We start from the raw sequence: 70,978 nt of genomic DNA, 5'->3' as shown, positions 1-70,978 counted from the left end.
AATATAAAGTAACTTGATTAGTGGCAGAACTAAGGAATGGAGGGGCAGTTTAAGGACCTTGGCTGTTAATCTGTAGATTAATCAGTATAGACCTTTAACAGTAGTTAATGTGATCAGGTGGTACGTGGGTACCTACAGACCTGGCACGTTAAGGCTGGCGGCTGCCGGATGCCATCAGTGCGGCCGACAGCTGGATGGCACTTTTTTCGGCTCACGGGCCACACACTGCAGCCCCAGATCCGCCACTGGCGCTTTCGACACAATGATCTTTGTCCTGCAGCTTCCCCCCCCCCCCAGAGCAGCATTGACTTGGCCATTCAGGACCTTTGGTGACTAGCGTGGTGGTCTATGCCATTCATTTACGGACTCCTTTGTCCAGATTATTTCTGTAGTGAGTTCTTTTTGCGGACGCTCCGTCTGTAGAACCTGTGAAGGATCCATATTTATAGATAAGTATATGGAGATGGGTGAGCAGACCATGCAGAGAATACCTTCGTTAAGAGCCTTGGAAGCTCTCGTTGTCCATATTCACACATTAAATCCCACAAAACATTTTGTTTCGAACATTAAATCATCTCAAAGCTCTTTCCCCAGACTTCAAACTGTTAAAATATTCATCATGTTGGCTGAGACACTTAACGCCAAGTCTTTTAGCTGCTTTCAAAGTAGTCTTTGAATGCAGGCATCTGTTTGTATCGAAGCCTAAACAGACTCGGAATCCATTAGAAAGACACAACAGAGAGGGAAATAAAGAGGTTTTCACCTGAAGAAGAGTTTTTTTGGCAGAGGTTAAAAAAATGTAAAAATTACGCTACAAAAGAGCCATTGTGTTTGCCCAAGCAAGACGGCAGGAGGACCTCATGTGTTTGTTTCAACAACACATTAACGACATTAGCCGAAATCTGTTAACCCCTTTGGGACCTGGGCCTTTTCATACCCCGAGGACTAGAGTTTTTATTTTCTTATTTTTACCATATGATTCTCCTTTTCCATATTTAATGAACCCCCACAAATTATACATTGTCCGGGAGAAGAAGGACCTACTTTTAAAATTATAGAAATACACAAAACATAATACGTATTAGTGATAACAGGTAACAAAAACGTATACTATAACAGAAAAAAAGACTTTTTTATTATTTTCCTATTTCTTGTTTTTGCACTGTTCCTAGTGGTATTTGCCTCAAAATCCCTTTGGGGACTTCTCATACATTTTTGATGAAGTCACGGTGACATCACTGGGTCCAAATATTTGTTTTCATTTATTAATTTATGTTTTATTTTTACCTTATTTTTTTCCATTTTTTTTGGAAGGGAAGAAACTTTTTTTCCCCCTCCTTCTCTTGATCTTTCTGTGCTGAGCACACTATGATCAGCCAGCAGGGCTTCATGGCCCTGCATTGCTGATCGCAAAACATGTGGTCAGCCAGCAGGGGGAGCAATCAGAGATCAATGCAGGGTCTAGAAAGACCCTGCTCAGTCACTCCTGCCTTCGGTGAACTCCAGTGGGTTAAAAAAGATACTTTCTTTTAAAAAAAAAAGGTATATTTCTATGTGTAAATATAAATACATTTTTTTAAGAAAGTATATTTAGTTTTTTGTACTTTTATACCCCTAGATAGTAAATTCCAGCTATGTAAACATACAACTTATGTCTGCAAATAGTACCCTTAAGACCTAATTTTTTGGCTTAACTTTCAAAGAGCTCTCACACAGGGTCATCGATGAGAATAAGGAGCCATATAAGTAAACTGAAGGCTTCCATGATGATTGCCCCACATGTAAGTGCCTCGGAGCCACTATCTCTAAATATGTCTCAGGACACTTGGGAGGTATGATATAGTAAAGGCACAGGAAGGCGCATGAATCAACTGGGGGTTTTTTTTTCCAATCAAAAAAAAACCATGAAGAATACATTTATGAGGCTTTAAACATGAAAGAAGAAAAAAAGCTGAACGCAGGAGATTTTTATAGGAATGTTAACTGCAGCATATTAAATTAGCTTTTCATATATATATTTTTTGATGCTGCGCAGAAATATATTGATCATTCTAATGAAGCGTCCCGGTACATTTCTGGGTATTGACGTGCCTGGTTAAGTTAACATTAATCTAAACATGCCAATATCAGCAGTTATAGTTTTAAGCTCCGTTGGCGCGTGATGCCAAGTGTTGATTTATGGCAGCACTTTCAAAATATTGCTGTACGGGGCTGGTGCTCGCTATATGGCTCCCGATCCAAAAATTGTCAATATTCATTATTTTAATAAATGTTGAGTTTCTTTATGGCAAAGAAAACGAGGTTGTCTTTGGGTGTATACGCATGACATCAGATCATTGTCTTAATGACAGCGTTAATGAGCTATAAACCAATCACATGGCGGTATAATCTGTAGCATGGGGGTCATATCAGAACTCGCTGGTAACATTTGTAACATCGGGTATAAGAGTCGTTTTTGCGAGTCTGCTATAAACAGCTATCCTTCGGGAGGATTACTCACTGCGTTTCGCTTTGGACCGGAGCCAAATACCCCATTTATCTTGGATATTAAAATGATGGAAAAAGGCTCCAGTTAATGTTGGCCCTTGTTGGCCCTTCCATACAGCAAACTGGTCTTCTATGCCAATCTGGACCGTGGAATTTGGGTGATTGGCATCGGCAGAGCACGTCAAGGGGACAAAGAAAGAGAATGTTTTTTTATGTATATATATATATAAATATATATATAAACATTTTAAAAATAAATTATTTTCATGCAATATTTGGTTGTTTGGGAAATCAATTCGGCGACAATATCAGACTGTAATATGTGATAAAACGGCCAACTTCTTTGTCGGAAAGAGCGTAATTTTTTGTCATTTATCATAATTTAAGGAAATGTCATTTTAAATATCAGTGTCAGACGTCTAAATAGAAAATAATTGGCTTTGGGCCCAAAATGACTAATATTTTTGTTGTTGTTGTCATATTGAGATGATTTTAAGTCCACAAAAGGTACAAACGTGCAAGTTATCACAATCGCCTTGCACTCATCCATTTTAACCCTTTTGATGAATAAGCTGGGGGTACTTTGTGGGAGACGGTAACCCTTTGCTCGCCAGATGGATTTAGGACTAAAACTATGAGTGGATCAAGTAATTTCTTTGGAATTGTCACATCTATTTATTAAGTGAACGAAATGAAATATATCACTATATATTGTCAAGTGCTTAGCGACCAAAGCTTGTAACATTTGTATTTCCAACATGACGAATATAAATCCGAAGACAAGTTGTCTGGGCAGGAGCTGAGTCAGGGGAATTAGAGAAAATGCCCGATATTAGAATAAGTGCTTTCAGTGACATATCAGGCTTTTTTCCAAATCTGGACGGTTTTGTGTTCCCAAAGAGAATGTATCATCATAAGACGCTATCTCGGTTTGATGCGGCCACTAATCACGGCTCCCAATACAAAATCAATAAAACGCATTACAGGTTTATTGGTCAAAGCCGCGGCTGAGAGTTATGTATAGTAATAAGTGAATAAGTGAGCGTTTACCCGTTTCAGGGAGTGGGAACCATCGAAAAAGACAAAGCGTTCGTATCATGAACAAGTTATATACAAGTCGCCTTTTCATATGCGCAGCCAAAAGGGTACATCTTTTGTACAAAGTTGAATTATTGACACTTATTATTTGTTTTATACACATTATTGAGGTTTTTAGGGCTGTAGGACCCTGTGATACCCTCATACCCAGCAAACATTCTGACCTCCTAGAATAGAGGGGCATCAGGGGAGGAAAGAGAGACATCAGGGGAGGAAAGAGAGACATCAGGGGAAGAAAGAGGGGCTTCAGAGGAGGAAAGAGAGACGTCAGGGGAGGAAAGAGGGCCCTTAGGGGAAGAAAGAGGGGCATCAGGGGAAGAAAGAGGGATAAATGGATTTGGGGTCCAAGGAGGGACTAGCCAATTCGGAAGGGGCAGTTGGGAGGCAGTTGGAGTCTGTTGGATTCTCAATTAAAGGATTAGAGGTAATCAACAGTGGACCAATCGCATAGACCCCGCATTACATAGTTAAATACACGTTGCGGTGTCGTTGCTTTTGTGCACACAAAGTCCGCTTACCTGACACACCCCTTAATAGACACACCCACTCAAAAGCCACACCCCCACCGGGTCTCTGGTGGTCCATGTTCAAAAAAAGATTTAAAATATAAAATATATGAAATTATTAAATATAATAATTAATAATATATAAATAAATGGAATTATTAGATATTTTTAGTTATTTATTCTAAAAGGTATTTTGACAAAACCAGTATCTTTACATTTTTTTATGTTCTTTTTAAAAAAAATTATACATTAAACACATATATATATATTTAGTATAGTCTACTTAATTTTCTATTTTTTTAAAAAAAATTTATTGCCCCGCATTGAACCCAGTGACGTGCTCTTGGGGCTGGGAAGGCGCATATAGAATATATACGCATTCTACTGGGTAAGGTCAAAAGGGCCAACGTCTGCGTATTGGTCACAGACCTGTCATCTTCAAAGCGTTTTGTCTGATCACCGCCGAGCAATATCCACTCCACTGACTTACAAGACAAAATCTGAAACAACAGGAAGAAATCCCATGTTTTTATTTATGATGCATTTGAGCCGATAGCGTAAGACACTCATTTCATTTTTAAATGCATCCATGAGAGAGAACAGTAGGAGGGAATTGAAATCACAAAAAGAGCAAGAACCAGATCGGTCACAACATTATACCTCCGACGGCAACAAATAGCCTAAAAAAGCTTAAATAAAGATACTAAATAACTATTGAATAACTATGCGCATAGCCACATGTATAGAGGTATATAGGATTACAGAATTTCAATTGTTTAGGAGGCAGGAATGGTAGTGAAAAAAAAAAATATAATTCAACAAATTGATTTTCATAGAAAAACACAAAGCGCAAATATATATGTTTTCCCATTTTTGGGCGTTAGAAGACTATGCGTTTTCCTTGGGAAAAATCGGGTCAAGCCCCGGCCTCTATAGGCTGCCATATGGAAAGGGCAAGACCTCCAGACTACCGTAGCTGAGAAGGTCCTGGATTTCAAGGGTTTCTCTTAGTAGGAGCAAACTGATTAAAGAAAATATAAGTAAGGCTGTCACTTCCATAAGGCAAGAGGGGCAGTTGTCCCATAGGGTGAGGATCGCACCTGAGTCACCTGACGGCAACACTCCTGGGTTCCCTTCTAATTCTAGAAGCGGATATGACATCAGAGAAGGTTGGGGGACCTCCAATCATGCCCCATGAGCCCAGGTAAAGACTGAAAACAAAAGCACCCCTTGGGTAATATTGAACTGTATCTTTGGAGTCAAGGGACAACCACCTAGAAGAGTCCATTTGGGGTCAACATGGAGTATCCAGAAAGGGTTTGAAACACAAAGTGGGGTTCCTTTGATATATCCTCCCCTCCAAACGCTCTAGAACTCTCAGAACCCTTCAAACACCTCCTTACTATCTCCTAAAGGTGCTGATATCGCTATTCATGAAAGAGCGTTTTCTAAAATATCAAAACGTTTGCTTACACAATACCCCTTCCCTTTTATCAACACACAAGGTGCTTTTGCCTCCCATTTGGTCTAAGAATTGTTTGCTATACATATTAAACGACAAAATTTAAGAAGGCGAGGAAAAGCAGGCAGGGGAACTGACAAACAGTATTTATCTTGCGACCAAATTCTGGCGCTGGAAGCCGCGTCTAATCAATGTTGGAAGCTTCTGCTAACTGACTTATGTCTGTGGCAATCCTCCAATCAAACATGGATTCACATTCTGTTTTCACATACAGTAAAAGCAAGAATAATGACATCATAAAACAAACAATACAATTCCTAGCACAAATACTGATTTTTTTTCTTGTAATCCCATAAAGAAAATGTATCTGACGAATAAACGAGATGAATTCCCCTAACTCGGTATCAAATATTAGATGGCCTAGACTAATATATTTAAATTTGAAGTACTTTTCTCTATTTGGAACATTAAAAAAAAGAATCTATGCTTTTTCTGTACATGACGCCATGAACTTGAAGCAAATGATAAAATGCGAATGAATGAGGGTTATAGAAGTGGGGGAATCCCTTAGTTATAGAGCATTGCCTTATTATCGCTCGGTTAGCGAGAAGGACTAATGTGACGCATTCTGACAACTATGTAACAAGTTTGATTATATGAAATAAAGGCTTTTAGCACAGAGTTAAAATGTAAAAAGCTCTTTCAGTTTTATGATCGTTCCGCGAACCACAGATGTGTAAAAGACATGAATGAAACTCAAAGTAAAGGAGGTTAATTAAATGTAAAACTCTATTTTAAATTCTATGAATGGCCGTTTAGTAATATGCAAACAAGGGCCATGCCTTGAACGGAATTTTCTGTTCAGATTAAGAATGTTTGATTAAATAAGGGCTGGACAAAGCCTTAGGTACCTTAAAGTTTTTTGTTTCATTCAATCGACTTTCAGAAACACTTGTTTTATTTTATAATATTTATGATAGTTTTACACATATTAAAGTATAGTTTTGATACCTATTTAATGTTTTGATGTACTATTTCCTAATAAAAGCTTGGAAAAATAAGAAAGATATTTTTTAGCCGAAATCCTGAATAACCAGTAGACTAAATAGCCACATAAGGCCTCGCAGGGCCCCTATTAACAATTTTAATCTGTCTATATGACTTTATCAGATTTATAATAGAATCAAGAATTTACAAGACAAGCGGTCAAAAGTGATTGGAGTTTTTGGGTACTAGTTGGCATTTATTTAAAAATCACAGTAATTGTAATTATCAAATGTTTCTTTCCATAGAATAATGATATTGTATAAAAAATATTTTTAATAAGATTCATTTATGTATTAAGGACTCCATTTGGAGTTCCTTGAGGTTTAAGATGGAACATCTTGAGTTGCTGCTGCTGGCGATGTTTGGTATGGTAATAAACTACAATAACTTGACTTCTGCTGACATAGGTCTGATAGAGATATCTGATAGAGCAAACCCTACAGAGGGAAGCTTAACCTTCCGAACTTCTATCATTTCATTCCATCATATCTTTCAGATATCAATCATTCAGGTCAATAAAGATACTTGGGACTGATCTGCAGAGTTATGCCACCAAGTCCACCAGTTAAGTCACCAAAGGTTCATTGGGGTTCATATTATTGAATACTCAAGATGGCTCATAACCTGAGAATTATAAAGTCCAGGGTGACCATTGATCAACATTGACCTGACGCTGTACACACTCTTATTTTGATTAACTGAAGTCAGAAGCTTGGCTTGTTCCACCAGGAACGGCTACCTTAGACCTTCGCACCATCGGCAAAAGCACATACCTTCTCTTCAATACTTTTTGGAATATCATTAATATAAGTGTGTCCTGCTACCGATCCATGAGATGCCCCGCTAGTACCAAGAACTTCTTCTGAATATACATCATTAACTACAACCTTCTGTCTCCTGTTGTTCCACCATTGCCTAGTCCATTCAATCGTTTTAATGTCCGAAACCAAGAACTGATTTTTTTTTTTTTTAATCATGAGTGTCTTACTTACCTAATACAAACCAAATCCCTCTTGACTCCAAAGGAGTTAAACGCTGCGTGGTCCGTCAAACTCCATCAAGATTAGAGGAAAGAAAACCTCTTTTTGAATATAATTTGTGATAAGCAATGCTTTTTCCCATTCCATTTAAACAAGCCGGCAAAACACATCCTAAAAATAAGATTGGTATCTAACAGCTATTGACATTTACCGAAACCTTCCCAGTGAGGTTAGAATTGGTATTCTTCTAAATCTGAATGCGATCCTAATTCCCGAAACACCAATTCTTGACTGTAAAAGCAGCCCGAGTGTTGTGAAATGCAACCTTTAAACATTGTGTTATTTCTTGCACATAATAAGGTACACGACCCTATAGAGTACTACCATCAGAAGGAATTTACCGTAAAATTGCCTATATAAACGGACGCGTTCCTTTTTTAATACATTCCATTCTCTTCACCTCTATACCGTGGCTCTTTTATTTACCCACATAATATTAGGATTTGCTTTTTTTATTTGTATTATATAGTTTTTCTTGTGTGCATTTTTTTTTTCTTTTATTTTTTTTTTGAGCCATGAGTTTTTTAAATTTTTTGGGCAAAAAATAAAAATAAAAAATAAATAAAATGTAAAAAATTTTTTTACAAAAATAAAATAAAAAAATGACATTATTTGTCTGGAACGGAGCTTGTTACTTAGCATGCATTCCTTGTAAATATACACTGACAATTTCTATTCTGTTTTCAGCCGGTAAAGTAAGAGACCTCTGCATTACAAGAAGCTTCCCGTGGATTTTGAAATCATCTTCTAGTTTTAAAATTCATAGCTTCCTAAATTGTAGCATTAAGGAGAGTCAGTAGGAAATAATAGAAAGGGGGGTTGAAACAATAAATACATAAATGTGTTCTTTAGATTTTTTTTTTGCCATCCAGAAATATGTATTCTCAACCTCCTTAGGTGCATTTAGAACTCATTCATTTGGGATGGCAGAAACCAAGCTCTCAAAATAGGTTTAAGTATTGTATATTTTATATAGAATTTGTAAAACATGCAACATATACTTTTCTACATAAATGCACACAATATATATATATATATATATACAGAGCTTGGGATTTTTTTTACCTAATGAAATTAAAAATAATAGAGAATGTTAGGTAAGGAACATCCTCCCAGCAGAATTGGTAATACAGTGAGGGAATTTAAACATTCATCGGAGAGGGGCGTGGCTCCTGAATCGGGGCGACTAGATGGGGCTGAATGGGTCTGCCAATTTTGTCAGTTTGTATGAATCTCCAAAAACTAGGAGGGACCTGCAACGGAAGAAACGAAAACAAAGCAAATTGCTCTGAATTTTCATTTGAATGAAAGAGAAAATTCACACTTGCACGCTCTCTCATTCACTCTCTCTCTCACACTGTCCATAAATGTCTCCCTACCTCCAACCTATTCCATGTCCTTGTCTCCTTACCGCGCACCACCACTTCTTCTCTTGCATCTTCTTGTTCTTCTGTATTCTTTCTTAATTCGTTGCTCCATGTGTCTTCTTTCTTCGTCTGCTCTGTATTTTTGTAGAAGGGCACAGAGAGGCCGGAATAATGCAGACAGATTTGCTGAGAAAGGAAGATGCAGAACATTTTCTCAAATCTGTCTTTGTTATTCTGGCCTCCCTGTGAACTTCCACAAAATGGCGGGGCCCCCGGAGGCTCCACCACTTTGTAGAAGAAAGAAGACAGAAGAACAAATAGATGCAAGAGAAGAAGCAGAGCTGCTCTGCAAGGAGATGGGACATGGAAGTGGAGAAGGAAGGGATACATTCAAAGACAGCGTGAAAGAGAGTGAATGAGAGTGTAAGAGAGCTTGAATGAGAGTGTGAGAGAGTGAGAGTGTCAAAGGGCAAGAGAGAGGAACTTAGGGTGAATGGCCACAAATTTTATTTCCGAATGTAAAATTCCCTCCCATTTTCATCCAAACCGAAAAAGGGCAGGAAATTTTATTTGTTGTCCAAAAACAAAGGGACCAAAAACAAAACAAGAAATTTGTCCAAATCATTTTTGGTTCATTTGTACAAGTCTAGTCTGATCTGCTGGCAAATCGTATGTTTCTATGCTAATTTCCCTGTGGTTTTCTGCTAGAAAAGATTTGTTTTCTACAAAAAAAAAATGTTCTCCAAAGCGTTATAAAAATTGGTTATGTTCGTTGGACAAAAGAATAAAAACATGCAGAAATCGGAAACTATTGTTTAATTTCACACAGACATGGTTTATTGGGATTTCAGTGCGCAAGAGTCTAGAGCCGAGGAAACATGCGTGTGTTTGATTTCATCACCTTCCAGCCAAGTTGAACCGGCAGACCCTTCGCTCCAGGCGCACCAGGAACCTGATAGGAATTTCATAAACCCTTCCAAGGAGCTCTCAAAAAAAATATATATATATTTCAAAAATTGAATGGATTCTGCGATATCCAATCTGGATGCCGTGTGAATAAAAACAACTAATAAATTATATTATTATAGTCTAAACAGACGCTGCCACTTTAAACATTTATAAATAATAACCCTTCAAATTAAAGGCAAAAATAATCGGTTGGAGAAAATACTACCTTACCGTATTTATTATTATTTTTTTTAATAATTAAAAAAAAAAAAAAATCTAAGCATATTTGTGCATTTCTTACTAGGCAGCATAAAATACCCCAACCAGGGGCAAGCCCAAATTCTTAAAACTGACCCATTGGCGGGGATGGAGCTCGGTTGGGTCACGTAACGTGATGTTTGGTGTTATATGTTGGTTAGTCTCTGTGTAAGCATGTACGTTAGTGTTTTTATGTGTTTGTGTGGATATGTGTGTTAGCCACCTAAAGCAACTTGGCCCAGATAGTACCAGCGCTCCCGAGATCACTAGGAGGAGTGGTTTTTTTTAACATAAAATGGTGTAAACCTTGGCCATCACTTGGTATTGGGGTGAGGGTACAGGGGAATACGCTGAGGTCTTTTAATTGCAACCTTTGCCATTCTGAATAATAATAATAATAATAATAATAAATGAATTGTTGGCATTATGCTGCCCCCTGCTGGTAATTCCCAGTTAGCGCAGGCAAGAGCTACAGTTAACCCACGCAATCAACAAACATCAATAAAAGATGGATTAAACTTGAAGGGGACATTCAATGGAAATAAAAAATAAATCTGAGCTTATAAGCAGCAGCGAAGATGAAAGGAGAGCTTTACTTCAGTATTCTCAAGGGAAAATATGCATGACGTGGCAGAAGATTGGCCCTTGGTGTGGTGCAGGGGGGCCACAAGGAACTAGGGGACCCCCAAAGGCTTCTTGATGCACAAAAGCATCCGTCTGCTGTATAGATGTGTGTAATTTATTAACAGGAATACGCAAGATGTTATGTGCCCCTAGGTTTTCTTTTAGCTGTATAATATAACTACAATTATTTTATAGGGATACAGACTGTACATGGAATTGAACTAGGAGTAAAATGAGCAAAGCTGGGTGGAGCTTGCTTAAAAGTAGGAAGGCTTTTGTCAGATTATGTTAAACCCATCAAAGCTTACATGAACCATATCCATAAAAATTCCTGAAATATTGTAGATTTTTAAATTTTAAGCATCATTTCCATCAAAGCAGATTATGTTTCCGTGAATAATATTCATGCATAAAAGTCGGTTGAATTACGAAATTAAGTTTGAAAAAACCCAAAACTGTAAAAATTTTACATATTTGTAAAAATTAAATATCATATAAATATTAAAATATCAACCAGTGAGAATATGATATTAATAACTTAATTTATAAGGGCGTTTACCTAAAGTTTGATTTCTCTAATAATTCCAGAATTTAAGTGATATACTTGTGTTAGAATGTGTTCTATGACAATTCTTAGGGCATTACCTGACCTTAATAAATCTAGAGCGTTTAGAAGCATAGATGTAACATAGCAAAGTTTTATGGAGAAGGTGGTAGATAAATGGACTAGCCTCCCAGCAGAAGTGGTAGAGGGTAATGCAGTAAGGGGATTAAACATGCATGGGATGGACATATGGCTCGTGAATCTAAGACGAGACCAACGACTGATTAAGGTTTTACTGCAGGAAAGATAAAAGACTAGATGGGGCCGAATGTGGCCGATCTGTCGGGAGGTTCTCTGTTTCAGCAGGGTTGGTAATGAATCATCGGAAGTGTTTTAGCGCCATCTAGTGCCATTAACCATAAACAGCGCCCCCTTTAGTAAAAAAAACTATCTTTCGGCGTGAAAACGCTCTGACCGGTATCTCTAACAATAACCACAATTTAAATGTTATCACCCCCTCCACACTCCCCCCCCCACCTTCCAACAGCAAAGCGAGGAGGGAAAGAATTTCACTTTTTTTTTTGTTGTTGCGTATTCTGACCTTCAAATGTAATTTGATGAACTAAATATATTTGTCCTACAGGTTTCAAAAGTCCATAGTAAATTTGGAAACATAATTGGAAGAAGCAAACTGCAGAAAGTAATCAGCGAACTCGTACGAAGTCAGCATTCTTAACAACATCAAGGTGAAACGCGCGAGCGTCCTGCGAATGCTGAGTCCTGAGCTCGGCCAAATCGCTGTCTACCCAAGAGCCATTAATTGCATTTTGCCTAAAAGCGTTATTAGCTGAACTAGACAACTGAAGCCGTACCAAATAGGATCGCCGTTATTAAGCTTTTTTTTTTTTTTTTTATGGCTTATGGGTTTTCTACCGTCTCATTATCATAATTGTTTTCTATCGGCCCGTAGCAGAGATGTTTACAAAAACAATTGGATCGACGTCTATGATACGATTTTTAATTTCATATATATCCAGAATTTCCAATATGGACAATAACCTCATTCCACATTTATAAAACGTCGAAGTTTAAAAAAAATACAAATATTTATAGTTTTTTTTTTTTGTTTTTTTTTTCACGAATTCGTGTTCTTGTTATCCTGTACGAAATTTAAATTAAATCATTTACAATCATTAACAAAACTAGAATTGACAGACTAAGACGAACCGAAACATTAGGTAAAAGAGGGCCCTGTCTGCGGATAAATATTTAGTTCATTTAATTGAGTTCACAATTTTTCAGGGAAATGCTTAATCGATGTGTGATGTACTGATAGGTTGTTACCACAGGAACCAAAATGGCTTCTTAAAAGTTTTGGTATTCCATGGCCGCCGACCTCACAGCAGAGAACCGGGATGTGATGTCATATCCTGGCATTCTATGACTTAAAGGCACATAACACCTTTCAAAGCCGTCTACGGAGGCTGTGGAGGTCAGGGACTGATGCCCCATAAACCTTAATGCTTCGCATATATTTTGGACGATGCTCGGCTTCCAACTTTGTGGGAACACTTTGGGGGGGACCCTTTTCTATTCCAGCGTGACTGCGCCATAAACACTCTGTTGGATGGTTTTGGGTGGAAGAACTTGGCCGGCCGCACAGAGCTCTAACCTCAATCCCATCGCACACCTTTCGGATGACTTGAAATGGAGATTGCGAGCCGGGCGTCTCGTCCAACATCAGCGCCTGACCTCACAGACCCTCTACTGGATGAACGGGCAAAAATTCCTACAGAAACTCCCCAAAATCTTGTGCAAAGCCTTCCCAGAAGAGTGAAAGCCGTTATAGCTGCAAAGGGGGGACCAACTTCATATTAATGTCTATGTATTTAGAATGTGATGTCATCAAAGCCCCTGTTGGTGTAATGGTCAGGCGTCCCAATACTTTTGTCCATATAGTGTACCTCCTCTTCTGGTCGGCACAACGCTGAAAGTGTTAAACTCTCGCTCGCTGAATTTTACGACTTAACGCTGCCCGTCTCCGCTGGTCTCCGGGATCCCAGGTGCTTTATGGTTTCTTTGCCAGATTACAAACAGAGATAAACTTGTAAAAACAGAAAATATCAGCCCAGAAGGATGGCGGGATAACGCGTTTTGTATGTAAAGCGTACGGCTCTGACGCTTGGCGACCCCCCCCCCCCCGCCGTAACCAACCATTGACAATCGGTCTTTTAATGACATTAGCTGCGATGAAGGCTTCTAAACGTGTCGGGGTATATGAACACATTCAGCGGTGGGGTCAGACCCGCGCACGTCACATTTATATGCGCCAGAAACATTTTGATTGCCTGCCACAAGCAATTTGTGTATTTATAGCCGCCGAGAATATATTCTATCTTTAGGCGTATTAAGGTGAAGCCCGGATCTACCTGATGTAATCAGATTTCATAACGGCCTCGAAATGAAAACAAAATTGTATTCTTTCTTATCATCCCGCGTTACACTCGCATATTTGCCAAATAAATAGGTGTGACAGAACAATTGTGATCGTACAGTCCTGAAACATTGAAATGCAAATGGGTTTTCAATGCGGCCGGGGAGACGAGCCTGCGCGAATCCGCACCGTATTTAATAACCGTATAATAGGAATTAGACAGACGGACGGATACCTAGGCGGAGACAGACAGACGGAGGGCTGGGAAGAACAGACGCGGGGCTCTAATACAAACAGGGCCATCGGGGGGGGCTTTCGCCGAGATACAAACAGACTTTGAGACATTAAGAATTATTAATTTATTTTTATTTTAATGATTTGTTTTTTAGGTGTTTTTTTTTTTTTTTGGTGTTATTTTTGTCATGGGACATAGAAGCAAAAATGGAAATATATTCCACTAAAATGTATTTTTTAATTACAAAAAAAGATTTGCAGACGGGAAGAAAAAAAAAGTAATTAAAAAAAAAAAAAAAAGAAAAGGAAGGAATTGAAAGGGTTAAAATGTACAGCTATAGTCAAAACTCATTCACACCTTTCTAGAAATACGCGTATTCTCGAAGCATCACATTAACGCCGTTAAAGCTATATATATATATATATATATATATATATATACGGTAATTTCTGTCCTTTAGGCCAAACTGCCCACGCGTTTTGCTCTGTGGTGCAAAATGATGTCATGAGCCGCTGCAGGAAAACATGGAAGCATTATGGGGAGGGCTAACGTAGTTCGGGGCAATCTTATCCACAGGGCACTGACCTGGACCCAAGCCACACAGGGATGCATACATCCCAAGTGTCCCTGTTTAGGATGGACAGTCCCTCTCTCATCTAATAATGCTCCTCTTCTTTCCTCTTATAATGTCTTGTCTTTCTCAAATAATATATTTATTGATATTTTAGTGTTCCATATACCATATAAAGTGATGGAATAATCCAACATTTTCATGTTTCTTTGACATTTTTGATGTAGCGCTGTTTTTTTACGCCAGGACTTCAGCGGACTCCGTTGATGGAATGCGCTAATTATATATATAACGTGGCATTTGTAAATCTCTATAATGTGGCATTTCCGAGGCACTGTTTGATTAACTCTTGTAAGCGGATTTTGACCCTTGGAAATGTTATAGTAATGAGGGGGCTGTAATAAGGACAGGGGGCAGGTGGGGTAAATCCTTTACAGCCAGAAATCCGTGTTCCTTCTAAGGTGACTCACTGTTAATGAGAATTCTATTCGAATCCACTCCATAGGTATTCAGCCAAGTATCGGTATTTCAAAGAGAAGATTTCCCATCATGCACTTTTCACTCCTTATCATATACATTTTTAACGAATTTCGTTAATTCATGCAAATGTCTAAAAACGAGAAGGGAGCCCCGGCGAAACAAACGAAAACGAAGTTAAAAGCCTGCGTTTGATAGCCGGCTAAGAATGATGTTAGTTGTGGACCAGATGTCGCAAAGTTCTGATGTGTGATGGAAAATACATTATGTGACCCCCTATGGAGAAAAACATTTTTTTTCTGCAGATTATCTTTGCCTTTAATATCACATGAAGATAACTTTATATATAGATATATAAAGAGAGAGAGAGTATTTGATTTAATGGGCACTTAGGTTGACACAGAACACGGCTACAATATATTTAAAATGGACAAAATGGACTTTAAAAAAAACAACATATAATTATCGGCACTTAAAGCTTTTCTTGTGCTGCTCTCCCATTTGGCGAGGTTTAAACGCTACGTTATTCACATAATAATGTAGATTTGTCAATAAAGAGGGAAGCAACAAATTGTGATTTTTTGTATTAATGACATCTGAATGATATAAATAAATACTGATGAATCATTTAGTTGGTGAAGCAACCGACTCTAAACTGTACTGAATGTTTTTGCATGTTTTATGGAATAAATTATAATTATTAACTTGTATTGACATTTTTGGAAACTGTCACAGTTTTGCCCCAATTTTAGGTTCTCGGGTGTCGCACAGTCTGGAGCCGTCTCATATTCTCCCGATATCTGAGCATTCCGTTGGTGCTTTTCTCCATACTATATCATGGCTGGAATCCCTGCTTGACTTCATTCAGAAGATCTTTACCTCTTGACAAGTCATGGTTTCCAGGACCATTACTTGCACCATTTGGTTGCCACCATTAGCAAGTAACCACATTTGAGTTACTAGGGTGTTGAGTGATCAATCGAGTCAACCTTTAAACGTGACTGATCAGAGTCAAATACAAAGTACAAAGTGTAAGTTGTTTGTGAGGGCATGCGAGTGTCTGCAACTTTCCATTTTGAAAGCCACAGGTGAGGGCATGCAATGTATTTTTCTTTGTTGCAAATGCTAATACAAGGTGGCTTTGGTGAATTTGCAAGTTATTCATGCCAGTTCCTTGCTGCAAAGTTTTTCCAACTTGCAGGAACGTGCAGTAATTTAGTGAATAGACCTGAATACAATCAGAGGGGTTTTAGTGACATAAAGGACAAACTTATATTAAGTATATTAAGTATATAAGTATATTAAGCTGTATACAGTAAATTCTCGTAATGTGCGGATTCCATCAATGGAATGGACAAAGTATAATTTCCATAAACAGATCAGAGACACTTATTTTTATTCAAAAAGCTAGTTATTAAAAAACATTTTTTTTCAAGTAATTGTAATTAACAAGACTCGTTTTCTTGTAAATAGAAACTCGAAAATATGCATTTTACGAAAGAATTCGGAAACAGTAGTCATTTTTATAAAGGTTTCTGATAACAGCGAAATCTATCCGCCCTCTATAAGCACCATTTATACAAAAAGAAGATTATGTGAAATGTATTTCCATGGAAAAATATTAATTTATATATAAATTTCAAGTATTAAGGGCCTTTTTATCTATGCATAAAATTAAACATTTAATCCCTTTCATCCGTCGTTATTTTAAATTGTCAAGAACTATACCATAAAAATTCTATAAAAAGTACTAGATGGCTGCTTCCTAAAAAAAACAATTCTGCTGTTTCCTTCAAATATTTTAGTTTTAGCAAAGAATAAAAATGGGTATTAAATATATTAAAAATAAGCTCTTTTTTTTCCTCTCTAAAAAAAATAATAAAATAATAATAATAGTAATAATAATATAGCATGAAATAGGTAATGTGCTCAAAATGTGCTTAAAATAAATTACTGAATGAATACATTAAACACACTTAAAATTTAATAAAAACCAAAAATCTAATGTTGTCCCTTCCTTATAAATCCTTAATTTTTTTCATGGCCGACTCAACCGGTTCTGGACTATGCAGGAACGGGAAAATAACTCTAACAAGTTACTAATAAATACGAATAAGCATGTTTCATGCGGGTTCAATAATCTGTGCAAATAAAAATAATATTAATAATTAAAAAAAATCTTAATTTACAAAAAAAAAAAAAAATTCAGAATCCTCGTGAGATGTAGGTGTTTCGTCCGGGCGTTGAAGATCCAGAGCTGACCGTTGACCATCTTTAACATTTCAGATCTTAAAGCTCATCGTGGCGTCTCCTAAACGGCCACTTCTGATGGCCGGACACGTATTTGGCTGCCGAGTGAACCAGCCGCATGAACTCCTCCACATCGAAGGCGTAATTGGTAAATTTGGGGTGTTCTCCCAGAGTCGGATGGTGCCCCTTGACCAAAAACAATAACGAGGTCCGTGAGCCGCAGGCATTTATTTTTCTTTATCGAGAGACAAGTTAATTAAGTCATCCTGGACACACAAACAACTTTCATTTAAAAACCCGCGGGATCTATTGATCTTTTTGTGTAGGACACGCACTGAATTATTGGCAGGATCAACTAGCAGCCAATTAATTTGCCTCCGCTTCTATCTCCTGCTATCCATGCGCGGCCGATCAACGTAAAGGGACTGGCGAGACCGATGTATCTAATTCAGCAGGGATATGTGCAAATCCCCCCCCCAAATTTCTGAACTTTCCCGGCCAAATCTGGATTTGTTGAAATCTAATTATTTTACAATTATTATTATTATTTTTATTATTTTATTTTACACAATTATTATTTTTTTCTTATTTTTATAACCCTTAGCCCAGTGCTAGAATATAAATGTGAGGGAATGGGTATGTTTATACTTATATCTGCTTTTTAGTTAATATGTACCATAGAGAGGTATTATTATTATTATTATTATTGGTTAAATAATTATCACATAAAATGGCTATAGAATAATTACGTTTACCTTATCCTGGGGAAAGACTTTGTCTTTTTTCGTCCACGTGATATAATGTATGCCTCGGAGGCATGCCAAGTCTAAGTAACAGTGTTGATCTTCGCAATTATACCTTTAAAACATAAAAGCAACCAATCATTGTTGGATTAACGCGAAACGCGTTGTCGTCAGAATTCTGCAACAAAGCCCTTTATTCTAAACATTAAAGTCAACCGGTCTTGACTTGCTTTGCTGAGAATGCTTCTCAGGGTTAGAGATAAAAGCTGAGTTAGGGTTCTCTTTGCTTGCTGTACAGCGCTACAGATTATGACGGTGCTATAGAGATCAATAAATAATAAAAAATATTCTAAAATAATCTGGAGCTGCACACAGATCAATCAGCCATTATTGCACGTTACTGTAACAATTTTTTTTTATTTTCTTATAGAAGTTTTATTTTTTTTCCTGCTTTAAGGAAAATTATTTTCATTTTACGTTACTTTCTGACAATGCAGTTTCTGGTCGCGTGAAAAATATTGGGACTCTCCAGACACGAGTCGTGGGAAGCGCTCATTCTGTTCTCCTGAAGAGTCTATAAATAATTATTGAAAATTCCATTCTTGAAAGTCATTAAAAAAAAGCCTTTTCGGGGCAACGAGCAACTCGGTTCTTTGGCAACCAAGTAACACAAAATGTCAAGGTTGAGAAAAAAACAAAAACATGACACGTGTCATCATGTGATGTCATATTGTTTGCCCCAGAAGCCAATATCCCGAACGACAGCTCTGTTTGGGGGGGCGGGGGGTAATTACAAAAAGTAGCATTGATTATTTGCCCATTATGGCAAATTAACCCTTTAATGGTAATAGTTTGATGCCCGCTAGATCACAGAACATAAATGGCGCCCCTGTCGTTGAAAATAGCATAAAAACCAAGACTTACAGCTCAAAAATGACAGCCCAGTCGGGTAGGAATAGTAAATGTGTGAGACCAGCGCCGTGCATCCCGATAAATATATCAGAGTTATGCGTGATCGTCAGTTGTTCCAGGAATCCGATATGCCTGTTGAAAGAGAAGATGTCACGATAGAGCGGTCACCATTGCAGGGCTGTATTTAGCGGGTTGCGATCCCGTGTGGTCAGACACATTGTATCAATATAATAACTGATTTTGTTTATTTATTTATTTTTACAGACCATAATAAAGCTGGAATAAATCATTTTTTTTTTTTGTTTGTTTTTCTATAAAACTCCCCCCAAAAAACTATTTGTTGCACTTATAATTTAAATAATAAAAAAAAAATATCTGAAACTTACCTGTACCTGTAATCTACGACCTGAACTTTAAACAAAGGAAACTTCTCCAGCGCATGGACCAGCTAGAGAAAAAATAAATATATATATATATATATATATATATAAAGATAAAAATTAAGAACATTTGACTGCTTTGTATATTATTAAAGAAAAAATTAATAGGAAATAAATAAGTATAAGTAAAAAAAAAATAAGTAGTAAATAATTAAAAGTAATTAAAAGTTCGTCAATGAGAAGGTAATTCTGATTTGGATAACAGAGAACTTGATTCGAGAGGCACAATTGGTTTTATGGTACTGAGAGAGTATGATGTTCGGTTACAAAGAAGAAGAAGAAAAAAAGATTTAGGTGGCATTCAATGATTCATTTATGTTTGGGGGGTATTTTTATTTAACAAATGCAATTCCTTTATATCCTTGCCACATTTTACTGAGAGGGTGGTAGGTAAATGGAACATACTCTCAGCAGAGGTGGTAGAGGGTAATACAGTGAGGATATTAAACATGCATGGGATAGACATACGGCTCCTGAATCTAAGACGAGACCAACGACTGATTAAGGTTTGAGTCTTTACAGCAGGAGAAACGGGCGACTAGACGGGGGCCGAATGGGGGCGATCTGCCAGCGGATTCTATGTTGCTATGGTTACACAGAAAGCAGAGTAGAAAATATGTCAAAGGATACTATTTTTAGTCTCTAAGGAAGCTTTATTGCTTGTTTTGAAAAACGTCCAGGACAATCCCCAGACCAGGGAGAATCTCTATTCTAATGTTCGCGGTCAGCTTTCCCGGCGCGTTTCACAACAATGTGATGAACGTTCGGTTCTCAGGACACGTAAGAAAACAACGAGAGATCGTATAAGACGTGAGCCAATAACGTTTCTAAAAAGATATTCATCGGTACCTCATCCAAGTTCAGTATCCTCCGAAACTCCGTGCTGCGTACGAGTACGGTGACTCGAACGGCCTCCTCCTAAACCCAACAATTAAGAGAAATGTCCATGAATATCGTGGCCGCGCCGCGTGGCGTCCTGTCCGTATCCTAATACATTGTCTTACCACATATAATCTAATCAAGATGAAAAAGACGCACATTGAATAAAAAAGTTTAAAAGTTTGGGATCACTTATAGACATTTTCTTGTTTTTGAAGAAAAGCAGATTTTGTCCATTAAAAAAACATGAAATGGATCAGAAATCCAGCGCAGACGGGGTTAATGTTGTAAATGACTATTGTAACTGGAAACGGCTGATTTTTAATGGAATCTCTTCATAGGCGTACAGAGGTCCTTTATCACTCCCATCACTCCTGTGTTCCAATGGCCCTTTATCACGCCCATCACTCCTGTGGTCCAATGGCCCTTTATCACTCCCATCACTCCTGTGTTCCAATGGCCCTTTATCACTCCCATCACTCCTGTGTTCCCATGGCCCTTTATCACTCCCATCACTCCTGTGTTCCAATGGCCCTTTATCACTCCCATTACTCCTGTGTTCCAATGGCCCTTTATCACTCCCATCACTCCTGTGTTCCAATGGCCCTTTATCACTCCCATCACTCCTGGGTTCCAATGGCACGTTGTGTTCACTGATCCAAGTTTAAGTATAAAAGGCTAATTGCTGGTTGGAAACCCTTTTGTAATTATGTTTCAAACAGGGAAAAGAAAAAATGTCGGTGCGCTAAGCTAGTCTCAGGCTCAAATAATACAAATGTATAATATAAGGCCTACCAAACAGTGTGAGCATGCTGCAAATACAGTGTGTTGGCTGTACAATGTATACAAAAAACAAAATACTGTCTGCGCTTCTCACCCTAATAAAGTTGGCAACAAATATATAAACATAATATAAATGAGAGGTTTTGGTTATATGAATTGGCCAAAGCATAATTAAGCTCACCCGCCAATGTATACATTGTACAGCCAGCACACTGTATTTGCAGCGGCTCACACTGTTTGGTAGGCCTTATATTATACATTTGTATTATTTGAGCCTGAGACTAGCTTAGCGCACCGACATTTTTTCTTTTCCCTGTTTGCACATATTTGAGGTTGTTGGCTCCTCATCAGTCTGGTTGCAGCTTGCTGTCCAGGGGTTAAATGGGAGGAGGTTTAATTGCACCTCCCCCAACACATTAATCTGGTTTTGGTAGCAGTATAAACTGCTTTGTGTGCCCACTATGTAGGAGGTGAGAGTAGGTTCTCACCCTATTGAGAGTGTGCCTTGACGTGGCGGGTGAGCTTAATTATGCTTTGGCCAATTCATATAACCACAACCTCTCATTTATATTATGTTTATATATTTGTTGCCAACTTTATTAGGGTGAGAAGCGCAGACAGTATTTTGTTTTTTGTAATTATGTTTCAGCCAGAAATGTCCTTGTTTTCTATGAAAACAGCCGAGTGACCCCAAACTTTTGAACTGTAGTGTATCTTAATAATTTACGTTTTTGGTGGAAATCGTGGGGAGGATCTACTCTGAAGAGATTTCGGGTCAGGACAGAATGTTTTACCTTTAAAATGTCCTGTTTGACGTTGAGCCGGTGCAGCACGTGCTGAGAAAACGCTCTGAAGAGTCCTGCGCTCCGGCAGCTCGAGATCTAACAAAAAAAACACAAGCGTTTGGATTTTATGACGTCGTAAACGCGAGAGCGCCCGTCTTCACACATTATGTCTGCGGTCACCGTCTTCCGGAACGTGCTTACCAGCGGGGTGTTATAAAACAAGCCGTATCTCATCCGCGGCGGCAACGCGAACACGGCTTCCTTAACGCACACCTACCGGCACAAACACGCAAAATAAACACAAAATCAACAAATAGCTACATTTCAGCTTATTATTTATTTTCAGCAGTCTCTCCTTGGGTCCTCGAGTCCCTGGTGCCCCTCTTTCCTCCCCAATGCCCCTCTTTTCTAGGAGGTCAGAATGTTTGCTGGGTACGAGGGTATCGCAGGGTTCTACAGCTCTAAAAGCCCCGATAATGTGTATAGAAACAGCAGGGAATGGGTTAATAAATTAAATGGGGTAAATAAACCCCATTATTGTTCTCCTAGATGGCTATAAAACCCAATAAAATATTTGGGAAATCCACGTCTTTGATATGTTGGGTGGCGCTAACCAACCGGCGGCCATCTTTGATTTTTTTTTTTCAAGCGCCAGGTTCTTCGCTAGGCCGATATCACGCGCAATTAGGATCTCCTCCCTTCTCTTCTGTGAGCACCTTCCCTGTACCCACCCTCTTAGAATCGTACGCTTTCAGGTGTGTGACCTCATAGTCCGTAAACGCTTTCCACGTGTCGGTGAACAAATCGCCGTAGCCATAGAAACTCTGGAAACACACAGAAAGGGGAAGACCGGGTGAAAACAAAAAAAAAAAAAAAAAGAAGCCCCCCAAAAAACAAAAACATTAGAGAACTTTTTTTTTTTAACGGTTTCTACAGCAACGACCTATCAGTGAGTCACATGACAATTAAGCGTTCCCGGCATAATTATAAATAACACCCCATTTTAAATGATGAATTCATTATTTCAAATGTTTTTATTTAGGTAAAAAAATATTAAAATTGCTTTAAAAAATATACATCAATTCTATAATGTTACAGGATTATTAACCATTTAAATGAATGGGACGCATTTTCTTACGGTCGGGGGGGGGGTTGGCATTTGTGATGAGCCAAGCTGTCCGAACCAATGAAATATCGCTGAGTGGGCGTGTGTGGCGGCAACAAATCACTCTTCAGAGTCTAAAGCCTTGGCAGGTGAGCTACCAATCTAACAATAACGGTCTATTCAGTCACTTTAATCTCTCCCTACAGAGACGCGCATGCCGAGCGCGTCTCCAGGACCTGCGCGACCTCCGATAAGCCCCCTGAATATAGTGGGGGGTTTCATGGCGTTATAAATCAGAAGTGGTGTTTTAACGCCGTCCGGGATGCCGCTGCGGGGAGGATATCCTCATCGCTTAATGTAACTGGGAGCCTGCGATAAGAGCGCTCCGAGATGACATCCTGCAAAAACAGGACGCGGCCGGCCACGAGCGCCTGCCAAGGGCGTCCAAAACTGCACGGGGTCCCGGGGAACATCAAACAAAGGCTTTTGTCTGAATTATCCATAAATAAAGTCGATTTTCCGGCCAAAGCGGTTATTTTTCACACCGTATCATATTTGTACATCAATGAGATGCAAAGTAAGGGAAGAGGGTTGTAGATAAGTGGAACAGCCTCCCAGCAGAAGTGGTAGACGCTAATACACTGAAACAAGACCAAGGACTGGTGATAATACTTAAATCTGCATTATTTGCTGAGGGTGTGTGTGTGGGGGGGCATTGGACTGACTCTTTAGCATACGTATTAAACGTTTTTATACGGTTAAGAGACCCCCGTAAAATGAAATACGCGTTTAAACAAAACTTGGCAGAGAATAACGCAGACTTTGTGACAAACAGGAGGCGTTTCCTGTTCTCACGCTTTCAATAATAGAGTTGAAAAGAACACGGAGCCTTTAAACTTACGAGAGGTGTTATAACTTCTAAAGCGGCGCTCATAAAGTCGAATTTCCCACGAAAACTCACGGTAATAATTATTCTAATATAATCAAAAGTTTGGGGTCTGGCTGTAACATAAATCACAAAAGGGTTTCTAACCATCAATTAGCCTTTTCAACTTAAACTGGGATCAGCGAACACAACGTGCCATTGGAACACAGGAGTGATGGGAGTGATAAAGGGCCATTGGAGCACAGGAGTGATGGGAGTGATAAAGGGCCATTGGAGCACAGGAGTGATGGGAGTGATAAAGGGCCATTGGAACACAGGAGTGATGGGAGTGATAAAGGGCCATTGGAACACAGGAGTGATGGGAGTGATAAAGGGCCATTGGAGCACAGGAGTGATGGGAGTGATAAAGGGCCATTGGAGCACAGGAGTGATGGGAGTGATAAAGGGCCATTGGAGCACAGGAGTGATGGGAGTGATAAAGGGCCATTGGAACACAGGAGTGATGGGAGTGATAAAGGGCCATTGGAACACAGGAGTGATGGGAGTGATAAAGGGCCATTGGGACACAGGAGTGATGGGAGTGATAAAGGGCCATTGGAACACAGGAGTGATGGGAGTGATAAAGGGCCATTGGAACACAGGAGTGATGGGAGTGATAAAGGGCCATTGGAGCACAGGAGTGATGGGAGTGATAAACGGCCATTGGAACACAGGAGTGATGGGAGTGATAAAGGGCCATTGGAACACGGGAGTGATGGGAGTGATAAAGGGCCTCTGTACGCCTCTGTATCAACCGTTTCCAGCTACAATAGTCATTTACAACATTAACCCCGTGTGCGCTGGATTTCAAACGACTGATTAAGGTTTGAATCTTTACAGCAGGAGAAACAGGCAGACTAAATGGGGGCCGAATGGGTCCGACTCACCGGCAGATGCTGTGTTACTTGATTATATTACGCTTGTCTCTTCCTTTCTCACGCTCAAACAAAGCCTAATAAAATATATTAAAAATTACACTAAAAATCTCTAAAATCTCACGTGTTTTTTCCACTTACTGTATCCCACATGATAATTTGAACGTCGGTGCTGAAAGAATTGTTGACGTGCTGAGTGATGTAAAGATTGACAAAATCACAGAAATGATGGTACATGTTAACGCCTGAAAAACAAAAAAAACGTGTTATTCCTTTATAAAGCTACATTTTATTTCACAGAACACAAAACTGTCCAAAAGTTTCATATTTTATCTGCTTTGTACCCAAGATTTATTAGCATCTCCAAAAATATCACGGGGACTATCGCTGTGACGTCGGGGCAACACTAGATTTCTTAATGCAATATATATATATTAAATAGTTAAAACGCAAAAAGGGAGATAGTTACCTGCATCTAATTTCATGAAATATGTTGGTTTTTCAATGATGATGTCACACTGTCTGTCTTCTATAGGTTTAAAGCTCAGGGACGTATAATTCTGGAGTTCCGCAAACCTTAAAGGAAAACGATGACAAATTACCCCCCCCCACATGTTACACGTCGCACGCTCACGCGCACGCTCACGCGCACACGCTCACGCGCACGCGCACACGCTTATTCTGATGAATCAGGGGGTTAATGGAAGAAAGCATATTCTATAAAAGCTTTCAACTTTACAAAATGCCAAGCTGAATATGAAAAAAAAAAATAAAAAAAAATAATCAGAATTATATATTTACATATAAATTGCTTTTCAACCAAAGAGGCTCGAAGCATTCTACAAAAAAAAACAATTAAAATAAAATAAACTAAAAAAAAAAAAAAGAAGGAAAAGAACAATATCATTATGATTTACGGGAAAAAAAAAAAAAGAATAAAATAAAGGGTGGATATGAATTAAATAAAAAATTAAAAGCTGCATTTTGTTATAATTTTATGTTTATTAATGTTCACTCCCAATGTTACTCGAAACCTGTGATTGTAGAACATAAATCTTTACATTCTTTCTGTAATTATGGATCAGAACTCAAGAGAATTGGAGCTAAAAAGTACTAAATATATGTGTTGTTTTTTTTCTCACTTAACCTTTTAATTCTGTTTTGTTCCTTTTTAAGAAATAACATGGCTGCCTTCCAAATGTGATTCCCGTTGGCCTATAGGAAATGACTGTGTCACGGGAGCTTGACATTATGGCTTCCTATTGTTCGATAGTCACCATTAGAAGTGCTTTTTACATTTTTTTTACGGACGTTGAAAAGCTGGCCGGGAGCCACCTATGGAATTCCTGTCTACAACATCCACGACTCCCAGTTTCACTCACTGGTTCCTTAGAGTCGCTCCTCAAGAACTGAGGTTCCACCAGCCAAGAAGATTCTATAAAAGCATGGGAATTTTTTGATGGGTCGTCCGGGACAACGACTTGACTTTACAATATAATAATAATAATAATAATAACCCAGAAAAAAATAAGAAGAGACGCTGAAAATTCAAGAGAAAGTTTATCGATAGAAGCTCCAAGCACCTGGAGAACCTCGGATCTTCCACCCACACGATCGATAACCGTTACAGCTGACCAGCAAGGACTTATATTGATTTTCCACCGCGGTACTTGTAAAGAAATTAATTAGTACCTCTCGTTTCAGACTTTGATTTATACGGCTGGTGTTTAATTACAAGCATCCTTCTCTTATTTTAGGGAAAACAGCCTATTTGCAAAAAAAAACAACCTAAATTACCGTTAGGTCAACGTCTACGATTCTAAATAAAGTGGATGGAAAAATAAATGTTATATAATCGGCGGTGAAACGTATATAATTGACGGTAAAACGCACCAAGACTGCAGGGGGCTCTTCCGTTGACCTTGAGACGTCAGTTTGTCGGAGTCGAGATCACAGTGTCCTCCTATCTCTCCCTTCTGCAAAAAGTCTTCCTTAAACCTGAAGGAAAGAACTCGAGGAAGTAAAACAAAAACTACAAAAAGTTGAGTTGCTGATCAGTCTGTGCTGGCAGCTAGGACATTCTGCCCTTATATTGTCCTCATCGTAGCTGTCAAGCTAATTGCTGGGCCAGTTAGTCGCGTTGGTCATATACGTTGGCAACCAAGTCTTCTAGTCAAGTCATCAGTCTTCGTTTGTTAGGCTGGTGAGCAAGGTGGTTGCCTACTTGGGCAGTCCTATCAAGCTGAATGACCTTCTGCACCAATTCTCCTCCCAAGGAGCTGACTATGGTGTTGGAGACCATTTTGAACTCCAGTTCAGTCGCTATATTTCCATAACTAGAGGGAAGATGGCGGTTGTGTTGTCTAAAACGGAAGTGCCTTTGACAGTCAACTTCGCTTAAGATAACAGACAATTTGCTCAAATTTAGCCAACTAAAACAACTTGGCGTTTTCGACCTGAGAGTTTTTGGTTAAAGAAGGAAAAACACACGGCAGACAAACCTGTCTTGGCCTCTCCTTGGTTTTCTCAAATCCAGGTACAGGTTTTTGGCCCTGCAGTGCTGGAGATAGCTGGAACAGGCCAACAGTGAATCCCCCTGGGGACAAAACATGGGCAAACCAAGGTTATGCCCTGTAAGCCTATCTGAAAATGGATCAAAATAAAAAAGTGGTCTCAAAATAAAAATTTAACATACCTGCCCCCGGGGACGACACAATATTTGTGTTTCAGCCTTTCTCTCTTTTACATAACCAAAGTCAGCTTGATTCCAAAATATCTCCTGAGCTTCTTCCTTGGTCCTTGCCCTGGGAGAACAGGTGACAATATAATCAAATGAAATGTTCTCATGCAAATTAGTTGATCTCAACATGAGCGCAATATTCAAGGCACTTTTCCCATTCCGGGTCCAAAACAATATTACGTCAACTGGAATGTTCTCAGCTCACAATCCAGAAGAAGACCCATCTTTAAGGGCTACAGGAACGTGAAGCTACGATAAGCCAATAAGTGATACTTTATAGCAATTCCCAGATTCCAAAATGGAATGTCATTAAAGGGTTAAATACACCATAATATAAAAGCTTAGTAAATGAAAAATGAATATATTTTGTTTTGGTTGAAGATAAACTTACCAACCAAAGTCTACGTGGTGACAAACGGGGTAACTGAACCGATGGTTCTCCTTACACGACTTCTCATAGCCCCAGCAGGAATTCAGGTTACCCAGATGTTCCTAGAGATGGTAAGTAGCTATTATTTCAGAGACAGAGTTGCGGAGAAGCAGAGACAGAGCTGCGGAGAAGCAGAGACAGAGCTGCGGAGAAGCAGAGACAGAGCTGCGGAGAAGCAGAGACAGAGCTGCGGAGAAGCAGAGACAGAGCTGCGGAGAAGCAGAGACAGAGCTGCGGAGAAGCAGAGACAGAGCTGCGGAGAAGCAGAGACAGAGCTGCGGAGAAGCAGAGACAGAGCTGCGGAGAAGGGGAAGCAGAGACAGAGCTGCGGAGAAGGGGAAGCAGAGACAGAGCTGCGGAGAAGGGGAAGCAGAGACGGAGCAGAGGAGGAAGAGCTCAGAAGAAGAAGCGGAAAAAGAAGGGCTTTCTCCTTCATTTCTCTCTCGTCATTGGGGGTCCCTCCTCATTTCTCACAATTGTACGAATTAAACAAAAGTTGTTTAAATTAAAATTTGTATGAATTCACGCGCACAGGTCTACCCGTTACTGTAATCTGCCGATGTACTCACGCTGTACGGGCAGCGGGGATCCTGGCTGCAGTAAGCCGCTATGTGCCTGTTGTTGTGTAGGTAGTACGGAATGTGATCAGTGGGCAGATTAATCTTCTCGTAATCATACAGAGGGGTCGAGCTGTCCCCGAGGGCCGAATGAATTTCATCTTGGTTGGAGAGATGGATTAACTGGAGAAGCGGCACCAATACTAAACGCAGCATGACAGAGCCCCGCGATCTGAAACACAGAGCAAATGAGATTACGCTCCAAATGTATTCCCCGTTACAATGTATCTGCTCTATGGTACGGCAAATGTACATTTACTGCGACTGGTAAGTCGCCATCAGGATTTTACATAGATAGGCTATGCTGAATCTGCCACAGGTTGCCACCGATCTCAGCTTCCATGAGTTGACCTCCAAGGTAAATATCTCCAAAAACAATAACAATTTTTTTTAATTTTCATTTCCTACTGAAAATAAACCAATTGCCCCCCCAATGGTGCGACAGGATCACTGATTTTTATTGGTGAAAGGGGGCGTGGTCGAATTATAACCCTGCCCATTCCCGACCAAACCCCCCACATATTTTAACTGTTCCATGCCCACTTCCCCCACTCCTGTCCTGCAGCAGACTTTCTGGGTGCCTGTGAGGCTCAAACACGTTCTGGTTTCTATAATAAAGTTTACAGAAAGGTCCAGAGATTTTAGACACCCCCAAAGAAGGCAGATCCCCTACTATTAGGAATCTTAGGAGGGTATCCGGGTCGAGAGGAACCATATGTATCACATCTAGGGATCTCAAAAGGAATCCTGGAACTTTTTATCATTAGAGCCTGACCTGCGCTATAACACACCAAAGCCTGTAATATTATTTATAAACAACTGGTTTATAAGCTCATTTGCCTAAAATATAGAGCTGTTCGTCTTTAAATTAACCCTTGCATGATTGTGCCACCAGCATTAAATGGGGATACATAGCACAGGGGCAACTGCTTGCTCCTGCATTAAAAAAGGGGTATTTCTCTAATTAGCACTGTCCATGATGGGTGGCAATAAACAAGGTCCTTTACTGTACTTTTAAAACAAGTCATGATTGTGAAGGATAATATAGATATTTATAATACCTGGATGGATCAGACTTACTAGACATCAGGTTCCCTTAATGCCCCCAACTCTCACCCCTCTTACTGATTGCCATCCAATATTTTACTGCCAGCTTGGCAGGAGAGGCCTCTGGTTTATAATCACGTGATCAGAATCCATAAATAAACACAATGTATCCATTTCCATTGTCAATGTAAACAGACCGGTATTTGTTTGTAAACATGTGATCTCTGGAATCGGGCACTTTATTTCATCTTTAAAATATATACATTTTTTTTAGAATAAATGGGGTCTGGGATGAGATGGGGTGGGGGGGGTACAGATATGGGGCATTTTATAAATATATAAGGGGGTAATATGCACATATACAGCATCTCACCATCCCAGCAGGTGCAGGGTTAAAAGAGGTCTGATCGTTCCTAATAGACAGACAGACAGACAGACAGTCTCTAGAAGATTCGCTCTCTGTGAAGCTGATCAGGGGACTGTGAGCTGGAGCTCTGCGTGTGCTGCGCTACGGAGTGTGTTGGCGCTATGGGGGGGTATGCAGTACGGTGACCCAGCTCATCCCCTGCCCCACTCTCACCCTCCGGTACCTGATCCCCTGCCCGGCTCCCGCTGCTCTCTGCCCGCATCACCCCGGGAGAATGGCATACACCGCCGGCAGCTGCACGGCACCGGAACCCGGGAGAGGAGGGCAGGACTGGGGAGGAGATGAGGGAAGAGGGAGGGAGAAAAAGAGAAAGGAGGGGAGGGGAGGAGAAAAGGGAAAAGAGGCGGGGCTGCGAGAGAGAGAGGGGAAATAATGGGAAAAAAGAAAAAGGAAAGGACAGGAGGGGGGGGACGAAGGAGAGGGGAGGGCAAGGAAGAAAAAAAGAGAGGAGAGAAGGCAGGGAAAATGAATAAAAGGAGAGATGGTGAATAGGATGTGAAAAAGAGAAAGGGAAGGGATATATATATATATATTAATGGGGATGGAAAGGGAGGAAAAAAAAACGAGAGGGGAGGATGGTGAGAAGGGAAAAACTTTGAAGGGTTGGGGAGAGGCGAGAAAGGGAAAGGAGGCATAGGATGGGGAGAATGAATAAGGTGAGGCAAAAGAGAAAGGATAGAGATGGATAGGAGGAAAGGGTTTAGAGAGGAAAGGGTTTAGAGGGGAAAGGTGAAAAAAAATGTTTTGGGGTTTTGTTTGAAGGGGATGACCGGAATAGGAAGGATTCCCCATCTTTATTGTGAACATTTAGTATTGTAAAGAAAAGAAAGAGACTGTTGTGTTGTTTGAACAGCTTGTCTCAGATAGCCGTAGTCTCTCTCCCTTGGTACTGACCTGTGCTTCTGGGCTACAAAAACTCTGGTCGCTTGGCTGGGGTAAAAGCTAGCAGTATACCCCAGGGGCATCTGTTTGGGATAATTACCACCAACCGTGGGTATCAGTGTTTTGTCATGTTAACTCATATCACACCTCTTTATATGTCTCAAGTTGGCGGGTGATTTCAGTGCATTAAATATAATTATAATTTTTCTTTTCATAAATAATCTATCCTTTTTCATAAATATAATATTCAATATAAAATCTAAGTAAAAAGAGGTGATTTTTAGGTAAGAAGCAAAACAGGAAAACGAACTCTTACGTGGGTAAAAAAAAATAAGAACCAACCGAATTTAAATATTACGCAAATAATTTAATGACAGAGATGACTAGACTCAGAGATAAATGTGATTTTCTTTGTTGACATAAATGCTAGTAAATAGATAATTTTTAAAAAAAATTTTACACTAGAGCTTTATACAAGAATTGTTTGGGATTTCTACATTTACATATTAAACATTTTTATCCCCCTAAATTATTTGACGTGCAAAAGGGTTTTTACAGTCCAAGGAAAGATAAGTGTATGCAACGCCAGCAGAGGGGACAGGTAACCGTTGGCCTTCCGGCTCCATCTAAAACTTCTGGAATCTTCTGCCTTCATGAAACCGGTCGATTTTGACGAGCCGGAGAACTTAGCTTTGCCGGCTGTTGTCCTGCCATTTCAAGGGTTAATTTAGAGGCTTTCGTTTTGAACTGCGACGGGAACTAGTTGAGTCTCTGCTTTAAGAGTTCGTCTATCTGGGTCTTGTACATGACCTTCACGTCCTCCAGGTCCAGTTTGAGTTCCTCGGCCTCCTCCGCTTTTTCGCCGTACATCTGAAGGATGGTGTTGTACCTCTGGTCTAAATCCTACGACACAAGAGGAGCCCGGTGTGGATTCTTTAGAATATTATTAGAATATCTCTATATATTAATAACAATGTATATATATATATATATATATATATATATATATATATATATATATATATATATATTAATAACAATATAATATAATACATATCTATATATATATTAATAACAATACTATATATATATATAAATAATATATATATATTAATAAAAATAATAATATCTATACTGAGCTACTGTTTTACTGAACAAAGATCGCCTCCTTGAGGAAGGCATTGGTACTGCACCTTTACCATGTTTTAGAATAGAACACAGAGCTATATTTTGTAGAATGAAGTCATCCAACTGCTTTTTGAGCTGCTGAGAAGGATATAGTGTCTACGTGGAATAAAGGTCTGTTTGTGAGTCCTTATTATATCCTTCTGTGCTCCAGGGGTTCCACCCATATATTAGTTTTCTGCATTAGTCGGTACCGCTGCTGCTGGAAGGTTGTTCCTTGTGGCCACTCACCCTCATCTGAACTCGCAGTTTTGGGATTTCCTTCACTTTCTCCATCAGTTCATCGTTTAGGTTGTTTAATTTAACCACTTCTTCGGCAAGTATTGAGCGGGTTTTCTCCAGACTTCCAATCTCCATCTGCAGACAGACAAAATCTGCTATTGAAGCTGACCATGGAAGAAGACAGAAGAACAAGAAGAGGCAAGAGAAGAAAGGTGACAGGAAGATGGAAGAAGTCAGGAGAAAATGGGAGAGAGCTTGAGCGAGCGTGAGAGAAAGCATGCATCAGGGATACGGGAAAAACAACCGCAGAGACTTGGGATCTCCGAGACAGCATGGGGGAGGTAAAGACGCATTGTCTGTACCTGCAGCTGTGTAATCTCTCCTTCTCGTAGCTTTAACTGGGACTGTAAGTTTTCCATCACGCTGGATCCTGCGCCCATCCTCACTGCATCGTAAGTATTGCTCCCGCTAACAGACATGGTCATTGGTCCGTATGAATGCTCGTGTGGATCTTCCTACGGAACAAAGTTTGTTATATATATATATATATATATATAACAAATATATTTCGCATAGCATAGCTTGGATTTAAACAGGACAGATATATTATATTCAGCAAAAAGATTTTTTTTTTTTTAAAAAACAGTCTTTTGGGTAGCCAGAAATAAAAAAGTTCCGGTCCTGGAAGAATGTAAAGGCTGCACACCGACGCCGGGAAGAGACTGGGGTTTTGTTTTATTTACCTGCGATATGAAGGACGTCTGCAGACCGGAGAAGTCCGCTCCGCTGATGGAGCTGGATCGGGACAGGGTAGGGGTAGCGGTTCCTGCCTCAGCGGAAGGAAAACCGTATAATTTACGCTCCTGAAAGAATTAACAAAGGCAGTGGTTAATTAAACACCGACGCAACAAGCAGGTATTTGGAAACATATAAGACGCAGTGATGTTTAGATCCAACACTGGAATCGTCATTCTAGGACAGGCATGATCAAACAGCGTCTGAAAAGAAGTATGTGTGTCCTTCACAGGTATCTTGAAAATAAAAGATTGTCTTTGATCGCAGGTTCTGGCGGTGGACCACCCGGAGCATTACTAAGGGTGTAATATCTCAGTATTACCGCACCTTCTCTTTAGCAGCCTCTACAGCCGCCATGGCTTTCTTCTTCTCCTGCTCCACTCTCATCTTTTCCATCTCCAGCTGACTGGTTAGCAGCGTCTGGAAGGAAATGCAAAGTGTGACATTGAGATATGCGATATAATATAATAATATAACATATATAATATTCAGCCAGAGATCACGCTAAAGAATGCTACAGTCCGATGGATACTCCGCCTGAAAGTTACTAGAACCACCAACAGCCCACAACTACTTGTTAATACAAAGTCTGTGATCGTTATTTGTAATTCCAAAGCCATCAGACCACATGAATTTATGTATTATATAAATAAAAGATAATAATAATATTAGACCTATGCCATGTAGACAGTAAAACTACAAAAGGTATTTATGTACAGTCACACACAGACAATATACAAGGCAAGGCGATCAAACCTTTTCTTTTCTTGCTTCTTCCACTGTTTTCTTGTACTCTGTCTTGAGATTTTCCAATTCCACTTGATTCCTTTAGGAAAACCAAACAGCGCACAATTGTCAATGTTAAAAGTCGCCAGTTTCAGCCACCCTATGCGTCATAATAAAAGGGCTAAATACCTCTTGGAAAGTCTGAATTTTTTTGTACTCAAAGCGGACCGACCCCCAGTATCTGCGGGCTTCTAGCATTAGGGGAGCTGTCACGGCTTCATTCAATGAATATATCTATACCTAATGCTTTTTTGTCTCATGGAAGCCGTCTGCTTCTTCATATAAGTTTACTTTGTGTTTGGAAAGTATGAAAAATTAGGTATTTGGGAAGCGAGAGATTCCCAATAACAATAATATTGTATTGTGGGTCACGCCGACGTTCCGTTCACTAAAATCCCGTGTGTCGCGCAGGCGTTCGTAGTAATCAGCGTCATTATCCCACCTACTGTGCTCTTCCTCGAGCTTCGACAGCCGCGCTTTCTCTGCCTCCAGCTGCGCCTGGAACCGGCTTTTCTCCTGTCTCAGCAGGCTGTTCTGAGACTCGACGGCGGAGACCTGCGTCTTGACGGCGAGCGATTCCTCCGTGCAAGCCCGCTCTTTTTCTACAGCAGATGCCAACAGCGTTTGGGACTCAGCTGCAGAAGAGCAAAAAGCCTCACTGTGATAAGGATAGTTTTTGCCGAAGGTACTTTGCGGAGAGAGGTTGCGTAATACGAGGAGGATACGGTTTGAAACACGACCATCGAAACGCGATCCGGTTTAGGAATCTAGCAGGGGACGCTGATCACACAGATGGAGAATAAGCATTCAGTGCTGGCCTTACTGAGTCTGTCGGAGAGATTCTTCTCCAGCTTCTCCCAAGACGACATTTGGGCGGCCAACGTGGCTTGAAGGTTCTCGATCTGTCTAAGCAGCGGTCTGGTGGCAGATGTGACGCTCTGACTCAACTCCTGGCTCCGGCTCTCGCCTTCCTGCAGTCTCTGCAACGTTAAAAAGATAAAATGTAAGACAGATAAAGAAGAGTCACAAATCCTATTTGGAAACTGAAATGAATAAAGATGGCGGAGGGTTCTAGACTGTATTTTGCCGAGAGCTCTGTTCTCCGGGGTATAAAACGTGCCTGCTGTAACTCAGCAATTTCCTGGCGCAGATAATCCTCCTTCCGCGCCGACTGCTGTTCTGCCCGCTGCAGCGCCATCCTCAAATCTGCCACCTGAAAGGGATACCACAAAAATTGGAGGTCGTCGGGGACCACAGCAAGGTCACTGGCTTTCATGAATCGGAACATATAAGTGGATGGATAGACTGTCAGCGATATGGTCAATGGATAGGAATGAGAATGTACCTACGTTTTAAGTGTGACCTAATGTGTGCCACATCTCTTCGGAAACCTGATTGGTTCTATCAGCCTTAGGTTGAGATGTGAGGAGTGACTAATGCGAGGAGAAGTAATTAGTTTAAAGGTTTTACCAACCGTACCATAGCCAAAAAACACAAGCTTTAGGACGTTTAGATAAATAGATGTAATGCAGCCGCGAGCTCCGTAGGGGACAGACGGACTGTCCCGACCCCGCGGCTTCACGTACCTGGATGGCTAGCGCCTCTTGCTGCTTCTGGGACTCCTCCTTGGCTTTCTCTACAGCCAGATACATCTCTTCCTTGACTTTAATCTCGCAGCTTAATGCCGCCTCCTGGGCCTCGCTGGCTTTGGTTGCGTTTGCTTTGTGCAGTTCCGCGAGCTCCCTGCATCAACACACAAACAAATCACTATTAAACGCACCGCAAAGTGTATCTTGCGTGCTTCGGGCAGTTACAATATCTCAAAAGGCACTGCGGCCGGACCTAAACACACAAAACATCCTATGGGAACTTCTTACACTTTATCTCATACAAATACTCGATCACAGTTGCATTGAAGCAGAGATTTACTGACGGGGGGAAACGAGTGCCTGAAAACATGTATATTGAAGAACAGCGATCTTTGGCTCTCCACACTACACGGATTATTACCATTATTCCAAACAGCATTATGAATTCGGTGGTGGGTGCCACAGGATTTAAATATTTTTGTCTAAAAAGCCCAGGTTCCTTCTAACCTGTAAGAGCTATCAAGAGCGGACTGAAGGCTCCGATTCTTCTCCTGGAACTCCTCGAGGTCGGTCTGTAGCTTGCCGAGGTCCTTCTCTTGCCGTTCCACCACCGCGTTAAGCTTTCTGATGTTGTCTCTGTGCTGCTTCTCCAGCTCTTCCTTACCGTCCAACGTCTGCATGGAGAAAATGTTTTATGCATTCGGCTAATTGTTCTAAAGCACAAGTATCATGGGACAAAAAAAATCTACATGGTTTTAATGGTAATACTAACACTAAGATATACCTCTAGGGTTCATGAGCTCTGAGATATAGATTATCCAAAATGGAGTAAAAATAGAGCAATTCTTCTGCATGAAAAAAATAGAAAATTCCTCATCATATGGCAAAAGGACTCCATTAATTATTTTGCTCTGCCCCGCACACTGAATATATATATATTGGTTGCAGAAACTAACCTGCTTTAGCAACTGCAGTTCGTCCTCCAGCGCGCGGATCTTCTTTGCCTGTTTAGCGCCGGTCTGCTCGTGCTCTTTCTCCTTCGCTCGTAGTTTCTTAATAATGTTTGAGTTGTGAAGCTGTTGCTTGGAGAGTTTCTCTCCTGTGATAATTGGAGAAATGTCAGTCATTGATGGGAAATATCCTCCGGTCCCAAACTTTTGACATCGCAGACGTCACCCGTGTATGAATTCCACAAAACCAACCGCACTAAAGTGCACACGGCAGCCGGAGTCTTCTCCAGCTTCTCCCAAGACGACGTCTCTCTTTTGGGTTCTCTATGTGCGCAGTATTAGGACGAGCTTCGTGTTTAGGAAATGTCGGTAAAGGCAACACTGAAATATCCCAGAGCCCACGTGATCCGAGGTTTAATAGTAAACAATACCGCATTTCCCGTCTGAAGGAGGCCACATACCTTCTTCCATTAATCCTTGAATCTGCTCGTCCTTCTCCCGCATTATTTCAGCAGTTTCGCTAGAATTTAATCTTGTGGCTAATTCCTCCTTTATAACCTTGACTTCCTAGGAATTAAAAAGAAAACAATGTTAACAGGTTTTGAATATTTATTCTGCAAGCTCAAAACTAACGTGGGTGGTGAATATATATATATATATATATATATATATATATACATATATATATACATATATATATACACACATATATACACACACACACTTGAAAAGTTTTTTTTGGAAGAAATGCAAATTCTGTCCATTAAAATAACATGAAATCCAGCGCAGACAGGGTTAATGTTGTAAATGGCTATTGTAGCTGGAAACGGCTGATTTTTAATGGAATCTCTTCATAGGCCCTTTATCACTCCCATCACTCCCGTGTTCCAATGGCCCTTTATCACTCCCATCACTCCTGTGTTCCAATGGCCCTTTATCACTCCCATCACTCCCGTGTTCCAATGGCCCTTTATCACTCCCATCACTCCCGTGTTCCAATGGCCCTTTATCACTCCCATCACTCCTGTGTTCCAATGGCCCTTTATCACTCCCATCACTCCTGTGTTCCAATGGCCCTTTATCACTCCCATCACTCCCGTGTTCCAATGGCACGTTGTGTTCGCCGATCCACGTCTCATGTTTAATAATAATTGCATTCTTATCGGAATTTTGTTGGTCACGGTCCAGCAGCTGGGTCATTCCGCTTGGTCGGTTTACTCGAGACTCGATGACTAGGGGACAGACGCTGCAGCCATGGTTATAACACGCAATACACGAAAGGTGTACCTTCTTTGCCAGGTCTCTCTCTTTACACGCGAGCTGAGCTTTCCTCTCCGCTTCCGCGATTCGATGCGTAAACTCGTCTTTCAACGTGGAAACGCTGCTGCATTCTTCTTTAACTCTTACCATTTCACTGGAAAATAAAAAAGTTACTTTAATGGATGGTTACAGATTTTTTTAAAGGCATTATATATATATATATATATATATATATATATATATATATATCCTGAAGAACCATAAAGAACCCAAGAACATTGGAATATCTTCTCACATATGGCCAATGGGCTACACAAGGAACGTCTTTGGAGAAGGGTCTTTTCTTACTAATTATAATTGGTCAGCAGAAGAAAAAAAAAAAGACAAAATACTTACTCTTTGAGGTTGTCGTAAGCTTCCTCTAGAAGTGCCTTTTCTTTGCTCACTGATAATAACTGCGTTTCTCTCTTCTCCAGCCTGGTGGTAAGTTCTTCAACCATCTTAACACAACAAGGAGATAAGACATTTGGGATTTGGTATTGTTCAGCTGAATTTCCTAAAAAAACCCTGTTGTGATTATTTATTCTTATCCTTCTGGCACATGTAATAAAAAAATAATCACGTGGACCAACCGGGACCGAGAAACCAGCATCTTGATATCAAGACTTAAAGTATTGGCAGGAATTCCACGTTGGCAGCAGTCAAAGGTTTCATTAAAACTAAAGATACGGGTAAATAGCGAGCTTTTGTCTTTTGCCCTCGTCTCTTTGCTAAGGTTTCGTGGTCAGTTTGGGGAAGTCTTACTTTAACAAACAAAATACTTTTAAAAGCCTTAAAATAATGGTGAATAAAAATGCTATATTAACGAGCCTGCTGTTTCCTTTTACCTTTTGTATTTCTTCTGCAGAATAGTCAACCTCCGGCTTAAGAATAGAGACGTGTGAGATCGGCGGAGGTCCTTGGCTGACGGCTTCTTCTTCGGCTTCATCATCTATTTGGGGGGTGACGATGAGAAGGTCTGGCTGCTCCGAGTTCACGGGGGTGGCGCTCCTTCCGCTTTCCTCCATTTCTACGTCATCCGTGGAGTGCGCAAGAAGAGTTTCATTTGGACCTTGATCTGATTTGCTCTCCATGGAGGTGGAAACATCAGAGGTTGGAGTGGTAGAGGCAACGGCAATCGAGACCAGCGTGCACTGCCTGCCTGGAAGCTCGTCGTCAGAATTGATTTCACTCACGCTGTGACTGTCCAGGGACTGGACGCTGAAAGAGTCTATTCTTTCAAACGCATCGGAGGAAGAGCAGCTCTCGGTGAGCTTGGGGAAGTCATCTAAGCGACCGTATTCTGACGAAGGGGACAAAAGCTGAAAAGATGTCTGCATTAAGTGAAGGCTTGTTTTGGAATCAGAGACCTCTTGCCTTGAGCTGACGGAGCTCTCGCTGATCACGCTCTCATGGTCTAGCACCTCAATGTCACTGGTCGTCGAGGTTCCAGAAGAGAACGTGCTTATGGGTGGTGATGGAGTATTGGTTTGCCGATCCTCTGGCTTTTGCATTTTAGTATCCATTGACAGGTCCTTGTTTTCCGTAGACGTTGCCGGCGAAGGACTTGTAGATTCTTCTTCAGGTTTGCTTTCAAGAACCGCATGGTCCTTCAAATGCCCAGAACTGTCCTCTGGACTAGAGTCCATATATTCTATGTCACATTTCTCCTCTGCCGACGTCTCTGGGATGTCAGGAGGGGATATCTCTTGAGACGCATCTGGTAGCTCTTGACTTTGTGTTACATTTGTACCCTGATTGTCTATTGGAGGCTGAAGATTAATATCATTGTCCTGCTGGACTTGGAATGGCAAACTGGGTGATGCCTTTTTAACTTCTTCTTTGAGTCTTGGAGATTTGGTGGGAGCTTTGGACACTACAGAACTAGACGTGACGGGATTGGGCTCTGGCGAAGAAAGGAAAGCGCTGAAGAAAGTCTCAGACTCGTCCACCACAGTCCTTCTGAGAGGCTTGGTAATTGCAGCTGGCGATAACAACACTTGTGTTTGAGGGTCATCGGAATTTGCTCCCCAGTTTGAGTTTTCCCAACTACCTTTAATCGATGGACCGCTGCCTAATAAGAGATGCAACGAGTGACACATGAGACTTGGCAAAAGTTATAAAATATCCACTAAGACAAATGCTGGCAACCAAATAATTTCTTCTTCTCGGGACCTGCAAAATGATCTCTCCATTTGTTTTTTTTCACCCTAGTTATTAAGAATGTCCCACCTCTTTGGTAGGACAGGGCATCAGGACCTGCTTCCATTCAGTGGAACGGCCCCTTACTCTCAAACCAATAATCACAATTATAACTGACTGATGGACTACATATATACCACCGTTCAAAAGTTTGGGGTCACTCAGCTGTTTTCATGGAAAACAAGGACATTTCTAGCTGTAACATAATTACAAAAGGGTTTTCTAACCAGCAATTAGCCTTTTAAACTTAAACTTGGATCAGTGAACACAACGTGCCATTGGGACACAGGAGTGATGGGAGTGATAAAGGGCCATTGGAACACAGGAGTGATGGGAGTGATAAAGGGCCATTGGGACACAGGAGTGATGGGAGTGATAAAGGGCCATTGGAACACAGGAGTGATGGGAGTGATAAAGGGCCATTGGGACACAGGAGTGATGGGAGCGATCAAAAACTTGGAAATTTCTCAGTGACCACAAACTCTTTTTTAATGATAATAGATATTTTAAAAGACTTTGAACTGATCATTTACATAAGGAGGACAAATATTCCACCCACGCCCTGCTTTAAAAGTCTGAACACCTGCAGACCAACAATGAAAATTGTTATGAGTGTAAAAACACGCGACTGCGAAAGGGACAAACTTCCTGCACATGAGACATTCTTAAAGAAATACAGAGTGACACGAATGACAGGTGCGTTCCGTGAGACGGTCGCCTAACTGCATTAATAAAACAATACAGAGCAAGAGACACACAACAGATAACGAGCCCCCGACCGTCACATGTGTGTGGGGGGGACACATATAAAGACCACAGAGGAGAAGGTAGTCAGAACTGTCACCAAGGGGTCAGGGCAGGTCAGCTTGGGCCGTGGAAGAGATCTGACCAGTCTCTGGTACATGGGCATCGGGGCAGTTGGTGGTATGGGGGGCATCTACAGTTCTCTTGGACTGCCACAGACACATGGAGGTAAAAGAAGTCGGGGGGGGGGGTTGGTTGGTATGGGAGTGACGGGTTCAGGAGCGATGGGGAGTCTCCACAGGGGTTGGGGGGTAGTTTGGCCATTTATTGATACAGGGCGGTGGCAAGCAGTATCTGGGGCAATTGGAGAGATGTGACCATAGGGCAATCACTGACAGGGGGGGTGGGGGCTTCTTGGTGGTGGGTTTTTTGTGACCACTGCCCACTCACATGGGGGGGGTCTGGGCTGTCATTAACTGTGGGTGGGTCAAACCATTATGAGTCGGGGCAGGGGGTGTGACTGCCCGGTACCAGTTGGTTCAGCTATTCACTGACAGGGGGCGGTTAAGGGCAGGCAGTCTGTCACTTCATTCACTGACATTCTCAATCGGGCCAGGCTCGGATTCGGTCACGGTGACTCAGGCCGCAGCGCCGCTCTCACTCACCATCTTCTTGCGGCCGTATGATGGAGTCGGCCCAGGCGCTCTCGTCCTCCTTGATGTCCAGCACCCGGTCTATGGATTTCTGGGCCTGGGATAGAGCCTGCTTGGCGAAGGTGGAGAGCTGCGAGGCGTTAAACCAGCTCATCGTCCCGGGCACCGGGGCCACACAGGCGGCCGAGCACTTCCCGAACACGTAGCAGTAAACAAACCCCTCGCCTACATCATCACTCGGCGACGTCAGCTGGCACTGGAGGGCGGGGCTTAGCAGGAGTGTCCCATCGTTACCCTGCTGTTGGGGCAGAGGGGCTCCCCGGGGCACAGCGAGGGGCAGTCTGCTTCAATCTGGAGTTTAGGGCAGGGCTGCGGAATGGGGTCGATTAACTCAATTGTGAGCCATGGGAACAAATTAAACATAAACTACAAAGGCGAGTTATTATTCCCTAAGTATAAATTATATAAATAATATATATATCTGTAGGGAATTTGAATAACCTTTTTGTGCAGCAAAACATTATGGTAACAATCAGTCACACAAACTCTCACACACAAATTCATGCTTACACATCCATGCTCACGCACGTACACTCTCACTCAATCTTACATAAACACTCTCTCCCTTACACTCGAACTAACTCGCTACCTCTCCCCTTACCTCACCGGCAGCTTTCTCTCTGGCACACTGAACAAGCAACCTCGCTTCCACAGCAGGGTCACGTAACGTTACATTACGTATCCCCGCTGCATTCCTGCCTCCTCGAGACGGTCTAAAAGGCCAGTCCGATCCTGGCCCCCCTGGGCCAGCCCACCCGTAAATGTAAGGTAGCGACCGATCGTGACTCTCAGTACGGAGATCCTCTTTGAAGCCTGGCCTACTCTTCGGACCCAACAACGTATCTCGATATGATTTGCCGTCCCCAAACGTATGTTTTATTAGTGCAAACCAAGAAGAGGTAACATAAGACACACAAAACTCTTAATTATGGTACAGAGGGTTTTATTACGTCTAATTACAATGTTTACAACTCTGACAAAACAATAATCTTCCCGTATTGTTTGTCGCATGAAATAAATTCCATAAAAGAAACACAACTTGGCTTCGTACAGAATACGGCGGCTGACAGGCGGCTTTAACAACTCGGAAGATTTACATCTCGGGTCTTTGTAAAAGTAGGTTTTAATTCAGTCGGTATGATTTGTTTTTTTTTTTGCATTTAAAAAAAAAAAAAAGGTATTTTACCTTTATTACTCTAGGCCAAGTCACCTGGGCATTCATATATATTAGTTTTCTTTTGACCCTAGCAGTCGGGTCACGTCTTATCCTCAGTGCTCCTCCATCCGTGTCCGGGATTTGACAAGCATTTTTTTTTATGCTTTTAATTAAATTTACGTCTAAAAGGTGACACGCGGGTCACTGTATTTAGGTGGTGAAGTGGAGTTTGAACAGAACTGTCTGCGGTGTCGTAATGTCAGCAACTGCAAGCTCTTGTCCATCAACAAGACCGAGCTCTGGGGGGGGGGGGGGGTAGAAAAAAGAAAATCAATGCCAAAAGAATTGCTTACAATTTCACTTGGAAAAGGCCAACGATATAAAATGTACCTTTTAAGGTTTTGCAAAGATTGGGTCTTGTCCGTTCTTCAATCGATGCCACTGTCTGGAAAAAAAAAGTCAAATTCTTCTTTGCTAATCTCATGGTTGAAAATAGAAATATCTGTCCACATTGTGATGATAATCAAGCTGTGAACGCAGTGACAACATATCCAGAGATTTTCCATGAGTTTGAGTAAATGTGTATGTTTCCCAAATTGGAAATTGTCAAAATTCTACGCCTGGTCTCCTGGGCATGTGTGGAAAGTGCTGCTACTGAATTCAATGGGAACACTTTCCTGCCAAGCATGTGATTTTTGTTTTGGAAGAATGCATATTTCAGAACTTAGAGAGCCTTCAGGGCTACCAGCAGAGCCTTCAGGACTACCGGCAGACTTCTTTACAGGGGGTGTCAGGGACAACAAACTAAAATATTATAGGATGTAGAAACTGTGTATGGTGACTCCAGTTTGGTAACAATATGGCTATTTGAGCTTACCTGTAAATAAAGCGTCTTATTCTTCCCATCCATTGTTGCAGTGATGGCAGGAGATTTCATTTGTCTGTACGAAGAAATAAAAGCAATTATGAACATAAGCTTAACATGGAATTCTCTAAGAATTCCACATTCCCTCACAGATTTTACTTCAATTTATCACAGAGAAAACCACTTGACCAAATTGCTGAATTTTCCTCTCAACTCTGTATCTCACTTAGACGACCCATCGAAAGAAGCTTGTATCTCATGGTTCTTACCGAACACATCCCTACTACTATAAAATAAAAAGACATGACCAAGAATACAGATATGATTCAGAATCCCCAAATATACTTACAGTGAGTTATTATTTATTAAATAATCCAAAACCTCCTGAAGTTTAGCCGAGGCCGGGAACTCTATATTCTGAGGAAGCTGGCTACAAGCAGGACAGTTATCCTAATGACAAATCAGAAGAGAACAGGCTTAATATTTTAACTGTGTACAGATAATCGTACATCACAGATTGAATATGGAATATCTTCATAGGTGTTCAGAGGTCCTTTATCACTCCCATCACTCCTGCGTTCCAATGGCCCTTTATCACTCCCATCACTCCTGTGTTCCAATGGCCCTTTATCACTCCCATCACTCCTGTGTTCCAATGGCCCTTTATCACTCCCATCACTCCTGTGTTCCAATGGCCCTTTATCACTCCCATCACTCCTGTGTTCCAATGGCCCTTTATCACTCCCATCACTCCTGTGTCACAATGGCACGTTGTGTTCGCTGATCCAAGTTTAAGTTTCAAAAGGCTAATTGATTTTAACGTAACTATGTATCACATTGGGAAACATAGCTACAACATTTTTGGCTATGGACTAGTTTGGTCGCATTAAAAATGGAAGGCATGAGCAAAGGAGCCTGCAACTTTACATTTTTCTATAACCGCACTTTTTTGTTATTAGGGGATAAAAGTCTTATTTATTAATAACAATTCTCAGTACAAACCTTTCTTTCTGCTTCGAAGGTGTAAGTGTATAAGCCATCGACATCATTAAACACCAGGTAATTGTTTAACGGAATGTATGCACTACAAAAAAGGAAAAAGCTATGAATATCAGCATAAAGCTAGATACGCATAATTATATGATTAGATTTAATTACCTCGTGGCTATTTTAAATACTTCAGTGGCGCAGGCAGCTGCAGAGAAAAAAAAATGGTGGAAATGCATTAGTGGCCACGTGGTGAATGTGTGTAATTATAGAAGTAAAACTTATTATTGGATTTGTCTTCAGCCTTACAATGTGTGCGGCTTTCTTAAAAATGTGCCACATATGATAATCTTTCAGACCAATACAAATACTACATTTATAAAAACCCTACCTATACATTTAATGGTTCCCAATATATCTTTAGGCTGTTTTTTTTGTTTTTTTTTAAATGTGCTGTATACCTTACTATTGGTTGTTGGTTTTACCTGCAATGACTGCATTGGTTGAGGCCACAGCTGGGATTATCCTTTTAACCACACCTGCAGAGATTATAATAATAAAAAAAATAAATTGATTTTAGAAGGAATAAAAAAAAATATCATACACAACATTAAGTTATCGCCATTCAATATAAATTGATTTTTAGAATTTTTTTTATTTCACGTTTCCAGCTGGCCGCCATTACCCTGCGTAAGTCTGTACGTCACTCCGCGGATGTGGAACTGTGACGCTCGCTCTAGGGAGTTCTTGTAAATCCACTGGATGTGTTCAGGGTCGTCTCCATCCAACTGCACACCCTCTGCAGGAAAAGACAAGTATCATGAATGGAGGAGCCTCTCCGTCTGTCTTCCGCCCATCACTCCTGTGTTCCAATGGCCCTTTATCACTCCTGTGTCCCAATGGCCCTTTATCACTCCCATCACTCCTGTGTTCTGTGAATATTGAATATGTGCCTTCAGCTTCTCAGCAGATATTTTTATGTTAACCCTGAGTGTCCTTTTCTGTGTGACTCTATGTGCAATGAAAGGTTAAGAGTGGACAGGTGGTTGGCTATTTCTTGCTCCAAGTAAGTTAAAAGAAACTGACCAAGTCTATTCAAGGACCACAATGAGGGGGGTCAGAAGTGATTGATCATCTCAGCTGCAAACATGGTCTTTGACATAAACTGACCATAATAGGATGAATGGTTTTCTGTATGTATATTTCAGGACACTTGCTACGTAGACAGATCTTAGCACGTAGCTGTCTTGTTTGTAAAGGTATATAAGACATGTGTTGTTTTCATTGAGAGAGAGTAGTCTGGCTGATGACACTCCCTCGTGTGCACGAGCAATAAAATCTGCTTATTCAACTCTTTTGGGAAGAATCTGTGTCTCAAAGTTACTGAGCATTCACAGTTGGGGGCTCGTCCGGGATCCCACATTTCGGACTCAGGATCCAGACGGTGCAGACTCACGATCCTTTACCCAACATTGAGCTCATCTGAAAAAAAGGTAAGAGGCACCTCTTTTAAAAGAAAGCCTTTAGTGTAAAGTATTGGGTAGAGGATACGGGGGTCGGCCACTGGGTACCTATCTGAATGACGGGATCCATAAGAGTTGAGTAAGTAAGATGCATGCATGTTATTCTATTTTGTATGTTTATAAGAAGTAAGTTATTGTATTGTATGGTATTGTCAGAAGTTGCAACTAAGTTGAGTACATAGCCTAACCCGCTATTGTAGAGTACATAGCCTAACCCGCTATTGTAGAGTACATAGCCTAACCCGCTATTGTAGAGTACATAGCCTAACCCGCTATTGTAGAAGTGCATAGCCTAACCCGCTATTGTAGAAGTGCATAGCCTAACCCGCTATTGTAGATTTGTGTAGAGGAGAATAAGATGGGAAATCTTTTCTCGAGAGTTACCCCGGGGTCCCCTCTAGAAACCATGATTAAGAAGCATGGCAAAGAGATGGGAAAATATATGTATAAATGGAAATTAGCCTCAGAATCAGATGAGGATAATTTTTATTGTTGACCCTCACAGGGATCTTTAAATATGGAATCCTTAAAAGGACTCTGTATGATTTTAAAGAAAGACATGTCACATGTCTCCAAAAATGAATGGAGAGTGTTTTGTATGTGGTTTAGGGAAGGTTTCAAAATCTGGAGAAAGCATAATGAGTCTGCTCCACTTGAAAACTCCCAACACCCTCAGGCGGCCGCCAGTTCCCTTTATCCTGTTAGGAAGAAGGAAACTGATAAAAAACTGCAGAAAGAATCTCAGAATGTTGTACTTGTTGATAAGTTATATCCTCCATTGCTTACTAACAATGATATGACTATTGATGATTTGATATTTAATCCTCCCCCTTATAATCATGTTGCCCCTGGAGCTGATGCTCCTGTCCTCATTCCTGAACCTGTTCTCACCCCTCCCCATTCTGTCCCAACACCCTTTTCATCTCTATCACCCTTATCCCAATCTACTACTTCCCCTTCTGCTCTGCACCCAATTTCCCCTCCTCCTTCTTTTGATGTTAAACACCGCTATGTTTTAAGAAATGCAGTTGTTCAGCCTATTTTTCCTGTTGTCCCTAACCCTACTACTATCCTGTTCTCTATCCCTTCAGAGGCCAAATATTTCACTGTAATTGATCTAAGTTCTGCTTTCTTTAGCATACCTTTGCATAAAGACAGTCAGTACCTATTTGCATTTATAATGTGCATGATTTACTTGTCACATCCCCTACTGAAGAAGTGTGTGTTGCAGATTCCTTTCATCTGTTGCAGGAGCTGGCTAGGAAAGGACTTAAAGTGAACAAACTGAAATTACAGTGGTGTCTCCCTGAAGTTAAATACTTAGGACAGCTTATTTCCCATGGTTATAGATCTATCTATCCTGATAGGTTGACCCCTATTATCAATTGTCCAGTGCCCCGTACAAAGAAACAGTTACGTGCTTTTCTGGGAATGGCAGGATACTGTAGACAGTGGATATCTTTTACAGATGCTGGTATAAATTTTGTTTGTATATGGCTCATCCTTCATTGACCCAAAAGGACAAAAGAAGGACTGGCTATGCAGTTGTTGACTGTTTTCAGGTGATTGAGTCAGGACCTTTACCTGCTAATTTTTCAGCACAGGTGGCCGAGTTGGTGGCACTCACTAGAGGATGTATATTAGCTAAAGGAAAGAAAGTGAACATATATACCGATTCTAGATATGCCTTTGGAGTTGTGCATGATTTTGGTGCCATCTGGCGATTGCAAGGTTACCTTACTTCATCAGGTTCCCCTATTCTTAACTATACACATGTAAAAGCATTGTTAGATGCTCTCATGATGCCTAATGCAATAGCTGTAATTAAAATTGCACCTCATACCAGGGTACTGATGCAGAATCGAAAGGCAATGAGTTAGCTGATAAATCTGCTAAAGAAGCGGCAGGCTTGCCCTTCACATAACTTTTTCAAGGAAATGCTAATGCAGACCCCACCTCACTAACAATTTCCATTGATTTAAAGAAATTTTATTCCCAAATTGATGAGAAAACTCAGCAATATTGGGAACAAAAGGGAGGAGTGGAAAAAAATGTTTTAATGTTTTTTGGTCTTTGGTTTTTGGCATGGCCTTCAATTTTTTTAATCTTTTACCAGTTTTACCTCCTGATTTGGCTCACTATATTATCAGACTAGTGCATGGCCTGAGTCATGTGTCTAGTGAAGCAATGATTAAAGCTATACAAGCTGATTGGTGGGCCCCAGGTATACGGCCCCTTGTTAAAGAATATTGTGAACAATGTGTTATTTGTCAACAGCACAATGTGGGTAAGCGAGTACAAATACAAGAGCATGGGAAGACTCCGTGTCCCATGGGACCCTTTAGAAGTTTGCAAATTGACTTTATTGAAATGCCAAGATCTTTGCATTATAAATACGTCCTTGTTATAGTGTGTACATATTCCCGCTGGATAGAAGCCTACCCATGCCAAGGTGCAGAGGCAAGAACAGTAGCAAAGAAACTACTACAGGAATTTATTCCTAGATATGGTATACCTCTGCACATCTTTTCAGATCAAGGAACGCACTTTACTGCTGATATAGTACAGGAGCTTGCTAAAGTTTTAGGTATTGTGTACCATCTCCATTGTCCATATCACCCTCAGAGTGCAGAAAAGTAGAAAGAGCTAATGCAGTCTTAAAAAAAATAAGATTAGCAAGATATGCGCAGAAACCCATATGCTCTGGCCAGAAGCTTTACCCTTAGCATTAATGTCTATGCGAAACTCAGTTCATGCAGCCATAAAAGTTACACCTCACGAGCTCATAATGGGACGTCCTATGCTAGCAGCTAATTCTCTAGAAGTATTAGTGCATGATCATGCTGATAGATGACACAATTAGCGTGTATTGTAAGACTCTAATGAAGTCCTTTAAGTCTCTCAAATCACAGGTGCAAGCAGTGCGCACGGACACAGGACGACAAACCAATTCACCAAATCCAACCAGAAGAATACGTATTGGTCAAGAGTTTTTAAAAGAAAGTTCTTCAACTTTGCTGGAAATGCCCATATCATGTCTGCTTGTAACGTACAGAGCTGCAAAGGTAGCTGAGATTGCTTCTTGTATTCATTGCAGCCATATAAAGCTTTTCCCAACTCCAAGGAAATCAACAAGTTAGTCCTCCAACAGGCACAATAATCCTAGCTGACTAACCTACGTGGGAAAGCCGAGAAAGGCCAAGAGGCCACTCGTGAAACCATGCAGCAAAATATTGGAAAAGCTGAAAGAAAGATCTAAATGTTTTTTTTGCATGTCTTGTTAGATTTTTATGGGATTGTGCATGTTGGTAGAATTCCCTTTATCAGTCTAATAAGAAGTAGTCAACTCTATTGTCAGATACAAAAGGGAGGATATTAGAGTACCATGGGAGAGGGATGGTTTGTATTTTGACATAGGCAGAATGTTTTGTGGAGCTTCGGGTATGGATCAGTCATGTTGGGTGTGTGGGTTTGTTCCACATGCTGCGGACGCTCCCTGTGTTGGGTGTCCTTGTGCCGGGTCGGGGGTTTCACGGGAACTAGGTAATGGGTTTAGTTTTATAAAGCGATGAGGAATGGGATCCATTTGGCCTTGAAAGATGGTTCGGTTCACTTGGAGCAAAACTGGTGATTGGTATGATTGTGGCTTTGTTTGTTATTGTATGTGTGTGTATGTTTTCTTTCTACTAATTAAGTCGCTGAGTGTAAAGTGTACTGGCACTAGCCACGCAATGCCTTTGTTGGAAGGTGAAGAATCCCCCGATTTTAAAGACCCGGAAACTCTGGATAACACATTGTATGATCCACATGAAAAGGAATTAATGGACGCATGGTTCGCTATGCAACAAGCTCCATCTCGTAAAAAAAAAAACAACAAATTATTGATTACTTAACAGGATCTGTTAAGAATAAAAAGGGAGGACTGTGAATATTGAATATGTGCCTTCAGCTTCTCAGCAGATATTTTTATGTTAACCCTGAGTGTCCTTTTCTGTGTGACTCTATGTGCAATGAAAGGTTAAGAGTGGACAGGTGGTTGGCTATTTCTTGCTCCAAGTAAGTTAAAAGAAACTGACCAAGTCTATTCAAGGACCACAATGAGGGGGGTCAGAAGTGATTGATCATCTCAGCTGCAAACATGGTCTTTGACATAAACTGACCATAATAGGATGAATGGTTTTCTGTATGTATATTTCAGGACACTTGCTACGTAGACAGATCTTAGCACGTAGCTGTCTTGTTTGTAAAGGTATATAAGACATGTGTTGTTTTCATTGAGAGAGAGTAGTCTGGCTGATGACACTCCCTCGTGTGCACGAGCAATAAAATCTGCTTATTCAACTCTTTTGGGAAGAATCTGTGTCTCAAAGTTACTGAGCATTCACAGTTCCAATGGCCCTTTATCACTCCCATCACTCCTGTGTTCCAATGGCCCTTTATCACTCCCATCACTCCTGTGTTCCAATGGCCCTTTATCACTCCTGTGTTCCAATGGCCCTTTATCACTCCCATCACTCCTGTGTTCCAATGGCCCTTTATCACTCCCATCACTCCTGTGTTCCAATGGCCCTTTATCACTCCCATCACTCCTGTGTTCCAGTGGCTCTTTATCACTCCCATCACTCCTGTGTTCCAATAGCCCTTTATCACTCCCATCACTCCTGTGTTGCAATGGCACGTTGTGTTCGCTGTTCCACGTTCAAGTTTAAAAGGCTAATTGATGGTTAGAAAACCCTTTTGCAAAATATGTTACAGCTAGATAGTCAAAGATAAAGAATCAATGCAGTGATACCTCCAAAGGGCTGTTCTTTGGGCCACTGTAATATCCGAACATACTCGATACAGTGCTCTGGTAACCTGGGCATTGATGCAATTGTGCACATGGGAAAGTTGATCTGTGGAAAAAAATGATGAATTAATAATTAGAATGATGGCATCCTCCATGCATAAGTGGGACTAGTGTCACCTCTTGTTGTGGGTACGTGTCTTGGAAATTGAGGAAGCAGGGTACAAGGCTTCGCTCACCTGAGGTGGGTATAATTCGAGGGTGCATTCCACACAAGCCGTCATCCCGGGTAAGATAACACGAGCGTTTCCTTTAAAGCCCTCCGTGCCGCCGTCAATGAGAGGAATGACGGCGCTTTGCTGCAGAACGCCATCTTCATAGTTTAGAAGAGACATCTAGAAGATATTTTAAAAGCAGACTGTCACATTGGACATAACTCATTTATTAGAATTCCTTATCATTTGTCCTTTTTGTTTTTCAATCGGTGTAACCCAACTCAACGCTTTCTCCCCACCTCAGCCAAGGCCATAAGAGCTCATCTATTTCTATCATAATGGATGAATGGACCTCACCCTACAAAAAAAAAGCAACCCAAGACATTGTTCTCTGCGTGAAAAATAGGAATTATGTAGAAAGGGCAATTTTAGGCAAAGTCCCATACGTGGCGCAATCAGGAGAAACCTTCTCTTGGTTTCCATGGTGATTACTACACATATAGAATGGTGCCCAGTAATTGCTCTTCATAAAAAAGGGTGCAATGCCCCCAAACTACAGCCACATGCCCCTTCCTTACTATTAATGTATATGTGCTGAAGACAATAAGTATCTAATTAACTTTTTAGTTGAAAATAATTCTATATATATGCAAAATCATTATCCTAGATACAGTGGATGAAGCCCAAAGTTACGTTTTTGTGTCCAGGATTTACTAAGCGTTTTTTTTTGCCTTTTCCATATACAATAACAGATCAAAAATAAGATAGGATCATATTACTAATAGCAGCAATTAGTATACTAAAGAATTACCAGCATTCCATTCAACCACCGTCTGGCAATAATAGAGTCCAATCCGCACACGATAATATGAAACTCTGATAAAATAATGAAAAAAAGTAATTCATTAAATTACGCGTAGAATTTTGTGTGAATTAATACTCTTAATTTGCCGTCATACGTAAATCTGCAAATACTACCTCGGTAGAAAGTTTCATTGTAGTCTTGAATCTTTTTGAAGTGTCTTCAGATTTAAATGGTAAAGGAAAACAAAAACCCCAAACTGGGAGAAGGGCCGATAACAACGTGATTTGCCACAAATACTTAGTAAATTAGATCACAAGCTAGATCTAAAGCTACGGCTCTCAGAGAAGGATACGGAGAGACGCAGCAGTCGGGTATTCTGTTGTTTATAAACTCAGCGGCTACTTCTGCTTTTGGTCTTCCTACATCTTTGGGCCTAAAATTTATCAAACAATAGCTTTAGGTTATTTACACATAAATATTTAATATTTTTTAGGTAAACACAAACAAGCAAAATGGGAAAAAAAACCCTCAAGATTTGATTAGGAATGTAAATGTCTGATGGGAGATAAACCACAAAATAATAACTCATTTTAACCCTCGCAGACACCCTACAACACCCCAAAAACAGCTTGTAAAGGGTGTTACAAGACGCAAGCTAAACCTAAATAGCCACCTTCTGAGCCAATCATTTGCTACCAATTTTATTTAAATGCGTGCATTAGATCATTTATTTTTCTGCTAACGCGTCACATTCGGAAAGCGTGATCCGCGTTACTTACCGGAAAAGGAACTGTCTATTTAAATTAGAAACATCTATGGTGTCCATATCAATCACGTGGATTTGTCGAAAGCCAGAGAGCGCCTGTAGAAAAACACATTAACATCGACATCAGACCCACAGACACTGGAGAAAGCGGATACGATTCAGCACTTAAAATACACGGGGGATGTGCCCATTAACAAAAGGATTTATTGACCTAATAATGGAGCGATTGGAGGCCAATAGTACGCCTATAATGGCTGCCCCTACGGCCCTGGAAAAGATCCACTATAACATAGAACTTTAATATCTAATAACGACCACATTTAATTATATAACACCTTCCCAAACTGCTTTATTAATGGATTTATTCCCAAAAATGCCTTTGTGTGGCCCCAAATCTACCTCTGCTGAGGTTTAGTATCATTAAAAATAGCTGCCATCAGTTACAAGAAAAAGGGGAAAAATGTACCATAAAACCCTCTGTAGGGTGACCAAGAAGCCACTGAGTTGTTTTATTTTCCTCTGTATAAAAAATAATTTAAAAACTACTTATTTATTATTTTTTTAATTGTCAATCAAAAAATAAATTACCAGATTTTTCAGAAGTTCGCATCCTAAACCGCCGGCTCCGACAACCAAAATTTTACACGTCTCTAAAAGAAATTGCAGGGACTGCAAAAAAACAAAACAAGTGAGTTAGTATATATTACAGTAACAACTCGGAACAATCATAGCCAGTCCCAAAATATGTATTTGTTTGAGGAGACCTCGCAAGTAATCGAGCTGCCGTGCCCCACAGACATGGTGACTGTGACCGAGGAATACTATCAAAGGACCAGGTAAGGTTGTTGGTCTTACGGCAGGTAGACCACCCAGGGAGCTAGCCGACCCGAACGGATCTTATGTGCGCTTATTCTGTTTGATTGTTATTTGAACGCTTCTGACATTGACTCTAAATATCTTGTATTCTAATTGTTACTTCTTTTTTTCGTGTATTAAAAAAGAAACGGGCAACCAACAGCTCATCTTTATCTTAACCGGTGGGCTGGAACCCCAATGAGGGACATTCATTGGAATTTTTCACTTTCAGTCATCGATTTTGTTGTAAAAGCTACAAATAATTGAATATAAACTTAGTATTTCTCACTTCATTGCTTGGTTCGAACTCGGGGTGTGTGAAAGGTCCTGATCGCTCGAGGAACTTCTTTACATGGTTCCAGCGACCTTCCCAGTCTGCATTGTCCCCACACCCACCATCAACCGCCATTCTGCATAGAACAAAGTACATTAGCCTGACACAAACATTCTTTTATACAGGTTGATGTAACATGCGCAAGCCATTGATACTGTTCAACTGTACAGAAAATCATGCCAATTCACTAATACTTTGATGGACTCTTATGTATAATAATAAAAAACCTCTAAAATGATCTTGTCGTCACAGCAACCAACAAAACATAACTGCTCACTGGACCAGTCTGCTGGTTGCTATGGAGATAAGTCCACTTTTAAGGCGCCACCAAGATGGGGAAGACAGTTTCGATGTTTACAGACTTTAGAAGCCAGGAAGACCTATTAAGGAGCCAATAAATATTGGAGTCTGGAAAGGGGTTCATCAAGACCTACAATTCCATTCAAAAGTTTGGGGTCTCTTGGTAATGTCCTTGTTTTTGAAAGAAAAGCAGATTTTGTCTGTTAAAATAACATCAAATGGATCAGAAATCCAGCACAGACGGGGCTAATGTTGTAAATGACTATTTTAGCGGGAAACGGCTGATTTTTAATGGAATCTCTTCATAGGCCCTTTATCACTCCCATCACTCCCGTGTTCCAAAGGCCCTTTATCACTCCCATCACTCCCGTGTTCCAATGGCCCTTTATCACTCCTGTGTTCCAACGGCCCTTTATCACTCCCATCACTCCTGTGTTCCAATGGCCCTTTATCACTCCCATCTCTCCTGTGTTCCAATGGCACGTTGTGTTATCTGATCCAAGTTTAAGTTTAAAAAGATAATCGATCGTTAAAAGCCCATTTCCAATTATGTTGCAGCCAGACTTTTTTTTAGTTTTCATAAAAACAGCTGAGTGACCCCAAACTTTTGGACAGTCGAGTATATGAAACACTCAGATGGTTACACCAGCAATATTATTATAGGCGCCGTCCCTCCTTTTTAGCTCCTAAGGTTTTTAATACTATGGTGGTCTTACTACTATGAACCAGAACAACCCTTCATACATAACAGCAATGTAGTTAAATTGAGATAAATGTTATATATCTGTCTACAACCCCCCCACCCCAACACCTGATTTCATTTATCAGTCCATGAGCCTGGGTGATGTCTCTACATAGCAGGCATCAATATATAGCTTTAAAGCAATGGGGCATATTTATTAAGGGCAAGTAGGGTGCAAAGAGCTGGATCTTAAGGGGTTACCAATCTGGGGCAGACACAGCCAGGTAAGTGACATATTCAAGAGATACCGGTATATACAGCAATACCATAACAGGTGGCATATATGATATTGTATGAAACCACTCATTGACACATAGTTTGCGTTTGCATGAGTCTCTCTGGAGGATAAAAAAAAAAAGATACTTTATTACTCTTAACAAGAATACAGAAAATGTCAAATTCTACCAGTTCCAAGGAACACATAAGATTCTTTCTCTATCTGACAGTAGATCATCTGCCAATCACTCTGGGACATTTTCTCCCGTAAAAATTAAATATAGGAATATAGGAAATTGCAGACTCATGTAAACTAATAAAAAGGGGTAAGGGAAGATTAAGTGGGTAAAAAAAAAAAAAAAAAATGTATGAAAACACAGAAGCCAGTCAACATGAAGGATTCACAGGAGTGCATTATTACACCCAAAAGATTGATTTATATATATACATTGGAGCACTTAGACTTGGCAGCTCATTCATTTTTGGGGGATAATTTTGCATATTTGAGCATAATACGTATTTGTATTTTAATTTATTAGAATAAGCAACTTCTTTATACAATAAAATGTGCTAAAATAGGAAATGATTGAATTATTTTTATTGCACTTTATTGATCGTATTGATAGACAGTGGCCCAAGGTGGGCTCATTCTGGCCCTAAAGGGGGGGGTTGCACATTTCAAGGCAGACTGAATTGATCTGATCCCTATGGGGTATCAGGGGTTAAAGGGTTGCTTTCCATTGTATGGGGGGGCAGATTTTTTATTTTTTTTTATTTCCTGCTTTAAATCTCTCCATGTCCTAACCCCTGAACCAGCACTAACTTGTCAGTCAGCTCTTCTATCCGCCTTCTTTTCTTCTCCCTAAAAAGAGAGAGAGAGAATAAAAGAAGGGTTTTAAATGCCACCCTCCTGGCCTGTGGCAGAGAGGAGAAGAAAAGAAGGGAAGAAGGGGGGGTAACAGAAAAATATAAATATTAAAACCAGACCCCCTGTGCGCAGCCACAGCAGATACTCACGGCTCTACTGCATCCGCCATATTTCTCCAGCCTAGCTCTTCCCACAAAGCACTGCGATCCGGTGGGCGGGGCCAGCGCAAACACGGCATGAGGAAGATGCCAACCAGAGTTGTTTTGGATTTCTTTTTCTGTTGCAACTTTATTGCTATTAACATGGACAAGGTCACTGCCATGCAAAGTCCTTATCAGCAGGTTTAGCCATATTAATGATATGTAATCAATTTGGCCAATGCCCACAGCAGAGGAAGGCTGGCAAGGTAGAGGGGTAGGGGGGGCACTTGACCCCTTGGGATGCCCTGATTTTGAGCCACTGCCTAAAGTTTTTATGTGCGTTAATTGCAGTTCTATTTATTGCCACTAGGAGGTTTAGTGTCACACGGGCTTCATTTACACTGTGGCTGGATCCTTTTTGTGTACAGGCGTTATTTACCCTTGGCGCATAAAAATAATAATATTTTGACAGATATGGAGCCTAATATGACTAATTTTACCACCGTATTCGCTCCAGATTAACCCATGGAAAAGTTGTAACCTCCAGACGACACATTAAAGAGCTCCCAGCTGTGGCTACATTCTTGTATTACGGATCGCTATTAACATGTCTCAAGAAAAGGCGCCAGGGATTGCGGTCCTTGAATCTGGGTCTTCTATACTCCAGTCCTTGTGGGACTACGCACTTTCCGGTACAGATATACAGAATTCCTGGTCTGATTGAGTCTTTCTGGTCCGGACTAAAGACCCAGAAATTCTGGCCATTGACTCGAGATGATGAAACAGGAGTAACAGCCTTAATAGAATGGCCAAACTGGCCTTTTAAGGTCGGGCACAATGCCAGCCATTCTGGAACATCCCACTTGGCTGAACTTGAAATAGACTATCCTGTGGCCGGAACATTCATAGGTGACTGCTTTCAAATGAGTGATCCAAGTCTCTGGTTTGTGCTGCTGACCCTCCAGCTAAAGTAAAAGCAGCAAGAATTTGGCCAAAAATCATGACCTGGAACCCTCAGACTATTGAGACACTGCAACTATAATAAAGACCCTAAAGCTCTGGTTGGAATTGAATAATTGGAAATGACAGTACAATCCGCCAACCACAAGATGGCTGCCTAGGTCACTAATAATATAGTTGATGGTGATTGGAGTTTGTTGCCCTCTAGTGGTTATCGCGGCTCTGCTCATGCGCAGTGCTGCTTTGCGTGTGGTGACTGGCACATGCGCGCTCTGCCCTCCAGCTCAGCAGCTTCGGTAACATGGATGTGCGGGTGGCTCCTCTCCGCTCCTGGGAAGATTTCTTCCCTGCTTTAGATCGCTTCGCCCGCCCGGACTTCAAGGACGTCTCCAAATGGAACAACCGGGTGGTCAACAACCTGCTCTACTACCAGACCAACTACCTGGTGCTGGCGGCGGGTGTCATCAGCCTTGTGGGGTGAGTGGGGCCTTGGGGCCCAGGCCTAGCTGCTGAGCCTAGCAAATCCCACAGCGCCGGTGGACTGGGTGTGATGGGAGTGGTGCTGCACAGCAGCTTGGCTCTTTGTCACGGGTTGCTGTTGGCTGGATGAGGGTTATGTGAGTAGTACAGCATACCAGCTTAACCCATGAGCTGCCATTAGACTGGCAGAGCATGATGGGACTCGTAAACCACACCAGCTTGCCCGCTTTATCATGGGCTGCCTTTATCTTAAGACTTGCTCGGCATGATGGGTGTCGGACCTCCCATGAGATTCTGTGACCCCACCTCTTGCTGCCATTCCAGTGTTGCATTTAGACCGGCTTTGTGTTGAGAGTGATGCTACAGGTCCTTTTAGTGACGTTCAGTGACATCATCGGATGAGACCCTGGAATACTCGTCCTCTGGACTAAAAATAGCCGGCACAGTATCTGCGGTGGGGGCTGCAGCCGCGGGGAGCCGTTCGGCGGCAATGCTTCCTTTTTTTTTTTAATCCTTGTTCTTCGGCTCATTATTGTACATTGATATAGATTATGACATCATCTTATCGGGTACAGCGACATATGATGTCATTGTGTGGTTCTGTTCATGTAGACGGGAACACACAGATCTTAAAATACATACATTGTCAGCCCCAGCGCTGGCTCAGTGAACATCGCAGGGGGTCTAACGAGCTCTCAATGGGAGCACATTTCTTCCTCGAAGCAGCCAATCAGTGGCGAGAATGGGACCGCTGAGAAGGGTGGGTAGTTTCAGCTCCAGAGTTGCAGCTTCTACTTCGGTAATACATTTTTTTCCCCGTTTTTAAAGAATGCTGAGGCTGCTGGGAATCTGCGCCTTTAAGCCGCCGACATGGAGTCTTAAGAATTCATTTCGTTAATCTGCTTGGAGGGATAATTCTCGGAAAAGAAAAAAAAAAAAAAGCGGTGTGACACGTAATAAAAAGAAATTAAAAAATTAAAAAGGGAAGCTTCCGAGGAGCTGTAAGGGTTAAAATGAGTCTTAAAAAAATAAAAGCTAGAATGTGGAATTGGGGCAAAGACCCGGAAGCTGGAGTTTCCCCGATCCCTCTAATGTTACCGCCGGCTTCCTTGATGCAGAGACGTCTTTGGCTCCGAAATACGGTTTCAAAATTCCACCAAACATTTTCAGATATTTTTGGAAGCCGCACTCAGCAGGAACTCCGAGGCGATTCCGAGCATAAGTGATGCATATGATTAAAGAATGAAATAATAATAAAGAACTTCAAGTAGACCCCCTGCTGCCCCCCCCCAAAATAAATAAATACATAAATTCTGGGGAATCCTCTGAATATTATATATATAGTTCTGTAACGGTGTTTTAAAACTTTTAATGCACGCAGTTGTCTTCATCGAATATACTACTACGTTCCTGTATTTCCCGAACGCATTGGATCAACCCCCCCCCCTCCCCTTGGGGCAGTTAATGTAGATGATCGGAAATGATCTATTATGGGACTTTTCCACCTGGAACGGTCAGAAGGCCAAGTGCCGTATTTATAAGTCCCGTCTGCTAAATATATGGGTTACTCTCAATGGTTTAATATCCTTCATTATAACACGGAATCGAGTAAGTAACGTGTGTTAGATGCAAACTTCTAAGCCGAGGTCGGGGGGGAACCGCCGCTGACGTTCTCACTCAAGCATTTTTATTTTCCTTTAGATTTTCAACTTTTCTTTGGAGGAAAAAACTTTATTTGTCGAGACCAAAGACATAATTGGGAATAATTTACAGCTTGTCGATCTTAAAAAAAAGAAGGGGAAAAAAATGATGGACGAGCCCTGTGTGTTCTTTATAAAACCACAGATGGACCGCAAAGCATTTGGAGGAATTTTTCGCTGTTTTCGGATAACAAATTGCGATTCCAACCCTTTCATTTCGGACAAAATTCTGAAGGTTTTATTTCCTATAAACAAATATCGCTATTTCACCCTCTTTCTACCTTTTCCGACAACCCCTTCTGCGTCAAACGAAATGAAAATTCTGAGCGTTTCTCCTTTTTTGTTGGCTCTTCCTTCTTGTTTCTTAAAATTGATGCGAATTTAACAAATTAATTAAAATCTACATTCCAACAAATCCGAAAGGACGGCGGATTCTGCCGGATTCTCGGACTCGTTCGCGTTAGATGGCGTTTGTCTGATCTCGGGGGGGGGGGGGGGCGATGTAGAAGCAGGGCGTGGAGTCAGAGCGTCCGCATCTGTTAGCGTTTTCCTCTCTCGGCTCCTGAAAATGATTCGCTTTTTCCAGGGCAGAGAGAGGACTCGGTGGTCTAAATATAGACCTTCGGCTTATTGAGTCGCACCTCGGCTGTGCTGCTCGGCGTGTTCCTCGTGTCGCAATGGAAAGAAAGTCTGACCGACCAGAGCAGGTGGTAGGCAAAACTGGAAATGAGGAGCAATAGGTGGTTTGATCAAGGAGGGGAGGCCTGGGGGACAAATAGCGATGCGTCAGAAAATTTGGGTGATTTTTTTTTTTTTTTTTTAGGGTAATTGCAGCCCTGCCAGATACACAGATGGTCTGTAGAACGAACAGAGATGTGTTTTCAGTGATGGAACACTCGGGGGAGGGGAAGCTGTGAACAAATGATGTCATGGACTCTCTTATATGCAAGATATGTATCCTCGCGGTACATACAGTAATGGGAGAGAGGTTTAAAAACACAAAGGAATCTCATTTTCTCATTAAATATAACCCCCCACGGCTTATTTTTTTTCCTTAAATGTTCAATTACATAAAAACGCAGAATCCCTTAAGAAGCTGGCATCAACCTGCTATTGTGTCACATGACGCTGCAGGAATCAGGAATGAAGCAAAATATGATTCTAATATTTTTTTCATTGCGTTTTTAAGTTATATACAAGTAGAACAGCTCCTTTAAACTTTGTATTTTTCTTCCTCTAGGTTTCTGAGCCCCCTAAGCATGGTACTTGGTGGGACGGTGGTGGTCCTGGTTTTCTTGGGCTTTGTGTGGTCATCGCACAATAAGGACATCATCCGTAGGTTCAAGAAGCGCTACCCTACCATGTTTGTGCTGTCCATCATGCTCGCCAGCTATTTTGTCATCTCCCTGTTCGGAGGCGTGATGGTCTTCATGTTTGGGATCACATTTCCATTGTTGTGTAAGTAATAATGTTTCATAAAATATTACATATTACTCATGCAGCAGCTTTCCGTTACATAATACACCGCCATTCAAAAGTTTGGGGTCACTGAGCTGTTTTTATGGAAAACCAGGACATTTCTGGCTGTAACATAATTTGCAAAAGCGTTTTCTGATCAACGGGCCATTGGAACACAGGAGTGATGGGAGTGATAGCGGGCCATTGGAACACATGAGTGATAAAGGGCCATTGGAACACAGGAGTGGTGGGAGTGATAAAGGGCTGTTGAAACACGGGAGTGATGGGAGTGAATGTGCAAGTAACTGGAATTTTTTGACATTTTCTCCCCCCCCAGTGATGTTCCTCCACGCCTCCCTGAGGCTTCGCAATGTGAAGAACAAGGTGGAAAACAAGATGGAGGAAATTGGTTTGAAGAAGACCCCGATGGGGATCGTCCTCGATGCTCTCGAACAACACGAAGAAGGCATTTCTAAGATCGCTGACCTCATTAACAAAGTAAAGGAGTAGGGGCCACATGTAGGGTTTGTCTTGGCTCCTCTCTGCTCCTTACCAGTTGAGGAACGTTTTTAATTATGTTCCAGTTGTGTGACCAGGCAGCCATCTTCTGCCCTTCTCCCTAATAATTGGGTGACCTCGTATAATAGTGCTGTCATTAATGGGACTGCAGAAATGGGTTGGGTCCACGTTGGTGACCCGATATGTTTATAGGTTACTAAGTGGGATTGGGAGACGTAGAGTTAGCACCCCTTTACCCATCAATGTGTAAATGAAGTATTAGCCGTTTATAATGGAACGTTTCTGCCGTTTCCAGTTTGGTTGCACTTTCTTGATCGGGGAAGATCTGTGTGCTTCTGGGGCTAGTATTTGACTGTTTTTGGTCCATTCTCCATATCGTCAGTGTTTAAATTATAAGTATTTATATCTGCTCTTCCTTCTTAGCCATCGATCTGGTGGCGTTGATACCTAAACCTAAATAAGCGCTCCCACATCGAAGAGACTGGCGTTAACCCACCCGCTGCTGCATGCTTTATCATTCAGGGGGAGTCCTGCTGGATTCCTCACTTTATCACCCGATTCCATCTTGTTGCTTTTTTTAAAAAAAATAATCTCAGTTTCAGCACTTAATTTGCAAATTTCTTTATATCTGCGTATTCGCACTATAAACATGATCTAAATCTCCGCGACTTGGATAATCTGTTACATAATCTGTAAAATGATTTTAGTGCTAGATGAGCTTGCATCATGAAATAGGTCGCCTTCCATTCTCAGGTTGGTTATAACAAATCTTCGCGTGGTTCCCGAAATTCCGCCTGCCACGAATAATTGCATATTTTGAAAAGTAGGAATTTTGAGTTTGAATAGGAATATTCCTTTAGTCTCGTTTGACGTCGCCGATCGCTCTGAACACAGCGATCCGCTCAAAATATTACGTCTGGTTCTCGAAAGATCTGTCTACCTGGTGGGGGGTCATTAACCTTTTAAGTGACGACACATTGCAAACTCTGCTTATCTGCTATTTGCTTATTTTTGGCTATGCAGCGGCTACAGTGAATCTGATTACTTTGCTAGAAATACTAAAATAATGCTAAAATAGTTTAAAGGTAATTAGTCTTGTATAACTGAGCCTGTGTCATTAAAGCAACTTGAAACTTGTATGCAATATGAATATTATATAAGGGGGGGGGTGTAAATGCTTTAATGGTTATTGGCATGCTTCTTTGTAAAATCCATAACATAACTACCTGCACATATTGTTAATCTATAATATGGATAGTCCGTGTTGACCGTCTTCTAACACCAGACGTATGAAGGACGATCTAGCGTGGCATCGCCTGGACCTCTTTTAGACAGCCAGGGGGCCCAAGCTCTTTATACCTCGTTACCTCCTTTAACTAGATATCGATTCCCCTGCATTTTATGTTGGGAGACTTGTTTCATTCCAAAACAAGTTGCTTTTATCAGGTTGATAAATCTGATATCAGCCGCTAGCTACAAGGACAGAAAGCGCTGTGATCAGGAGCAGGTATTTTTTATTTTTTATTTTTTTTTGCATGGCTAAAAGTGTGTATCGACCAACGGAATCCTCCGTTTCTGGCTTTGGATTTAATAAATAATAAAAAAGAGAAAACAAAAAGATAAATGCCGGTTTGCTGTGTGTTCATCTGTTTTTGGGTGGGAATAAAGGCGTGGGAAGTACTTTGCAACGAAAAAAAAATCAGATTTGTGACTGGCCATAATGCATGTTTTTATAAAAAGCATGCTGAATATGGAGGTTCTGGAACAGAGGAACATACAATCTAAAAATACAACAGCAAAACGTAGCTTCCTAGATTTCTAGAAAGGAATGTTATTACTCGACGATAAGCCAGCTATCCAAAGGTCCTTACTCGTGCTCTATGATATCAGGGATGCACAATCGGGTGACCGGTGCCTAGCAAAGCAGCCCAGGGGCCGCAGCCCTAGGAATCAATACATCAGCCGATTTTTTTTTTTTTTATTTTTTTTTTTATTTTTTTATTTTTTTTTTTTTTTTTTTTTTTTTTTTTCATAGCGATGATGTCACGTTGACACACTGGCTTCAGGTTTTGTTTAATTATGACTACGGAATATCTGTGAAGTTATCTGGAACATTCCACCTCCCCTTCAATGTGTTAAGAGTCTGTGCAGATGGTATATGAAATGTTGCCTCAAATCAAGATAAGTTTGTGGTTTTAAAGAGCAGTAAATGCAGTGATATGTTTCCTATCAAGATAACGCCAAAATCCATGAACCCAATGGTTCAAAGCCGAGCTCTGTTCTGTTTTACTCTATGACTATAGGCAGCATTTAACTTGCTCCGTGACCTCATCGTGATTATTCTTGAGAATGTAGAATAAAAATATATTTATTTCCATATATCTTACATTAAAATATATCAATTAAGTGACAGACAGAAATGGCTTTTTAATAGGCCTCGATGTATAACGTTGGCACAAATTTCCAGTGGCACTAATGGCAGCGTGCCACCCAACATTCTAGTACAGTCCCCAAGTTTTGGGCATTGTCCCGCATAGCTTTGGGACAATGGGGATCACGGGCCGGTTCAGGACATCCTCTGTCAAAAATCAAAAAAAGCTGTAAAAATATCACAGCGGCACGTGGCCGCTGCCCAACCCGCTGAAGCTGTGCTCCTCAAGGTGGCCAGACAGGTAAGGTAGGCGGGTGGTCCTGCCCCGGTCCCATCTTTGTCCCACCCGAAATGTCGGGGGGTATATAGGAGAGATATCTGTGTTCTCTCTCCATAGACAGTGAGTGCAGCTGTATTCAAAGGGGTGAGAGGCGACAGGTCCCCAACAGGTTGAGTGACCAGGTGTCCTCATCAGAAGACTTGTCTGATTGAGACTTTTGTCCCCCGATGATGTTTTTGCCCCTGAACCCTACTTAAGCCTAGAGATAAAGTGTTTGTCAAAGCTGTCTTTATTTTATTTTTTTATGTAATAAAATATATTTAGCATATTAAATGTCATTCAAGAAATCCACCAATGTAGCCGTATTGTTATACAACTCTACCCTTAGCTAGTACTCTTGTGCTACTAAATGCTAGATGTTGTCCCAGGTAAGGCCCTTCCTTGAGTCTCATAGTTTTTACATCAATTTGGGGGTGAATGGACAAAACCAATGTAATTAATTATTTTCATGTCCTCTAAGGCTGTAAGAGCCAATCAGCTTTCACCTAATGGTATTTAATTCATGAAGGAATTATATAAACCCGGTAAATATCACGTCCGTGGATGAGCCGCGCCATCTGCCTTTACGCGCCGTGTTGATCCCATACAGTTGTCTCTACAATTCCTCGATTCTTTGTAGAAGTTACTTAAAAGCCATAAGTCTATGCTCCAGAACATTGTATTTTTACGTTTTCCTCTTACTCCAACTCTTTGGGTAACGGTACCTGGAAAAATAAAAAGGTTTTTAAGTAGGTGAATGAGTGGGTCCCCCAACAGTTCTTAACGGTTCTAGACAATGATCTAGAACCTGGATCTCTTATGTTGACTATATCAAGCACCGTAATAAAACCAAAGAGGAATGTTCTGGGAGAAGAGCAAGACTGGTATCCAATATGTATAAAAACTTCTGGTTTATGGGATGGAAAAGGTGGGCGGTTATACATGTTTGGTCCACACATTGACCTTTATCCTTTAACTTGTGCCATGACCTCTGTACCAATATTTGGGAAATATATATATGATAGAGGAGAATCAGCAAGGCTACTGCCTAAAGTGTGGCATGCAAAGCTATGGAATTATATTTTCTATCAAAATGTTACCAGGCATTATAAATATATCAAGGTATTAGTCTTAAAACTGAACTCTTACCGCTTTTAGGTAGGCCACGTTACTGTGACGGATATCCTTTAGAAGTTCATCTCTTGGCGTTAGATTGACCAGAGGAGGTGGTCGATTCCTGGGCACAGGTTTTAGGGTCTTTATAACATCTTTGAGACTGGTTTTCTCTGACAGCTGTGAATTTTCTGACGTGCTCGTTTTGGGTCTCGCCCTCTTGAGTTGTATCATGTCTCTGAGGCTAGTCTTTTCTTCTTGCTCCCTTAACTTTTGGGCAGTGGATTTTGTTTGCAACTTTTTGAGTTTCACTTCTTGGAAAGATGGTGGCTGTGAGTTGCATTGCTTTTCTTGGACTTGTGTGGGCTTCACTTTATTTTGCCTCGTTTTTGGACTTTTGGATATGGAAGGCGTTGGTTCTTCTGGAATTGGCTGCATTCTTTCCATTGCGAGAGGTCCACGCAACATCTCCCAAAGTTCTGGTGGGATTCCTAAATCATATCCATTCTCAAGCAGAGATATGATCTTCTCTTGATCTTGTATCTGTTGTTGCTTTTGTTCTTCTTTCCTCTTCTGCCTTTGTTTGTCTAAATTTCTCGTAAGTAAGTTGGTAACAACCATCCTGGGACCTGGAAGTTCAAAATGATAACCCATCTTCAACAAAGTGTTGTTGGCCTTCAAGAGTCTTGAAATCTCCATCTCGGCATGGTGACCAAGCATGTGTCTCTGATTATGGAATCGTAGCTCGGTTAAGTACTCATTAAACTGCAGACATCTAATAATGGCTATAATCCCTTTACCAGAGATAAAGTTGGACTCGATATTCAACGTTGTGATGCTTCTGTTCTCACGTAACATATTGGCAATCGCAAAGGCCACGTTTTCATCCGCTCCAACGTTTGCCATGCTAAAGGTTTTCACGTGCTTGTTTTTCTTCAAGGCGTTTACAAAGTCAACCAACATTTCTCTTGGTATGTTCTCAATATTATTCAGGTTGACTTCTTTTATATCTGGATTGTTCTCCCGGATATTTTGCAATGTCCTGTCTAAATTGGTTTGATTGCCTGAAGGCCTTGCGCTCATCTTAATAAAGCTGGCATCGACGGCCAGCTTCTTCGGGATGTTGAGTTTGGACACTTTCTCGATCTGCTTTTTAATGGCACTTAGGTCAGGAGGATCTAACGCATTCTCAGCTTTCTCAACACAGTTCTTGTCAGGTTCGGGGTCTGACTCTTTTTCATCTGCTGTGCATATCACTTCATCTTGTGTCAAAGTTGATGGACTTTCATGGTTTTGCTCTACACTTTCAGTATTGCATGTGGAGTCTGATTCCAAGACAGATTTGCAGATGTTTTCTGTAACTTCTTCGTTAGCCTCTGTCACAATTTCAGGTGTTTCTTCGAGAACCTTATTTTCTTCCAGGACCGTATTTTCTTCCAGGACCGTATTTTCTTCCATAACCTTATTTTCTTCGATTTCCTCGTTGCTGGCTTCTAGTGTTTTTGATGAGTCTTCTTTCACTACATCATTGTCCTTTTGACTTACTGTTTCTTCTGCCTTGGCCATTGCTAAATGTCTCTAGAAGCGACAAATCACATCAATAAAATTAATGAGAGCATGCCTCTATATACCTAAAAATCATAATTTTGGAGCCAGATACTGAAGTTTAAAAAACGTAAAGATAAAAACTTGACAAAGAGTCTCAAACGGAACGCTTTTTTAGATGACTTTTACTTAATAAAGAAAAAAGTCACATTACAAGTTCCTACATTGGGATTCAAAGTTGTTATAGGGAACAGAAGTAAGAAAATAGTTTTTGGTATCTAGATAATATGTGATTTTGTGACCAGACTGTGGATTAAAACAGCCCTAGCCGGCGACCAGCAAGTGATTTACTTTCAGCGACCTGCAGGATACACGCGGCAGCAGGGTATGGCAAAAAGGAATGGTTAGTGAGCCATGGGCTTGTTGGCATGTGTATTCTCTGCGAACACTATGTTAAAGGTTCACGTGAAGTCTATATATATATATATATATATATATATATATATATATATATATATATATATATATATATATATATATATTGTCTGAAAACAGTGTGACAAAAGGAAAGCAAACAAAATTCTGCCTAGAGTTGGATAATTAGACCACGTGGTGGAGCCATACTCCGCCGAGCAAGTTGCATAGGACAAACAGATTATTGTGAAATCATGTCTTCCATCAGACGTATGATAATGACCTCATATGTTCCAAAAATAATTATGCCCTCATTACAAAGATGATATAGCCATTATAGTGATTAGTATGCATCTGAATTTAATTAATACTATCTAAAACAAGATCTGTTCAACTACAGCTCCCATAATCCTCAGTGAGGCTACGTCCCACCACACCATGCCTAAGAGGCATTTTATTGTATTTTATCGCTAGCTGAAGACCTTCCTGATGGCTATTCTTGCTGTATAAATATGTTATTTAAACATGATTAAAATTAAGTAATTATTATGTTCATTATTATTATTAGATTTTATGTATTATTTGTTTTTAATTGTATTTATCTATAATTCCCGTAGTCCATACAGTCAAACGGTCTGACAAAACTAGACCTAAGAGACTAAGACAGACCGATACATTAGCTAAAGAGGGCCCGGCTAATAAGTTTACAATCTACTTATTAGTTCTATTACACGTAAAGGATTTCAAATAAACTGTTTTAGACCCCCTACTTACCTCTGATGGTAGAAGTGTCACCGGAACTCTTTCTTCTTCCAACATTCTTGAAGATTCCTTCTCCCAGTGCAAATAATCAATAAGGGACCTATGATCAAACTGCCCCGTCGGTGGTTTTTCAGTCTGGTCCTTCTGTATCATCCCGACTGGTACTTTGGGATCTGGCGCCAGAACATCCATTTCGGTCTGGAGTTCCCTAAGTTCTTCCGGAGACAAATTTGCTAAAATTGCATCTTCATCAATATCCTCAAACAACTCGTCGATATCCGAATCTTGGCTTTGTTGGGACATCGTTGCGGTGTCAGGATGTTGCCGCAGAAGAAATGAGTAGGACGCTAATGGATACAAGTTAACAAAGCGTATAATGAACCAAAAGGAACGAGTCTGGAAGTCACTGGAACTTCATGTGATGCGAGATCTAAATTAAGCCGTGTGGGACTGGCTAGAGAATTTATGGTGGAGCTGCCATGTTCTGTTTTCAGCAACTGGTGTCAGCTGTGCAAACGCTTTTGACATTTGAGTGCAGCTGCCTCCCCCAGCCCATTATGTAATATATTTGGTCTTCATTTTCCAGAGAGTTCACCCAATTCGCACCTGTAACTTCATGAGACGTCAAGGGTCCTCTGTCTCCAGTTGACCTCAGTCTAGATCAGATGTCCACCGGTTTTCTTTTCAGAGATAGCAGAGATTATTATCCCAAAAACTTTTACATTGAATTTTCTAAAAAAGATCTTAACTAATTTTCCCCATTTTTAGCGGTTAAGCAGTTTTAAGAAAGGGGGGCGCTATGAAAAACCAGAGCTCGCATTGCGCTGGCAAGTGGCCATGTGTAGTCAAAGAGCCCTAAGCAGTAGCCTAGATTGTTATGATGAATTCTTCTTTGAAGGTGACCCTAGGGTTTGAAGAACATTTGATGAACCATGTCTTTGGTGCCCCTTTCTAGATCCTCCCTTACATAGGAGAAGACCTAGTGGTATCTGGTCACAGCTAGCCCTGCTTTCTATGGGTATTATAGGCAAGTAGGTGCTTCATGCCTTGGCGTAGCCTTCGTTCTAGGACTGACTCTACTCATAAGTTTATTATTTTTCTAGATGGATCTCTAGAGCACATATGAAGAGTTAGATAGGAAGTCTGGTCGGTAAGTTACCCTTCAGGCGATCTGCAATGTTATGTTGCTATGTCCATAGATAAAGTGCATTCTGTATCTTGCCAGTACACTTAAACTGTGTACAGATATTTGGGGTAATGTTTACTCCGGTAACGGTTATGAGAGTAGATGTTTCCAGAAGACATCCCAAAGGGGACTACGCTTAACATGAGAGCCCCAACTCAATTTACTAACGCTATGGGGTCTTACGCAACCCATACCCTCAAACGGTTACAAACTAACAATTTATAACAAAATCTTCCTTTTCATCGGAGAAACATCTGGATACCTTTTTTTTTTTGTTCAGCAAAATTCTTTTATGTGAGTGTTAGACGCTGGATAGCCTCTGGCAGGGTCTTGGCAACGGCATTCGATTATAAATAAAAGGATCCCACACCTGTTAAGAAAACACGACGCCAGCTCCCTTAGGATTTACCCTGATATCGGAGACAGGCGCATTTAAAGGTACAGACCGCCTGGAAGATTCAAGGAGGATTATGAATCTCATGTCGTTTATGATAATTCGGAAGCGTGAACTTTAAAGGGGCTTGGTCAATACGCGAAGAAGATATCATGACCCCGGTCTGCGCTTCTGGGAACTGCCTGTGACATTTGTAACATAGTAACATAGTTCATAAGGTTGAAAAAAGACCAAAGTCCATCAAGTTCAACCTATATACATATTGTGTCCCTACTGTGTTGATCCAGAGGAAGGCAAAAAAACCCTTATGAAGCAGATGCCAATTGCCCCATACCAGGGGGAAAATTCCTTCCCGACTCCAAATATGGCAATCAGAATAAATCCCTGGATCAACGTTCTGTCCCTATTAATCTAATATCCATAACTTGTAATATTATTGCTTTCAAGAAACACGTCCAGGCTCCTTTTGAACTCTTTTATTGAGTTTACCATCACCACTTCCTCTGGCAGAGAGTTCCATAATCTCACCGCTCTTACTGTAAAGAACCCCCGTCTGTGCTGGTGTAGAAACCTTCTTTCCTCCAGCCGTAGAGGATGTCCCCTTGTTATAGATACAGTCCTGGGTATAAATAGGTCCTGGGAGTGATCTCTGTACTGTCCCCTTATATATTTATACATATACATTTGTGAAAAATGTCACCGCTAAGAACCTGAAAAGGATCCTGCGTGCAAAAAATCTTTGTGCAAAAATAAAAACCCAGACAAATGATACATTTAGATGGGAGCAAGAAATCCGCTTATTACTTATTTCTATCAAAGCCCCCTACGGAGACTATAAATATTATGGGACCGTCCTAACAGCCAGGCTTATATACGGTTCTCGTTGCCCTCCGAAGACATCCCAGTTATCGGGACTGCATTACATATGCGATGCCCAATCTATTCATTTTCTTAGTGAGAATGGGCCCACGTATGATGTCACGCAGGCAACGGTCACCCGAATATTCCCAAATATTCATGATTGCCCAAAAGAAAATTCCATTAATAATTCAGGTTAAAATCTATTTTTTTCAAAATAGCTTTAAAGAAATGGACAATTTTAACACAATCTGCCGTTTGTAAGCCATGTCAATTCTTAGTTTTGGATATAATATTAACCCTTTATTAGCCCATAGAAAAGATTAAGTTCCATCGTGACTCTCAAGGTTCTATTAACGATTCTTATGAAAACCACGACTTGTCAGGAGGTAAACGTATTCTGAATGAAATCACCTGTATTCAAGCAGGGATTCCAGATGTGGCATAGCAATAAAAAAAAAAAGCTCCAAGAATCTGCCCATTTACCCTGAATCTGTGGAAAAACCCTAAAAATCTGCCAATTACCCCCAGAAAAAGCTAAAAACCCTTGTACTGCATAAAGATGCTCTACTATCTGCTCGGTCGCTGGATGACCCTTGTAGCCATCGCTGCCTGCTTGGATACATCGTAATCCCTCACTGTCACCGCGGTTTAATATACTTACATTCACCGCGATTTAACTTTCTATGTTTAACAGACTGTGTGTTCCGAGACGCTTGGTCTCCTTGTACCACCTTTCCCAGTAAAACCTGATCACTGCCGTTCCCGATGAAGATTCCCAAAAATGTTCCCAACACAGATATTACTTCTCGAAACGTGCCTCCATAAACATTGTATCTCTGCTAATACAAGATCCGGTTACTGTTCCTCATACGGTGCGAACGGAGGGTAACAGCTAGTTTTATTCCGAGATCTAGC

At 40.8% G+C, this 70,978-nt stretch overlaps 4 protein-coding genes and 1 pseudogene across 7 annotated transcripts; 1 reads left to right on the top strand and 4 right to left on the bottom strand.

The window, feature by feature from the left end:
• Positions 1 to 17,387: 17,387 nt before the first annotated feature.
• On the bottom strand, positions 17,388 to 28,738 carry LOC149271435 (EGF domain-specific O-linked N-acetylglucosamine transferase-like). The gene is made up of 15 exons (XM_089507428.1): positions 28,535 to 28,738; positions 27,927 to 28,027; positions 27,491 to 27,599; positions 27,297 to 27,391; positions 26,689 to 26,793; positions 25,265 to 25,371; positions 24,937 to 25,040; positions 22,622 to 22,714; positions 22,092 to 22,163; positions 21,900 to 21,986; positions 20,293 to 20,361; positions 19,390 to 19,451; positions 19,016 to 19,135; positions 18,104 to 18,206; positions 17,388 to 17,534 (listed from the first exon to the last, which is right to left on the bottom strand). Exons 1-15 carry the CDS (start codon positions 28,736 to 28,738, stop codon positions 17,388 to 17,390), a joined length of 1,578 nt encoding a protein of 525 aa, XP_089363554.1.
• Positions 28,739 to 31,697: 2,959 nt separating this feature from the next.
• On the bottom strand, positions 31,698 to 41,517 carry LOC149271434 (TATA element modulatory factor-like). 2 transcript variants are annotated; one of them, XM_089507430.1, is made up of 17 exons: positions 41,376 to 41,517; positions 38,592 to 39,838; positions 38,122 to 38,225; positions 37,753 to 37,879; positions 36,927 to 37,032; positions 36,472 to 36,614; positions 36,023 to 36,189; positions 35,513 to 35,669; positions 35,047 to 35,139; positions 34,750 to 34,906; positions 34,369 to 34,561; positions 33,897 to 33,966; positions 33,468 to 33,560; positions 33,089 to 33,208; positions 32,708 to 32,860; positions 32,355 to 32,480; positions 31,698 to 31,841 (listed from the first exon to the last, which is right to left on the bottom strand). In XM_089507430.1, the coding sequence occupies exons 1-17, from the start codon at positions 41,515 to 41,517 to the stop codon at positions 31,698 to 31,700; spliced, it is 3,342 nt and encodes a 1,113-aa protein (XP_089363556.1). The 2 variants fall into 2 exon arrangements, with proteins under 2 accessions (XP_089363556.1, XP_089363557.1); XM_089507431.1 differs by having other exon boundaries at positions 38,613 to 39,838.
• Positions 41,518 to 42,789: 1,272 nt separating this feature from the next.
• LOC149271433 (NEDD8-activating enzyme E1 catalytic subunit-like) lies at positions 42,790 to 56,010 on the bottom strand. 3 transcript variants are annotated; one of them, XM_089507424.1, is made up of 18 exons: positions 55,991 to 56,010; positions 55,797 to 55,835; positions 53,671 to 53,791; positions 53,115 to 53,195; positions 52,540 to 52,622; positions 52,113 to 52,193; positions 51,934 to 51,977; positions 51,767 to 51,831; positions 50,980 to 51,135; positions 50,747 to 50,849; positions 45,117 to 45,230; positions 44,917 to 44,970; positions 44,603 to 44,639; positions 44,447 to 44,528; positions 43,794 to 43,894; positions 43,457 to 43,520; positions 42,970 to 43,024; positions 42,790 to 42,878 (listed from the first exon to the last, which is right to left on the bottom strand). In XM_089507424.1, exons 1-18 carry the CDS (start codon positions 56,008 to 56,010, stop codon positions 42,790 to 42,792), a joined length of 1,389 nt encoding a protein of 462 aa, XP_089363550.1. The 3 variants fall into 3 exon arrangements, with proteins under 3 accessions (XP_089363550.1, XP_089363551.1, XP_089363552.1); XM_089507425.1 differs by lacking the exon at positions 55,797 to 55,835; XM_089507426.1 differs by lacking the exons at positions 53,115 to 53,195; positions 55,797 to 55,835.
• Positions 56,011 to 57,242: 1,232 nt separating this feature from the next.
• LOC149271432 (PRA1 family protein 3-like) lies at positions 57,243 to 61,089 on the top strand. Its single transcript, XM_089507427.1, has 3 exons — positions 57,243 to 57,418; positions 60,362 to 60,579; positions 60,917 to 61,089. Exons 1-3 carry the CDS (start codon positions 57,243 to 57,245, stop codon positions 61,087 to 61,089), a joined length of 567 nt encoding a protein of 188 aa, XP_089363553.1.
• Positions 61,090 to 64,450: 3,361 nt separating this feature from the next.
• On the bottom strand, positions 64,451 to 67,925 carry LOC149271431 (leiomodin-3-like; annotated as a pseudogene).
• Positions 67,926 to 70,978: the final 3,053 nt, after the last annotated feature.

Source organism: Sceloporus occidentalis, unplaced genomic scaffold (assembly GCF_023333645.1).
Source record: "Sceloporus occidentalis isolate IW3139 unplaced genomic scaffold, rSceOcc1.0.p SCAF_515, whole genome shotgun sequence".
Lineage (NCBI taxonomy): Eukaryota > Metazoa > Chordata > Lepidosauria > Squamata > Phrynosomatidae > Sceloporus > Sceloporus occidentalis.
This window is presented reverse-complemented; position numbering and strand designations above follow the sequence as displayed.

Bases quoted from the DNA above. Each gene is read 5' to 3' on its own strand.
- LOC149271433 (XM_089507424.1), bottom strand. From the start codon at position 56,010: ATGGCGGATGCAGTAGAGCC. The intron at 53,196-53,670 runs GTGAGAAATACT...GTTTTTTTGCAG, and splicing joins AGTTCGAACCAAGCAATGAA to TCCCTGCAATTTCTTTTAGA. The intron at 51,136-51,766 runs GTAATTCTTTAG...AATATCTTCTAG, and splicing joins GGTGGTTGAATGGAATGCTG to ATGTCTCTTCTAAACTATGA.
- LOC149271432 (XM_089507427.1), top strand. From the start codon at position 57,243: ATGGATGTGCGGGTGGCTCCTCTCCGCTCCTGGGAAGATTTCTTCCCT. The intron at 57,419-60,361 runs GTGAGTGGGGCC...TTCTTCCTCTAG, and splicing joins GGTGTCATCAGCCTTGTGGG to GTTTCTGAGCCCCCTAAGCA. The intron at 60,580-60,916 runs GTAAGTAATAAT...CTCCCCCCCCAG, and splicing joins GATCACATTTCCATTGTTGT to TGATGTTCCTCCACGCCTCC.
- LOC149271435 (XM_089507428.1), bottom strand. From the start codon at position 28,738: ATGCTGCGTTTAGTATTGGTGCCGCTTCTCCAGTTAATCCATCTCTCC. The intron at 26,794-27,296 runs GTTTGTCTGCCG...TCTTTCCTTCAG, and splicing joins CCAAGGAGAGGCCAAGACAG to GTTTAAGGAAGACTTTTTGC. The intron at 18,207-19,015 runs GTAAGTCTTGGT...TATGTTTTAAAG, and splicing joins TGGGCTGTCATTTTTGAGCT to GTATAATTGCGAAGATCAAC.
- LOC149271434 (XM_089507430.1), bottom strand. From the start codon at position 41,517: ATGAGCTGGTTTAACGCCTCGCAGCTCTCCACCTTCGCCAAGCAGGCT. The intron at 37,880-38,121 runs GTAAGTATTTTG...TTTATTTTCCAG, and splicing joins GCTTACGACAACCTCAAAGA to TGAAATGGTAAGAGTTAAAG. The intron at 31,842-32,354 runs GTGAGTGGCCAC...CTTGTGTCGTAG, and splicing joins AACTGCGAGTTCAGATGAGG to GATTTAGACCAGAGGTACAA.